The sequence below is a fragment of the Vigna angularis genome, chromosome 6, assembly GCF_016808095.1.
Source record: "Vigna angularis cultivar LongXiaoDou No.4 chromosome 6, ASM1680809v1, whole genome shotgun sequence".
Lineage (NCBI taxonomy): Eukaryota > Viridiplantae > Streptophyta > Magnoliopsida > Fabales > Fabaceae > Vigna > Vigna angularis.
This window is the reverse complement of record NC_068975.1, coordinates 4,919,125-4,986,985: the sequence shown is the minus strand read 5'-3', so window position 1 is coordinate 4,986,985 and position 67,861 is coordinate 4,919,125. Positions and strand designations below refer to the sequence as shown.

The 67,861-nt window shown below is 36.6% G+C and overlaps 3 protein-coding genes and 1 pseudogene across 5 annotated transcripts in view; 2 read left to right on the top strand and 2 right to left on the bottom strand.

Annotated features, from left to right (window-relative positions):
- Positions 1 to 7,462: 7,462 nt before the first annotated feature.
- On the bottom strand, positions 7,463 to 25,602 carry LOC108342855 (5-methyltetrahydropteroyltriglutamate--homocysteine methyltransferase 1-like). 2 transcript variants are annotated; one of them, XM_052879018.1, is made up of 12 exons: positions 25,413 to 25,602; positions 24,028 to 24,381; positions 23,694 to 23,781; positions 23,338 to 23,465; positions 22,869 to 23,260; positions 22,622 to 22,785; positions 22,461 to 22,541; positions 8,851 to 9,017; positions 8,652 to 8,757; positions 8,304 to 8,554; positions 8,014 to 8,215; positions 7,463 to 7,926 (listed from the first exon to the last, which is right to left on the bottom strand). In XM_052879018.1, the coding sequence occupies exons 1-12, from the start codon at positions 25,517 to 25,519 to the stop codon at positions 7,558 to 7,560; spliced, it is 2,409 nt and encodes an 802-aa protein (XP_052734978.1). In that variant the 5' UTR covers positions 25,520 to 25,602; the 3' UTR covers positions 7,463 to 7,557. The 2 variants fall into 2 exon arrangements, with proteins under 2 accessions (XP_052734978.1, XP_052734979.1); XM_052879019.1 differs by lacking the exon at positions 25,413 to 25,602 and adding an exon at positions 25,099 to 25,385.
- A 14,353-nt stretch (positions 25,603 to 39,955) lies between these two features.
- On the top strand, positions 39,956 to 43,160 carry LOC108342060 (serine carboxypeptidase 1). The gene is made up of 8 exons (XM_017579764.2): positions 39,956 to 40,331; positions 40,683 to 40,790; positions 40,894 to 41,165; positions 41,250 to 41,525; positions 41,871 to 41,977; positions 42,339 to 42,428; positions 42,747 to 42,852; positions 43,002 to 43,160. The coding sequence occupies exons 1-8, from the start codon at positions 39,956 to 39,958 to the stop codon at positions 43,158 to 43,160; spliced, it is 1,494 nt and encodes a 497-aa protein (XP_017435253.1).
- Positions 43,161 to 47,120: 3,960 nt separating this feature from the next.
- Positions 47,121 to 47,963, bottom strand: LOC108341628 (ethylene-responsive transcription factor 5-like; annotated as a pseudogene).
- A 10,955-nt stretch (positions 47,964 to 58,918) lies between these two features.
- LOC108343151 (phosphatidylglycerophosphate phosphatase 1, chloroplastic/mitochondrial) overlaps positions 58,919 to 67,861 on the top strand; it is an 11,191-nt gene continuing 2,248 nt past the window's right edge. The window contains exons 1-4 of one of the 2 annotated variants that reach the window (XM_052879016.1): positions 58,919 to 59,345; positions 59,411 to 59,825; positions 66,810 to 67,349; positions 67,453 to 67,530. In XM_052879016.1, the coding sequence (XP_052734976.1) occupies positions 59,540 to 59,825; positions 66,810 to 67,349; positions 67,453 to 67,530 (904 nt within the window). In that variant the 5' untranslated portion in view covers positions 58,919 to 59,345; positions 59,411 to 59,539. Of the gene's footprint in view, positions 59,826 to 66,809; positions 67,350 to 67,452; positions 67,531 to 67,861 lie in introns of both variants that reach the window. The other variant, XM_017581245.2, reaches the window with a different exon arrangement.

The window sequence follows — 67,861 nt, the reverse complement described above, 5'->3', positions numbered from 1 at the left end:
AGTTAGGAAAAGTAATGAGAGGTAAATCAAGATATATTTAATCTGATGATTACCGTGTACATATATATCAGATGCTAGCAATACAAGATCCTATGATTAAGGCTAGTATTAAGATACTACAACCAAATAAGGTAACAAATGGTGCTGACAGCCATTGATTGGTAATTACACTAATTACAGAGATTGACAGTATCAAGGCAAATCATTGGATCCACACATTAAGGGATCTTGTCTCTAATTCCCCCTTTCAAACTGATGGGTGAGAGAGTCACCCCAAGTTTGTCTTTGAGTTGGTTGAATCGTGTATGAGTTAATGCTTTAGTGAGGCAGTTAGCAATTTGATCAGCTGATGGAACATAGGCCACAACAATCTCATTTTGCAGCACTTGGTCTTTGATGTAGTGCACATCAATTTCAATGTGTTTGGATCGAGCATGCATAACTGGATTTGAAGCTAATGCCTTGGCACTCAAGTTATCACACCACAGTGTTGGTTTTCTTGGTAGAGGGAGTCTTAGCTCATCAAGGAGTGAACGATTCCATGTTATTTCAGCAGCTAAGTCAGCCAGGGCTCTATATTCTGACTATGTACTAGATCTTGAGACTACCTTTTGCTTCAAGTCCTATGTATTTCGATTGCTTCAAGTACATACCAGATGCATCTCTTTGAACTTCTATGCCTAAGAAGTAATGTAGTGGACCAAGGTCCTTAAGGGAAAACACAACATTGAGATTTTTGACGAAGGATTCTAAAAATTTGGTGTTGTTCCCTGTGACAATTATATCATCCACATATATAAGTAGAAAGGTAATGTGATCTGTACCTCTTAGAGTGAAGAGTGAGGAATCACTTTTTGTGTCTTTGAAACCCCAGCTGAGTAAGGCATTTTTGAGGCTGTCAAACCAGGCTCTTGGGGCCTATTTCAATCCATAGATTGCCTTAGATAACTTGCAAACATGTTCAAGTTTAGTTGAGTCTACAAATCCCTCTGGTTGATGCATAAACACAGTTTCTTTGAGGTAGCCATTCAGGAAAGCATTATTTATGTCCAGCTGTTTGACCTCCCAATTGAGATGCACTGCAATTGAGAGTATGATTCGAACTGTACTGGCCTTGACAACTGGACTGAAGGTCTCTTCATAATCCAATCCAGTTGTTTGTTGAAATCCTTTTGCAACTAATCTTGCCTTTCTCCTTTCAATTGTCCCATCTGCTTTGTACTTGGTCTTGAAGACCCATTTAGAATCAATGATGTTTTCTTGGCCTTGATATGGTACCAAAACCCAGGTTTAATTTGACATAAGGGCCTGATACTCATTATCCATAGCTGCTTTCCATTGTGGTCTTGGTCTTGTGAGTGCTTCTGTGACATTTTCTGGTTCCTTCTCATCTGTACAGGTTTCAGCTAACCCAACATATGGCTGCTTTGGCTTGTGAATTCCAGCCTTGCTCCTGGCCCAATGAGTGTTGATGGTTGTGCTTGGTTCAGCAAAATCTTGGGGAGCTTCAGCAACTATTTCTGTGGGATCAGTGTCATGAGAAATTGGACTATTCCTTGTTGAATCATTTGTATCTTGATCTCTACTAAGATTAACTGCAACACTTCCAGTTGGACTAGCTGGTTCTTGTTCGACATTTGGATTGTTGTCATCGAAAGGTGTTGCTTCTCCAATATGTGAGTTACCTACAGTGGGCAAAGAAAAAGAGGCAGATGGACTTTCAGTTAGTGTTTTCAAGAGACTTCTTGTATTGAGAAAACCATCATGGAATGGAAAATGTTCTTCATTGAAGACAACATGTCTTGAAGTGAAATTCTTCCATGAGAGTTTATGCATTTGTATCCTTTGTGGGAGTTACTATAGCCCAAGAACACACATCTGGTTGTGTGGAATTGCAGTTTGTGCTGATTATAGGGCTTGAGACAGGGATAACAAGCACACCCAAAAGGTTTTAGGGAGTTGTAGTCAGGTTCCTTTCTAAAGAGCAATGAGTAAGGACTTTCATTTTGAGTGACTAGAGAGGGCAGTCTGTTTATGAGATAAACTGTCGTGGAGAAAGCTTCCCACCAATAATGTAAGGGCATTTTGGCTTGTGTTAGTAATGTCAAGCCAAATTCAGTAATATGTTTGTGTTTTCTCTCAGCCCTACCATTTTGTTGTGATGTGTAAGGGCATGACATTCTGAATTGTATACCTGCTTCTATTGCATGGTTTTGCACAGTCTTATATTCACCACCACCATCACATTGGATTGTCTTAAGTCTCTTGTTAAACAGATTTTCTGCCATGTTTTTAAACTGGATAAAAGCTTGTGCAGTATCTGATTTCTGTTTCAGAGGATAAATCCAGGTAAATCTACTAAAGTCATCAAGGAAGTGAACATAATATTTGAAACCCGAAGGAGATGTTACTGGTGCAGGCCCCCAGACATCAGTATGAACTAATTCAAGAATTTCCTTAGCATGAGAGGAAGAGGTTTTAAAGGGTAAAAAATGCATTTTGCCATATTGACAAGCCTCACAAAAGTTAAAATGATCACTAGGTGATAGTTTGACATTACAACTTTTCAAGACTCTATCTAGAACTTTATTATTTGGATGACCAAGCCTTCTATGCCAGCTCTCCTTGACAGATACATAAGCACACGGGTCCCTTTCAGTCCTTGAAAGCTGATACAAGCCATCTTTAAGTGTCCCTCTTAGAATTGCCTTCTCTGTCAACTTGTCCTTCACAAAGCAACAATTTCATCAAACTCAACCAAAATGTTATTGTCAGCAGTTAATTTCGACAGACTTAATAGGTTTTTGGTAATGTTGGGCACATATAAGACATCATGTAAGTTAAGTGAGTTTAGCTTTGAGGAACCTGTGGCAACAATCTTCAATTTTTCACCACTTCCAACTATTAATGAGTTCTTACCATGATGTTCTGCCAGATCCTCGAATTTGTCAGTTTGGTGTGTCACATGATTGCTTGCACCACTGTCAAAGTACCAATCATAATCTTGAAGAGAGCTTTGTGAGGCTAGGAAGGCATTGTGTGCTCCTTGTCTGTCATTGCCTGCTAAATAATTTGAGTTTGAATAAGACTTATCAAACCTGTAGTAGCAATTTACTGCTGTGTGCCCGACCTTGCAGCAAACTTGACATGTTGGTTTAGATATTCTTCCTCTTCCTCTGCCTCCTCTCCAACCTCTGAAGTTAGAGCCTCTCCAGTTGCTACCGGAACCTCTCCAGTTATTGTTTGTGTTGAATTTGTTGCCTTTGTAATCAGTTTTGTTGGCAACATTTGCTGAAGGACTAAGGGTTAGGTTGGTGAGACTATTCAGTTGATCAAGTCTACTTTCAAAGGTCAGCAATTGAGCCTGCAAATCAACCCAAGTGAGACTGGTTTGATCCGATAGCTTGACCACCATAGGGTTGTATTCAGCATCTAAACCATTCAGGGTTTGAATGATTAGATCTGAGTTGGAAATGGGGCTGCCTGCAAGTTTAAGCTTGTCGGCGAGATTCTTTATTTTGACCAGATACTCCTCCATCTTCATCTCTCCTTTTCTGATGCTGTGAAACTCAGATTTAAGGTAAGTGACTCGAGACCTTGTGTGTGCACCTGCTAGGCTTCCCAAAGTTGTTTTGAGGTTTCACAGTGCAGCAACTGTGTTGCCATTTCAATAGTCATTGAATTCATCAACCATCCAAGGAGTTGTGAATCATGAGCTTGCCAATCTTCAAAAGCAGGATTTGGCTTCTTGCTTGAATCTGCAGAAGCTATGAATTCTTCAGGACACTCCTTTGTCCATAGCATGTGCCCATCGAGCCTGCAGCCTTTGACTATAGAGATCACCAAGGATTTCCATAGTGGGTAGTTGTCTCTGTCTAACTTGACAGACACAGTGGATGGGAGATCATTTTTGAACGTTGAATTTGCAACGGATGCCATTTTTTTTTATTGGATCAAGAGCCTTCAGGGCTTAAGAGCTCTGGTACCAAGTTAGGAAAAGTAATGAGAGGTAAATCAAGATATATTTAATCTGATGATTACCGTGTACTTATATAGCAGATGCTAGCAATACAAGATCCTATGATTAAGGCTAGCATTAAGATACTACAACCAAATAAGGTAACAAATGGTGCTGACAGCCATTGATTGGTAATTACACTAATTACAGAGATTGACAGTATCAAGGCAAATCATTGGATCCAAACATTAAGGGATCTTGTCTCTAATTCTTGGAAATGAAATATTTTCTCAATTCTTTAACAAAGAGTTGTTATCACTTGGTTTACAAATTTACCTTCTAATTCAATACATAATTGGATTCAATTAAAAAGAAATTTCCATCAACAGAGGAAGAAACCTAAGTGAGCCTAATAGATTTGATGAATGTGAAGAGATTTAATAATGAGAGCATAAACGATTATTTCTTAAATAGATTTCGACAAATGAAATCTTGATATTTTACTCAGATTCCAAAATATGAACTAGTAAAAATGGCATTATCAAGTTTACAATTTTCAATTTGTAAATAATTATTTAAGAGACATTGCTCAACTGGTAGATAAAGTGGTCAGAAGAATCAAACAAATCAAATATGAAAAACAAAGATATCAATGGTTTGATAAATCTATAATTAAGGAGTGATAGCAAACTCACAACCAAGGGTCCAATCACTAGAAGCATGGCCAAGCTCCTCCAAGAAGAACCATCTTTAGAAGGAGAAATAAAGGCTGGGTATTGTTCCCTCCACCACCCCAAGTGCTCCTGCACTTCCCTATTATTTTCTTTTATTCTAAAAATACTCTACATCTCTCTACTATTTTCTTTTATTCCAAAAATACCCTACACCTCTCCCTATATTCAACAATTTTTCTCTTTCTCTCTCCACATTAATTGCAAAATTTTATTTACATTTTCCCTTGAATAAGTTTGATTCAATCTTATTTTCACTGTTCAATATTTTTTTTTTGTTCAAATTACTTAATAAATGGTAAAATTTTGTTCTAAATTTCTAGAAAAATGTTTATATATATGTTTTTTTTTTACATTTAATATCTATAATTTTTAACATTATATTATGTTTTAACTTACCGACATGTTTGACTCAAATAACTTGAATAAAATATTTAATTTATTAGATAAATAATATAAAAATATTATTAAATACTTAAAATATAAAAGAAAAATTATTTGTTAAAGATTTGGAATTTATTTAGTTCTTTCGTCATTATAAAGTTAGTATATAATAATAATAATAATATATTATTTACTATTAATATTATTATGTTTATTATTTTATATTTGCATCTAACTTTTAAGTTTATAAAATGGAAGTGGTAGAAGCACTAATATTCAAGTTTTCTCTGAATTTTATATTTTGCAATATATCACAAGTTTAAATCTAAGTCATATGAATGCTCCATTAATGCAGAGAGAGAAAGAAAAAGATTGTTGAGGATAGTGGAGAGGTGTAGGGTATTTTTGGAATAAAAGAAAATAGTGGGAGGTGCAGAAGCACTTGGGGTGGTGGAGGGAGCAACACCCATAAAGGTTTGATTCCCTTGGCCATCATGGAAGAAGAAGGAAAAGTGTAAGATTTAGGCCTTGTATTTGGCCATGTAGTGTAGGTTTGTATTAAGGTCTAAGTAGATAGAATTTTCCTTAAGTTAGATATCCTAACCAAGTGGAAAATGTGTGTCATGTGTCATGCTTTTATTGGAGAAAATTTGTATTTTAGAAATGGCCACATGACACCTTAGGAGTAGAGAATTTCTTTTTGGTAATGGCCACATGTCCCTCTACCATTGGAGAGGATTTGTGACACATGGCTCCCTTCTAATGGGGAGATATATTCGGCCACCACCCTTGCATGGTGGTTAGGTTTGATTTTTGGTTTTCAAAAGATGCTTTTAGGATTATGAGACACCCTTAACCTATAAATAAAGGTGTCTCCACCCTTGTATTTCCTCTTGGATTAAAGTAATGTTATACTGTCAAATTATGATCATACACTTCCTAAATCAAGACTATAGCAACTCTAGAGACCCCTCTAGTCGTCTATCTCATGAAGTTGGCCTGACCTCTCCTTGAACCATCAAACTATTCACCATCTCCACCATCTAGCCCAAAGTCGTGAGCCAACACCACTACCACCACCATTTGTGCATCATATTTCTCTATTACACCTCATTTCTACAACCATACCACTACAAAAAAACCATCTCCTTGTTTCCTTCTAAGCTTTAGTCCAATCTAACCTAAGAAGGTTGCTATCAAAAAGTGTTATATAGATGCTTCAAATAATGTGGCTAACTTTTAAATAGTGAGAATGAAGGTGAGGCAGTTAATATAGATGACTTAAAAATAAGACCACCTTATGCATGCAAGTTATTACAAAGAGGTGAGGTAAATGACGAAATGGCTAAGCGAATTTATTCATTTGAAAGTTGACCTAATATTTGATGTTTTGTTGAAAGATACACAAATAAAATTCAGTGATGATTATAAACTACCTTCCATGGAACAAAGAAAGGGAAAGAGGTAACGCAAATTTCATAAACATTATGGTCATATGACTAATAATTAGGTGCATTTCTCAAGAATTTAAGCAGTGCAGCAACAAAGATAGCATCTAGAAAAGTGTTCATTGATAGAATTGTAGAATAACAATGCTGGATGGAAAGAAAGGTTAGTTTGGGATAATTGTTGCAAAACACGGGTTAAGTAGGAACAAAGAATACATGGATAATTTTGAAACAGTTATTATAATTTATGTAATTTATTTTATTTTACTTTAGTGTAATTGTTAGAAAAAAAAAAAGAAGAAAATAAAAATAGATTATTCAAAAGTAAAATAGAAATAACAAATTGTAATTACAATTAAACATTTTAAAAACACGACAAACAGAAGAAATGACAAATCGAGTTGTAATTTAGATCACCACTTTTATAAAAAATTTGTACAATTTGGGTCGCAACTTATTTTGACTTGATGTTATATTTTTATGCCTTTTAATTTTAGTTTGATTTGAATTTTGTTTTTCTTTAGAGCCGAACTAAATTTTATTTTAGTTTAGATGTATGTTTATCTAAAAACCAAATCACACACCAGAAACACTCTAGTTATATTCCAATTTTTGCATATTAATATCTTAAAATGTTATTACTGATTTAAAAATATTACAACTATATATTCTCTTATTAAATTTATTTTAGTAATAAATTTAATTGTACTATTAATAAATTGAAATATAATATAATAATTATATTAAAAAAATTATTAAATGAAAACAGACAAAAATATAATTAGCCTCACACAAGTTTTTATTTGAATATCTTAAAAAAGTCACCACCCTTCTGCATCCAAATTCTTTTGTGATCCCAATGTAAATAATTAGAAAAGTATATGTTTCAAACTAGTTACCTAGAACTAGAGCAGAAAAGATAGATGGGAGAAGATAGAAGATAGGACAAAATCTTGTATGAAGACATTATTAGAAATAGAAAGGTTGAGTTTCCCGACATTATTAGAATTTTGTATCTCACGTGTTCATTCTCAACTCACTTGGCACTTGCTAACCTGTCACGAATAAGTTTGGCAGCTGCAACCATATTAGTGAGAGCAGGCTTGACCTCAGTGTACTTGCGTGTCTTGAGGCCACAATCTGGGTTGACCCACAGAATGTTGCTCTCAAGAACTGCAAGCATCTTGTTGATCCTCTCAGCAATTTCATCTGTGGGTGGAATCCTTGGTGAGTGAATATCATAAACGCCAGGACCAATGCCAGCACCATACTTCACTCCCTCGCGGAACACTGAAAGTAACTTCTCATCTGATCTGGAGTTCTCAATGGTGATCACATCAGCATCCATGTCTATGATTGAGTGGATGATGTCATTGAAGTTGGAGTAGCACATATGAGTGTGAATCTATTAAATATCACAGTATATTATAATATTAATAAATCAAGTTACTAAACATTAGTACTTATCAGAACATGAGAAATGAAACTGAACCTGAGTGGTGTCTTTCACACCACAGTTGGTAATCCTAAATGAGTGAACTGCCCAGTTTAGATAGAAAGCCTCCTCAGACTTCCTCAGCGGCAAACCTTCTCTTAGAGCAGCCTCATCAATCTGGATGACAGTAATACCAGCATTCTCAAGATCATCAACCTCATTCTTGATAGCCAAAGCAATCTGGTAGCATGTTTCAAATCTAATAACAAATAGATAAAGTTAAGTAAGACAGATATCCAGCAAAACTATTACTCAAACCTGCACGGTAGCAATGAATGTTTTCATACCTTGGCTGGTCATCTCTAACGAAGGACCAGTTCAGAATAGTAACAGGGCCAGTAAGCATTCCTTTCATAGGTCGTTTGGTCAAACTTTGAGCTGTTGAAGACCAGAAAACAGACATGGGCTTGGGGCGGCTCACATCACCATAAATGATGGGTGGTTTGACACATCGAGATCCATATGATTGCACCCACCCATTGGCAGTAAAAGCAAAGCCAGATAATTGCTCACCAAAGTACTCAACCATGTCATTCCTCTAAATTGCCAAGATTTTTCAGCAATTTGAAAGTATATTTTACTTCAGAAAGAAGTTTTTATTAAACTACGAATAATAACAAATATCATCTACACACCTCAGGCTCTCCATGAACCAAGACGTCAATACCAAGTTCTTCCTGGAGCTTCACAACATTGTTAATTTCCACCTTAATGAAACGGATATAATCTTCCTCAGAGATCCTATTCACAAAGTAATCATATGGCAGTTTAAATCTCATACTGTAATGATAGTTGGATTTGGCAGGTAGCAGGAAATGAACACTTAATACTCACTTTTTAGCCTTGAATTCACGGCGAACTCTTCTGAGATCTGCAGTCTGTGGAAAAGATCCAATTGTAGTGGTTGGAAGAATAGGAAGATTCAGTTTCTTCTGTTGAGCATCCAACCTGGCACTAACATTCGTGACCCTGCGATGATCAGTGCCCTTCAGAGCTGCAGCCTGAGGGAAAAAAAAAAATATTAAGCCTTCTAAAATTGGTTGGTCTTTCCTTTTGCAGGTTCTGAATAGTTGATTAATTGTGGCCCGTGAGCTTACTTCTACTGTCACTCACATCCTCCTCTTTAGTCTTTCCTATTGTAATTTCCACATCATCATCCTCAATATCAAACCTTGTTTTTCTTTCATTAATCATTGTTGCACACCCACAACAACCTCAAACGTTTCTTTTTCTACTTCATCAATATCATTTTCAAAAGCAATTACATCCTGTTAGATTATTAGATATCTTGTATATCTTATCTTCATCTTTTATCTTTAGTTAATTTGTTATTATTCCTTATTTGTATTTTGGACAGTCAAAATTTCTTCTAATATAAATAGAATATCTTATGTGTATATTCAACACAAGAGAAATTAATCTCATTCATAATTTTTCACTATATTCAACATGGTATCTAGAGCCTAAAGTTTGTTAGCAAAACGTTTGTCGCCCCTACTCACTATAACTGCCCCCGTCATTAGATCTGTCGCCACCACTGTTAGAGCCGCCACCGTCGCCGCCACTGTCACCATCATTGAAGCATCAATTTCAACCGATGACCACAGTATTGCCCGTCTCGACCAAGCGACCACAACGCCGTCAAGATCGCTACCATCAAAGTCTAGACACACTCTTACGCGCCGATCACAATTTGCTTCTGCCATATTTTCTAGCCACTCATGGCAGCATATGTGTCGTTGTCTCCAATGCCGACCACATTCTTTGGACTCGTCAAAACCTCTCCTCTTTGGATCTGGCCTGGATGTGTTGATTGGACCTCTTTAGGTTTTTACTTAGTGTATACGCCTGACCCGTCCATATACACTAAGTTTGTCAATGTGTATTTATCTATTAATAAGTTAAATGACACTAATTATGCAACTTGGCATCAAACATTAAACTTTCACATAAGAGTCAGGGGTATGTTCATATTACTCAGCACGTGACAACTATTGATTCCATTGCAGTTACTCATTAGTTGAAAATTTATGCTCAGTTATGCATTGTTCTCAAGGGTACCCTTCACTCTTCTTTAAAACAAAAATTTCATTCCTATGAAACATGTTTTGAAATCTAGGAACAAGCCAAATTATTATATACCGATTGTTGTAATTAGAAGAGATATCTTTAGAATCTTCCTAATTAGAGAAAATAGATATATAATTTTCTATTTTATTTTGTTTACCTAGTTTCCCTATTACCTTTTTTAGGAGAATTAGATTGTTACAAATAGAGGATATGAGAATGTATTTTTTATGATTTTGAATAATAAAATCAGTCCTATTTTCAACTTGGTGCCAGAGCTCCCGATCTTGGGGCTCCATTCCACTGCATAGTCTCGCTGTCATCGCTGTTCGACCACTGCCGCTGCCGCTGTCGTCGTTGCCAGTTGGGGTCGTTGATAGGGCAGAAAGGTGCGCCCAACACCGGCGACCACAACGTTGGAAGTCGCTCCATGAGAGAAGCCGCCACGCCCCGCCACCGTCGCCGGCGCATGTAGCCCACGCGCCCAACTTTGGAGAGACCCACTCGCCGCCGTCGCCACAGACAGAGTAGCCGGAGCCTCCTAAGTCTGTTCCTAGGGTTGGTGACGACGCGTTTGGCCTATATTTGAGTATATATGAGTTTTAAGTTCTGCTCCTTTTTCTCGGTGTGACCCACTCGCTGCCGCCGCCACAGACAGAGTCGCCGGAGCCTCCTAAGTCTGTTCCTAGGGTTGATGACGATCTGTTTGGCCTATATTTGAGTAGATCTGAGCTTTTAAGTTCTGCTCCTTTTTTTCTCGGTGTGACCCACACGCCGTCGTCGTCTCGGAAAAGGTCACCGGAGACTCTGGTTGCATTCTACAGGTTGTCTAAAGTAAAATTTATTCCTTTGTGCCTTCATTAAAAAAGAATCTCGAGCACTTGAAAGCAATAGTTGAATCAATGAGTAAGCCCTCTAGATCGTGTACTATGTCCATAAAAGGTAAGATTTGTCTCAATACTATTGGTCATATGTCTGAAGGTATTTAGATCCTTGATTCGGGTGCAACTGATCATATGACACCTTTTAGTGTGTCCTTCGACTCATGGTAAAAGAAATAAAGAACAACTTATTACAGTTGCGAATGGTCAAGGTATACCTATATGCGGCTCTGGGAATATAATTTTGGACTTATCTATTGTATTGAAGGATGTTTTACATGTTCCTTAATTAGTTAATAGTCTTATCTTTGTGCAAAAACTCACAAAGGATTTAAATTGTTCAGTAATATTTTTTCCAACTTATTGTGTTTTTCAGGACCTTACCACGGGGAAGAGAATTTTAACTGCCAAGGAGCAGAGTGGGTTGTAATTTTTAGAGTTTGATGACCAAAGCAACACGAAAATCATGAGTCAACAAGCAACATCTAAGACATGGGCAAAATCTCAAATATGGTTACATCATCAAAGCCTTGGTCATCCTTCATTTAGTCTTACCAAGTCCTTATTTCCCCACTTGTTTACCAAAGAGTCTGTTGAGTCTTTTAATTGTGATATTTGCCAATTTTCAAAACACCATCGTGCATCTTGTCCTATTAATCGTAAAAAGAGTATTTCTCCATTTGATTTAATTCACTCTGATGTTTGGGGTCCTGTCATAGATTCTATTTCTGGAGTCAAATTGTTTGTTACCTTTATTGACGATTGTACTTGTGTCACGTGGACATACCTTATGAAAAATAAATTCAAAGTTTTTCAAATTTTTGTTAATTTTTTCAATCTTATCCAAAATCAATTTGGAAAAAATATCAAAAGAATTAGGTCTAATAATGGTACTGAATATGGGAATCATGAATTTCTCAATTTTTTGTCTCATAATGGTATTGTTCATGAACTAACCTGTGTTAACACCCCTTGAACAAAATAGGGTTGCAGAAAGAAAGAATCGTCATCTTCTTGACGTAACTAGAGCTTTTCTTTTTAAAATGTCTGTTCCAAAAAATATCTAGGGAGAAGATGTGTTAACTGCCACATATCTCATCAACAGGTTATCCACTTGTATCTTAAATGGCATTAGTCCTATAGAGTCTCTATTGTCTTTTGTTCCTTCTTCTTCCCTACTAATGAGTCCCACATCGACTAGAGATAAGATCAATTCATAATTAATAAGTGGGTGCAAACCTCACCCTACAAGCCGGTTTTGTGGGATTGAATTAGGCTTAAAGTCCACTTCTAACATGGTATCAGAGCCTGGTTAAAGCCTATCCTAGCAATATTTGTTGTTTGCTGGGCATATTATTCCACCCGCTATCGAGCCGCTATCGGACCACCCATTAAAAATGTCTAATCCTACGCTCGAGATGTATATACCTCGGCGTGATGGGGGGTGCTGGAAGACCACATCGACTAGAGATAAGGCTAATTCATAGTTTATAAGTGAGTGCAAACCTCACCCTACAAGCCGGTTTTGTGGGGTTGAGTTAGGCTTAAAGTCCACTTCTAACAATTTTCTTGGAATAGAGGTTGCCTACTCCAAGAACGGAATTTTCATCTCCCAAAGGAAATATGTACTTGATCTCCTCAAAGAAACAGGAAAGTTGGGATGTAAAACCTCAATCGTTCCTATAGAACAGAATCACAGAATTGGAAGTGAAGAAAGTGCTCCGGTAGAGAAGGCCTAATATCAGAGATTGGTAGAAAAATTGATTTATCTATCACACACAAGACCAAACATTGCTTATGCAGTTAGTGTTGTGAGCCAATTTATGCATGATCCAAGAGAGAGACACATGCAAACAGTTGACAAAGTTCTCCAATACTTGAAGTCAAGTCCAGGTAAGGGGCAATTATTCAAAACGGAAGACACATTGACTATGAAGATATATATTGATGCTGACTATGCAGGTTCTATTACTGACAGAAAATCTACTTCTGGGTATTGTGTGTTTCTTGGAGATAGTCTTGTAACATGGAGAAGCAAAAAGCAAGATAGAGTATCTCGTTCTAGTGCAGTAGCTAAATTTTGAGCTCTTGCTCAAGGAATGTGTGAAGGACTCTGGATGAATATCATTTTGGATGATCTTAAAGTCAAAGTGGAGAACCCGGTTCAACTACACTGTGACAATAAGTCTGCCATGAGCATAGCCCATAATCCAGTACAGCATGACAAAACCAAACACATTGAGATTGACAGACATTTCATCAAAGATAATCTTGATAGAGGCTTTGTGATTACAACTCATGTTCCTATAGAACTTCAAATAGCAACAATTTTTACAAAAGGGCTTCCTCCAAGTAGATTTCAAGATTCTGTAGGCAAGGTGGGAATGATTGATATTCATTTACCAACTTGAGGGGGAGTGTTGATTGGGCCTTTTTAGGTTTTTACTTAGTGTATACGCCTGACCCGTCCATATACACTAAGTTTGTCAATGTGTATTTATCTATTAATAAGTTAGATGACACTAATTATGCAACTTGGCATCAGACTTTAAACTTTGACATAAGAGTCAGGGGTATGTTGATCATATTACTCAGCACGTGACAACTATTGATTCCGTTGCAGTTACCCATTGGTTGAAAATTGATGCTCAGTTATGCATTGTTCTCAAAGGTACCCTTCACTCTTCTTTAAAACAAAATTTTCATTCCTATGAAACATGTTTTGAAATCTGTCAAACCCTGAAAATGACATGTGGAAGGGAGGGACAGATGTCTCAAATAAAAGAGATTGAGCATTTTATAGAACTTTCCAAACCGCAGCTTATCTCATTTTCTCAGAATCTGTATCTCTCTAAAACTCAAGTCTCTTCTTTTCTCCTCCTTCTCTCTAGAAATTCTTCATCTCATTTCATCTTTTCAATCATCTGACCACACTTAATCACCCCTGGTATCAAGAACTTCAATTTTCACCGATCAAAGTCTCGTTTAGAACGGGTAAGTCTCAATCTCTGGGGTTCTTGTAGGATTCTGAAACTTTCTGACACATGCAAGCCACATTTCTGGTTGCATGTGTTCATCAGCTTCTTATTTCTAATCACTTTTTCTGGTATTTTGGGTTGGTCCGTTACTGCAAATCGACGAACTGTAGGTTCTCGAGATTGTCTGGTGTTAAGAGCAAATTTCTGAAGTGGTAGAGCTGTTCGGTCCAGTTAAGAGGTAAGGGAAGCTAGATAATTTAATTACTTAGTTTTGATGTATGAAAATGTTGTTTGATGATGTTGCATGTATATGAAACTGAATGATTTGATGTTTGGTGTTGTTGGTGTGGAATATTGATGATGTGTTTATGATGATTGTGTCTCTGCATGATTATGGTTCAGTGGCCGAGTGAAATTGGAAGGAAGTGTGGTAGTGAAAATGGGGAAATTATGTTCGGTTTGAGTTTGGTTTGTATGGGAAATCTGGGTAAGTTGATTAAAGACTTGTTAGAATTCTTAATTCACTCATAAATGTGCCAAAAACTAGGAAATCTAATTCTCGGTCATTGAGTTCATGATTCTGCAGAATTGACTCTCAAATCTGTGATGAAACTCTCTTAATGATGTTAGAAAGACTTAGATATTCTTAATTAATGTGTAGTGATGTATATGATATACGTTTGGAGGATTAGAAGTTGGGAGAATGTAGTGAAATTGGTAAGGATTGGTGTTGATCATAATTCTGCAGTTATTCTGCAAAATTATGTAGTTCGCTGAGCGTCTTTAATTGACCGTTCGGCTTTATCTGGTGCTCGGTCTTAACTTAGTTCTAATATTGTGGATTCTTAGTTAATGACTGATCGGTCTTGTGTTAATATTCCATTGAATATAGCATTCGGTCTAGTCATGGCTCTTGAATTTAAACTGCGTTCGGTCTGTTATAGGCCTTAACTGTTAATGACCGCTCGGTCACATACTGTCTTGGTAGTGCTCGGTCATTTACCAGCATTCGGTTTCAGAAGCGCTCGGTCTTGTACTAGCAGTTATGCTAGTGTTAGCGCTCGGTCTCGGTAGTGTTCGGTCTCGGTAGTGCTTGGTCTTGTACTTGGTTTGTATTGGTGTTCGGTCTAAGCTCTAAGTGTTCGGTCTAAATCAATAGTGTTCGGCCTAAGCCAATAGTGTTCTGCCTAAGCAAATAGTGATCGGTCTAAGGCATTAATATTCGTTCTAAATCAAAAGGGTTCGGTCTAAGATTCAAGTGTTCGGTTTTAGCTTTAGAATTCGGTTGTTCTGGCGTTCAGCTTCAAAGACGTTCGGCTCATGATTGAGTTTTACTCTTTACATGACCGTTCGGTCATATATTCACATATTGAGAGTGTTCGGCCATTTGGTCTTGTTCATAGACTAAGGTTATCATTTTCGTTCGGTTGTGATCAAGGGTGGTGTTTGTTTTACTGTTCGGTTTGATTTTACTTAAATGTGTTATGGATGAGGAAGCATGTTGGTAATTAAGTATGGTATGATATTCTAATGTGACGAGAAAGAGAATTCCAAGGAGGAATGTCTCAGTGGTAGTTTCATGTGATAAAAGTATGAATCTCAGTGGTGGTTTCAATATGGTAAAAGTATGAATATGGGAAGCTCAGTTTTGGCGTTCATCCTGACATTCTAATGGTCACCAATTCTCAAGTAGAGAATGGTGAGGCATGTCGTGAGAATAGCAGGAGGTCCTAGCCTGGGCGGTATGTTTACCTTGACCTAAGGTGATGGATAACGGGCTAACCTCGTGTGGCAGCTGAGGGTGTTTCTAGTTACTTCACCCACGAGTGCACGAACGGCCATAGCTACATATTCATACAGTCCGGACAATCAGAGTAAAAGTTGTCGGTTATAATATGATTGTATAATTTCTATATATGTATGATTGTATTATATGTTTGTCTGAATTGCATGTTAACATGGTTAATTAAATTACATTAGCTTACCCTTTCCTGTCTTGTCATGTTGTCCGTTCGGTCGTCTTTGTCATTGGAATGATTACCCTGTGGGTGTGAGCAGAAGGTGTTGAGAGTTCTCTAGAGCAGGCGCTGGCAGGAGAGGATGGTTTCCGTTACCGATCGGTCTTATGCTTATTTTTGTATTAGTGTAGGACTGTTCGGTGTAATACCCTGCTTGTATTACCATTCGGTTGGTTCTTGTGGTTTGTTTCAGTATAGGTTTCTGTAAAATTTTAAATTTATGGTTATTTTAGGATAACTGTAAGTTAGTTTTATTTTCAGTAAGTGTTCTATTTTATTGTAAATGTAAGAACTTTTAAATAGAGTTTAGAGCTATATTTTTTTGGGATGTTACAAAATCTAGGAACAAGCCAAATTATTATATACCAATTGTTGTAATTAGAAGAGATATCTTTATAATCTTCCTAATTAGAGAAAATAGATATATAATTTTCTATTTTATTTTATTTACCTAGTTTTCCTATTTCCATTTTTAGGAGAATTACATTGCTACAAATAGAGGATATGAGAATGTATTTTTTATGATTCTGAATAATAAAATCAGTCATATTTTCAACTCCAATGATACTCAACGTCTTTATGGTGTTTGTCTTTATCTTTTCAATGTTGTTGCTCCTCGGCATTAGAACTCTGTGGCTTATTATATGAGTAAAATTCATGCTCTTTTCCATGAATTTAATGAATTTTTGTCTTTTACCTCTACTCCTGCCCAAGAAAAAGGACAACGGTCAAAGTTCTTCATACTATTATTTGTGATCAAATTTTGGGTTCACCTATTGTTCCCACTGACTTCAACTTGTATCACACTTTTGTGTGTACCTAGTAAACCCATCAATGATACACCTGTTTCTTCTACGTTGGCATCTCAACATCATGATCACAATCACTATCACAAGCCGAGAAATTTCTAGCCGCTTATGGTAGCACGTGTGTCGTTGTCTCCGACATCAACCACCTTCGATGGACTCGTTGCAACCTCCTCTATTTGGATTGGCCTGGTTCTATTGATTGGGCCTAATTCGCGTCTGACCTCTCTTTTGTCACTAGTACGTCTTACCCGTTGATATATACAAACTATGTCAATGTACATTTATCAATTGATAAGTTAGATGCCACTAATTATGCAACTTGCACATCAAACATTAAACTTTGGGTTAAGAGTTAAGGGTATGTTGATCATATTACTCAGAACGTGACATTTATTGATTTTCCTAAAGTTACCCATTGGTTGAAAATTGATGCTCAGTTATGCAATATTCTCAAGGGTTCCTTTCACTCTTCTTTAAAAAAAAAAAAATTGTTCCTACGAAACATATTTTGAAATCTAGGAACACAGCAAATTATTATACACCAATGATACACGTCTTTATGGTGTTAGTCATGATTTTTTCAATTGGCCCACTCATATTGGGTGGACACGGACCCTAACAAGTGGAAAGTGTATATGAGGAGAAGGAAGAAAGGCAATATGCAAGATGCTGAGCTGGCAAGGGTAGTAGGGTCAATCTCTTAAGGTTATTAGAGGTTGTTAGGGTGAGAGAAAGAGGAATGTCGTTATTGGGTATAGGGGAGAGAGAGAAAGGAGGAGAGGTGTTGGGGTATAGAGAATCATCTTAATTTCTCTGTTTAAGAGCTCTGCTTTGGAATGGGAGTCTCACTCCTTTTGATTTTCCCAACTTTTCAATAATATCATATACTTTCCCATTACTTGTGTGTTCTATTATATTTTTGTAATATTTTGGTTTCCATCAATTTGGTCTGACCTATCAGATTTGTGACCTTAGTGGATGCCAAAAGGGAGGAAGAAGCAAACCACCATACAGATTGAAGAATTAGTAAAGGAGGATAACATGGAGTCGTGAGCGAACTGTTTCGAGGCTCCAGTGTCACAGATGAAAGTGTCGGTTGAGGAGCTTAAGGTTCAAGCAGAGGCACAAACAAAGCTGATGGAGTCGATCTCCCTTAGCCTTTCACAAAAAAGAGCAGAGGAATGAGACGAGTAAGTGGGCTCGAAGAAATAGTGTTTCGAGGTCTGAGCTATGCCCCTTTTAGGGGGATGCAATGGAGGAATTCTGACAATCAATCAAGAAGATCGAGTTTCCCCTGTTTAATGGTGAAGATCCTGCTAGCTAGATTACTAGAACAGAAACTTATTTCAAAATGCAGGAAACTAGTGAGGAGGTGAAGATCAGTTTGGCACAATTGTGCATGGAGGGAGGCGCCATTCATTTCTTTAATTCTCTAGTGAATGACAATGAAGATTTGTCGGGGAACAATTGAAGGAAGCCTAGTTGGAGAGATGTGGAGGATGGCGAGAGGGATGTAGTTATGAGTAACTTACAATGCTTAAACAACATGCGGCGTAGAAGAATATACCAAGAGTTTTGAGTATTTGGTTTCTCAAGTATCTCATTCCTGACAATCATTATTTTGCCTATTTTGTTTTGGGATTGAAGGACGACATTAGGCCACGTCTCAAGAGCATACAATCAATGATGCCATTGACACATGGTAGTATGTTGAATGGGGCTAGAACACTGGAAATGGAGATGGCTTTGTGAAGCTCTAGAAATATAATTTTCGACTCATCTATTGTATTAAAGGATGTTTTACATGTTCCACAATCAGCCAATAGTCTTATCTTTATGCAAAAACTAATACAGGATTTAAATATTGTAACATTTCTCTCAACATATTGTGTTTTTCTGGACCTTGTCACGAGAAGACAATTTTAACTGCTAAGGAGCAAAGTGGGTTGTATATGTCTGATGACCAAAGCAAAACAAAAATCATGATTCAAAAACAAGTTACATATGAGACGTGGGAAAATTTCCAAATATGGTTACACATAAAAGGCTTGGGCATCCTTCATTCAATCTTATCAAGTCCTTATTTCTCTATTTGTATACCAAAGAGTCTATTCAGTCTTTTAATTGTGATATTTGTAGTTGTCAAAATATCATTGTGCATCTTATCTTATTAGTAATAAAAAGAGTATTTCTCCATTTGATTTAATTCATTCTGACGTTTGGGGACCCGTTATAGAATCTATTTCCGGAACCAAATGGTATGTTACCCTTTGTACCCCTGTCACGTGAACATACCTTATGAAAAATAAATCAAAAGTTTTCCAAATCTTTGGTAATTTTTTTCGTCTTGTCCACAATCAATTTGGAAAAAATATCAAAAGAATCAGGGCTTATAATAGTATTGAATATGTGAATCATGAATTTCTCAATTTTTTGTCTCATAATGGTATTGTTCATGAACTAACATGTGTAAACACCCCTCGACAAAACGAGATTGCAGAAAGCAAGAATTGTCATTTTCCTAAAGTAACTAGAGCTCTTCTTTTTCAAATGTTTGTTCCAACAAATTACCAGAGAGAAGTCGTGTTAACTGCCACATATCTCATCAACAGGTTATCTACCCGTATCTTAAATGGCATTAGTCCTATAGGTCTCAATTGTCTTTTGTTCCTTCTCCCCCTAATAACGAGTTTACCTAGTCGAGTCTTTGGATGTATTGCTTTTATTCACTTTCATCATCCTAACCGTAGTAAATTAGATCCCAGAGCTCTTAAATGTGTCTTTATTAGGTATCCTTCTAATAAGGATACAAATCTTATCATTCTCAGAGTTGTCATGTATTTATCACCAAGGATGTCACCTTTCATAAAACACAATCATTTTATATCAGCCCACCACTTTAGGGGGAGAATGCACTTGAGGTGGATGAACTTTCCTTCTTGTCATTGTCATGTTTGTCTTTGCAGGATGCTCAAGATCTAAGCAATGAAGCTACCGTAGTCCATAGTGAGGAAGAGGTAGAAGACAATTTTCTTTTGGCAAAAAATATGAAAGAAGAAAACAACTCACTTTAACTCTCGAGCAAGAATAATTGTCTAATCCGAAGAAGAGGATCCCTAAAGATAACAATGAGGAGATAAGTATTACTGAGGATTTACCCATTACATTGAGAAAATCATGTGATAAATATCCTATTTCTCAATATGTTTGTACTAACAATCTCTTTAATACGCACAAAAACTTTTTCTGCCATTGATGCCACAAAAATTCCTACCCCAATCCAAGAGGCCATGAAACCTGAACAATAGAATCAAGCCTTGAAAGAAGAGATGAATGCATTAGAAAGAAATTCAACTTAGAAGATTGTTGATAAGCCAAGAGACAAGAAGGCGGTGGGATGTAGATGGATATTCACATTGAAACATAAGGCAGATGGGACAATAGAAAAATATAAAGCTAGATTGTTGGCAAAAGCATATACCTAGTCCTATGGGATTGACTATGAGGAGACGTTTGCCCCAGTGGCAAACATGAATATAGTTCGAGTTGTTCTCATTTTGGCTGCTCATTTTGGATGGGACTTACACCAATTGTATGTGAAGAATGTCTTTTTCATGGAAATCTAGAAGAGGAAGTGTACATGGAGAATTCCCCAGGTTTTGAAGTGAAAAATGAAAGAAACAAGGTATGCCTCCTAAAGAAAGCACTGTATAGCCTTAAGCAATCCCCTAAAGCATGGTTTGGAAGATTTACAAAAGCAATAGTTTCCTTAGGATACGGACAAAGCAAAGGAGATCATACTCTATTCATAAAGCACTTTTCTACTGGTAAATTCACTTTATTGCTTGTCTATGTAGATGATATGATTATTGCAGGAGACAATGAAACAGAAAAATACGCGTTAAAAGAAAAATTGGCAGCCCAATTTGAAATGAAAGACCTAGGAAAATTCAAATATTTTTTTGGAAGAGGTTGCTTACTCCAAGAATGGAATTTTCATCTCCCAAAAGAAATATGTATTTATCTCCTCAAAGAAACAGGAAAGTTGGGATGTAGAACCTCAACAGATCCTATAGAACAGAATCATAGCTATAGAACAGAATCACATAATTGGAAGTGAAGAAAGTGCTCTTGTAGAGAAGGCCCGATATCAAAGATTGGTAGGAAAATTGATTTATCTATCACACACAAGGGCATACATTGCTTATGCAATTATTGTAGTGAGCCAATTTATACATGATCCAAAAGAGAGACACATGTAAGCAGCTGTCAAAATTCTCCAATACTTGAAGTCAAGTCCAGAAAAGGGGCTATTATTCAAAAGGGAGGACTCATTGACTATGAAAATATATTCTTAAGTTGGCTATGCAGGTTCTATTACTGACAGAAAATCTACTTTTGGGTATTGTGTGTTCCTTGGAGATAGTCTGGTAACGTGGAGGAGCAAAAAGCAGGATAGAGTACTTCGTTCTAGTGTAGAAGCTTAATTCTAAGCTCTTGCTCAAGGAATGTGTGAAGGACTCTAGATGAAAATCATTTTGGATGACCTTCAAGTCAAGGTGGACAACCCTGTGCAACTACACTGTGACAATAAGTCTACCATGAACATTCCCCATAATCCAGTACATGATAGGAACAAACATATTGAGATTGACATACATTTCATCAAAGATAATCTAAACAAAGGCTTTGTGATTAAAACTCACGTTCCTAGAAAACATCAGATAGCAGATAATTTTACAAAAGACTCCCTTCGAGTAGATTTCAAGATCTTGTAGACAAGTTAGGAATGATTGATATTCATTTATCAACTTGAGGGGGGTGTTGTAATTAGACGAAAATCTTCCCAATTAGAGAAAATATCCATAGAATCTTCCTAATTATAGAAAATATTTGTAGGATCTTTTAGATTATTTTTCAATATATTGTTTTCTTATTTCCCTTGATTAGAAGATTAGATAGAGGTAAGGAGAATGTAATACATATGAATGATAATAATAAAATTTATTCTCTTTTCAAGCCAATTAATCTTCAATATGCTTCTTCCTTTCAAATCATATATTTAATACTCCTTTTCAAGTAGATTTATATATATATGTCAGTTTGAAAGGGAGTGTTATGATTTGAAAGGAAGAAGCATATTGAAGATTAATTGTCACCTTGAAAGATAGAAAGTCATGTCTGAGAAATATCTACTAGCTTTGTCATTATTTACTTTGTCAGCTACCTGGCAAGCATGTTTACGTAGTCTCTCAAGGGATCTTGTGTTGATGACATTTATAACAAGTTTGTTTCAAATGATATGTTAAATATGCTTCAACTTTAGTTATAGTGTTAGGGATATGAGTTGACTATGTTAGAGATATGGTTTGATTACATTAAATAGGACAATATGATATGATTTGATAGAGAAATATCTTACCAAATATTTCTCATTATTAGATATTAGTTTTGTTCCTTAGTATTATATACTTTCTTTGCTATAAGATTACATGCATGTACCTAACACAAGGAAATCATTATATTCCCTCTAAGTTTCTCTCTTCTCAACATAGTAACAAAGCGATCACATCCTCTGTGACCTGTTTTGTCACTAGTCCTTTCAACAATAGTGATGATTTTGCATACTTATCTTCTAAAATAATCCTCAAAAGTAAAAGAACCAAATTGAAAATCTAAATCAGCACTTACGGCCTTTTGGACGGCCTCATTTGTCACCCTTGGGGAGGACTTCCTTGAAGCCAAGGCTGCAGCATTAGCAGAAAAGTAAACCTGCAAGAAGATAGGCCATAAAAAAACAAAATGACTTAGGTTTGTAACAAAAAGTTTTCAATTCAATTGGTATGATGTACCTCGTCCTTCTGTCCAGACAATGCCTTGGCCAAGGCATTTACTTCAACAACCTTTTGTGCCGCAAATGCAAGCCATGATTTAATCTCTTGGTCCAACTTGGTCTCATTCACAAGATCAACTGCAGTGTGAAGAAGAGAACAGCATGTAGAAACCACAACCTTGTCTGCAAAAGTAAAAGATGGTTCAGATTTAATTTCTGGTATGCTGAATATACGTCAATAATAATGTTAAATTGACAACAAGTACCAGTCCCAACAATGTCCCCAAGTGCCTGCAAGGTGTTCAGAGAAGATGCAAGATTATTGGCCCAAATATTTCTTCCATCAACAACACCAGCAAAAAGAAATTTTCCAGATGGAAATCCTTGCTTGATCAAATCAAGGGTCTTTGTTCCACGAACAATGTCAAACCCATATGCAGTAACAGCCTTCAACGAGGTGAGAGTTTTGTATGCTTCAGCAGGAACGTCAGCAAAATATGTCTCAATCAGAACATTCAAACCAGATAAACTTGATTCTAGCTCTGCATAGGCATGAGTAAATGCTTGTAACTGGTGGGCATCAAGATCCTTCACAAGGGTAGGTTCATCAAACTGGACCCAAGTAGCACCGGCTGCCTTCAGTTCAACCACAACCTCCCTAAAATATTTAACGATGTATGATTGAAGCAACATTGATATACAATTCCAGCACATATGAGCACTTTAAGACCATACCTGTAGACAGGAAGGATCTTGTCAATTAGAGAAAGAAGGGAAAATGACTTATCAACACCCTTTGCTGGTTTTGACAGCAACAAGTAGGATACAGGACCCACAAGCACAGGTACAGTATTAATTCCCAGCTACATATTAGAAAGACAAAGGTTATAAGCATCATTGAATGAAATTAATAATTTAAAATAATTTATTTCTCCCTTTGGCCACTAACATTCTTTGCATATCAGAGACCTTTGTAATATGTCAACAGTTAAGGTAGTAAAAATTCTTCTAACCCCACAGTCTACAGAGGTTTATTATGAACTTTTCAGATCAATCTAGGATAGTTGTGATAAATCTATCTTAGAACTTACAACTTTGGCCTCTTTGTATTCAACCACAGCCTTGTGGGATGAGTATGAGAACTTAACATCTGGACCCAATTCAGGAACAATGTAATGACTGTACCATAAGGGATAATAAGTTTGTTAGAACTAAACAAATACCAAAACAGTTGCCATATTAAGTTTTGCATTAATAGATTTAAATCAACTACAGTGTCAACTGTGAGCGAATGTGTGTGTTCCTGCAGTCATTCAAAGTCCCCACCAAAATCTCCATCATACACTAACTTACACCTTTCATATCAATCGTAATTAATCAAACTATATGTAAAACTCAAAAATTGAGAGGGATGATTTGACTTACTAGTTGGTGTCAAACCACTTGGTCATTTCCATAGCTGGTACGGATGCATTCCCTCTTGCCATTGAGAAGTAAACATCAAACCCAATCTCCCCGCCATTCCAATTATATCTAGCAGGAACTGCCCCGAGCATGGCTGTTGTGTCCAGCACTTGATCATAGTATGAGAAGGTGTTGCTTGGAATATACTTTGTACCAGCTTCCGCCATCTGCTTCCAGATAGCTGACCTAAGGTCTGCAGCAACCTGCTGCAGCTCCTCAGCACTACTCTTTCCATCCCAAAAGGATTCCAAGGCAAATTTAAGCTCTCTCTTGGGTCCCATTCGTGGATAACCAACAATATGAGATGCCATTGCTCTGTCATTGCAATATTCAAATCCAAAATTTCAATATACAGATACAAACGAAGATCAATGCTAGAATGTAGCATGTGGTTATCCATGATAGGTTTCTCTGATTGTGGCCCGAATACAAATAGATGTGAGACGACTATAATTGACATTACACCTCCAGTAAAACATCTAATCCTGGAATCTGAATTTAGCAAAACATTCATCAGATTGTTTATTTGCTTACCCCATAAAGGTGAATGAACTAACTGGAAACTAAATCCACACCATACCCCATTCTAATTGTATAACATTAACAAATTAATAAATATCGGAATGTCCATCATGAAATATAAGTATTTACCAGTCATTTGAGCCATTGTCCTTAAATCTTATGAAATATAAAGATATACTACACTTAAATCTTTCTATTGTCTTCAATTCAATTTCTATAACCTGACCGAATCTCACTTGTACTCCCTCCTACTACTTAGAAGAACTCTTTAATTTAAATTCAATTCCAACGATAACAGCATATAGAGAGCAACAAAATCTGCATTTTAGAATATAAAGACATCTAACATTATTTAACTGATCAAAACAAACACAGTTTTCAACAAACAAAAAATCAAACACACAGTGAAGACCATTGATTTGGACTCGCTAATCCTCTTATTCTATTAAGAAGGAGATACAGACCAATCAACCAAAAGGGCACGGCGAACACAGTGATTAAAAAACTTACCAACTTCAGCCGACTACAAACTCCAAGGTTCACAAAATCAGGCTTAGTAGCAACTCATAACCCACACAAAAAAAGTCGGAAGCGCTAAGCATGAGAAGGGAGGGCATTAAGTTGCTCATTTGAACATCAAATTCAAACCCCAGATAAATCAAAACCAAATTTTGAAGGCAAAGAGATAGGAAAACCAGAAAGGGTAGGCAAGCTCGAAAATCAGAGTCTCAGTTAAATTGACCCACTTCTTTCCATGATGAAAATGGCTGAAAAAACATAAAATAATCATTAAAAACTGAAAGTGAAAACCAAAGAGAACGAACCGAGAAGAAGTGGAACGAATAGAGAAGCGAACAGAAGAGGACGAGTAAGAGAGAGTGCAAAGTGAGAAGGTAAACGGTGCCACACACTGAACAGAGAGTTTGTACATTTATACTATTCACTTCACTGTGCACGCAATTTCTCTCTCGCTCTCTCACCTGTATTTTTATCTTCCTCTCTCTTCTTACTTCTCTCGGTACTGATACAAGTAATAATCTAGCTGTTTCCCCCAAAACAATTTTTTTTATTTCTTTTATTATCACTAATATTTTATTTTGATTCTCATCGCTCTAATTTTTGTCATGTTTTCTAACTTTTACCATTTTATTAAACAAACATAAATCAAAATCAGATTTAACTAATAAATTTATGACTTTTAATCATAATATTAATACAAATAATATCATAATAGACTGACATTAATATATATATATATATAACATTTATTCTCATGATTCATAAATAAAGTTACGATTTTGCAATGAAGTACTTAAATCGAATCAAACTATCAATATATTTGGTAACAATTAAAGTAAAATTTAAAAATATTTAGAAGTGGATTTTATTGGTTTTAAAGAAATAAAATTGTGAGTTTAGAAGAAACAAAAACACTTTAATGATTCATTGGGTTAAGGAAAACCGATGAGAAATAAATGTACCTTATTGTGATATACTATTGTTTTATATTAATAAATTTTGAAAATAAATTTTTAAAGAATAAATTAGTTTTAAAAGATGTGTTTTATTTAAAATAAAAATATTATAAAATATTGATAAACAAAAATAATACATTTTAAAATAATAATAAATTTCAATAAATTACTTTATGAAATATTAAAATTTAAATTAATCAATTTAATTTATTATTTTAATTATTTATTTTATATAATATAAAAACATGTCTATTAATAATTATTAAAAATTAAAAATTATATTTTTATCGTATATAATTGATAATAATGTTATATAACATAATTAGTACAGCATAAAAAAATTATATTTTCAAACATTTTATATTTTCGAATTTTCGTCGCTTCTTTTTACCCCCTAAATCAACACCAAAAGAGAAAGTTACATTTTTTTCTATTTCTTATACACGTAAACAGAAATGAATAATCAAGATGACAATAAATTTAACATGTTTATTATGTGTAATCTATTATGTATTTATTATTTTTATTGTTTATAAATATATATTTATTTATTGTTTTTTGTATTATTTATCTTCAATTATACAATCTCAAGTTTTTACTTTATTTATTATCTCATTTTCTTATGTAAAAACTTTCTCTTATTTTTTTTATCAATTAAAGTATAAGTGTAATCTTTAAATAAATAATTAAGTATTGTTATTAGGCATCATAAATACTCATTTATAAATGTTAAAGACTTATGACATGGATTTTTCATATAAAACTTATCATGCTTTTGAATAATCCATATGTTTTTAATTGTGTTGATGAGTACTAAAACTCTTTTGTGTATTTAGAACTTTATCAATTATAATGTCTTTTGTATAAATCATAAATACACTTTTCCTAAACATTGGTTCAAGTTTAGCAAATCACCATATATCTTTAATGTTGAATAGGAAGTGAACTTGTACAAATCTCAATCAAAGTCTTGCATCCAATGGTTGTAGATGGAAAACGATTCATCAAATAACACATTGTGCTCACCACTTTACCTCTAATAACATCACCTCTAATAACATCTATCTAAATTAGAGTGGTACAATATGCTCATTGTCCTCTTGAACAAGGCTATAATCTTGGTGATTCCATTATATTGTGGAACATGATAGTTAGTCAAATGTCTTGTGATGCATTTATCTTTACAAAAGTTGTTAAACTATTTAATGTAGAATTCCAATATATTGGAAGTCCTTAGACACTTAACAATTATTTTGATTAGTTAACTATTAGGAGTATATAATGCTTAAACTTCTCATCTGCCTAATTCCTTCTTCATCATAAAAACTCATGTCAACCTTGAGTAATCATCAATGACTAAAAGAAACTACATTGCACCTTCTAGCATTGAAAGTTTTAGACAATCTCTAATAGTCCATGTGAACATTTTTAACATTGTCGTCATCTTGTTGTAGGAAAACTCTACCTATATTGTTTACAAAATGTAAAAACAGGAAAATAAAAAATAACATAAAATAAAATAATTTTGTGTGGTTGTGTTAAAATATTTTGGTGAATAAATAGATTAAGTTATAGTTTTATTTATTTATTGTGTTAATGATATATGTTGCCATTTGTATGGGTTATATGTGTATTTTTTTTTTGTGTAAATACCCATGAAAAGCTTGTGGCTTGGTGGTAGAAGTATGAGCTTGTAGGAAAAAGTCTTGGTTTCAAATCGTGATAGGAACATTTCTTGGAGGATCGTGATATTCCAACAACGATTTCTTAACAATTTTTTTACAACGCCACGTGTCGCATGTTCATTGGTTTGATTTAAAATGAATTTTTTTTAAAAACCGTGGAAGTGGAAGTCTGTAAGCTTTGTTTTAATTGAAAATCCCAAAATACCCCTCTGTCTGTTTCATTGGAAACGAAGGTTGCGTTTCCTACCTCTTGAGTTTGCTTTCTCTGTGATTGTTCTGTGTGCGTCGTGTTGTCTCCCTCCATTTTCGTAAAGGTGGTGTTTTTCGTACAAGTTATCGTGCGCAATGGCAAGGTCCGGTGAGCATTGTCCGACGACGAAGGTAAGTGGTTATCCGTTCGATTTCGTACCATGGTTTTTTGGTTTGGGTTAAGGTTTGGGGTTCGTATCCTTTTGTTTTAGTTATTGGGTTATTGGGTTTTAGTAGTTTTGCTGATTTTATTTTGGTTGATGCAGTTGACTGTTCGTCACTCTTTTTCGACAAAGTATATATGTACTTTGAACGAACGGTTGACAAACGAGCATCGGTCACTGATTGCGAAGACTTCATTTGCGTGGTTTTTAGATGTCAATGTGAATGTTAAACTAGGTAGAAATATATTGAGTGAGTTATTGGGTAAGTGGGACGACTCGAGTAGTGGTTTTTTAGTTGGAAATAAAGTTTTGAATATAAATGAAAATGATTTTTATTTAGGGTTGGGATTGAGTACAGACGGTGAAAATATTAACTTAAAGGAAGAAATGGGAAATATTGAATGTGTGAAATACATAGGCAAAGGAACAAAGGAATTGAATTCGATATACAAAATTCTAATGCGAAAACACAAGAAAAAGATCCCTTGTTCTCATTTTTGTAGCCTTTACCTATTGGTAGGTATAAGTGAGATTTTATTTCCAAAACGTAGCGGAAAAGTGTTTCCCGTAATGTTTAATATTGTTGACAACTTAAGTGGTTTGGGTAGTTATTGTTGGGGTAGTCTAGTTTATCGTTTTTTGTTACGTAGTTTGTGCAAAGCTTCAGAAGGCTTGAAGAAAGGCAAAGGTACAACAAACGTTTACGTGGATGGTTGTGTTTACATGCTGCAGGTAATTATTACTTGTTGATGTAAAATGTAAATTGTTTGTTTATTGTTGTGTGATTTTAGTTTCTTACTACAAGTTAAGATGAATTATTTTTCTTAGGTATGGTTTTTTGAGCTATTTGTTCCACCGGAAGGTCCAATTGATAAATTTCCACGAATATTGCATTGGATGAATATAAGTGTTGGAGACAAGTTCGTAAAATGGTGTATGGAGACAGGTTTGGTATGTGGTTTGTTATCCGAAGTTTTGTTATGTTTTGATATATTGAGAAAAGTTGTGTAGTGTGTAATGTGTGGTTAAATTTCAGGTTGTTGACGATGTTTATGTTGGTGCTTCAACCAAGGATAAGAAGGAATACAGACCAACACCAACAAGAAAGGATGGTACACGAAGACCAAATAAAAAACAAAAAAGAAATCGAAGAGAAACTTTTATGCGTGCCTTAGAGGATCAAGAATTTCTAATAGAAGAACTTAAAAGGAGGGTTGCAAGTTTAGAGGCACAATTGGCTGAAGAGAAGGCAAGACGACAAAATAAAGATCACGGTGGACAAAGTGTGCCTCATACAGAACCATCCATGAACACTGGTTTAGTATCCCCTACTGACATTGACGGAAATGAACAACCTTTGAAGACGTATGTTAGGGTTGGATCACGAAGGCGTTACAAGGGAAGAGCACTTAGGACTCCATACACCGGAACCGTAGTGCTTAGAATAAAAAATGAGTGATATGTGTATTGAGTTGATTAATGGAAAGTAAATGATCATTGTAAATAGATTAAGAAAACAAAGTGTAATGTATCGGATTTAGTTGAATGATATAAAATTTGAGTTTTTGGTTTGGTTGGTCACATATTTAATTTTTTGAATACCATTGTTATTATGATTTGTGGGTTTGTGGATTTGAGAATATGGTGAAGGTTTGTGTTTGATAAGTTGCAGGCTTGTTTGTAAGATGTTGGTGTTTGAGTGGTCATTCAGGGTTACATGGGTGACCATTGTCAAAACCAGTTCATTTGAATCACATTTTGAGTGGGGGGACCAAGTTGTGCAAGGGATGAGTGATAGTGTTGAAAAAAGGCTGTGGTAATGGTTTACACAGTCTTGGTAAACGATTACCCGAGAGAAAATCAAGTTTTGTACAGAAACTTCAACTTAAGTAGTCAGTCAGGGTGACAGGGGTGACCATTGTCAAAACCAGTGACTTTCAGTCACTTTTGCACTTGTGTTTGGAAGATCCTGGTGTTTGAGTGTTGGGAGATGGTGGTTGGTGATGTTATGTCACCCAAAGGAGTGTGGAGTGACCCCTCAAGAGTGTGGGGACCAAGTTGTGCAAGGGATGAGTGAGAGTGTTGAAAAAAGCCTGTGGTAATCGTTTACACAGTCCTGGTAAACGATTACCTGAGAGAAAATGAGGTTTTGTACAGAAACTTCAACTGAAGTAGTCAGTCAGGGTCACAGGGGTGACCATTGTCAAAAGAATTGAGTTTGAGTCACTTTTGCACTTGTGTTTGGAAGCTCCTGGTGTTTGAGTGATGGGAGATGGTGGTGGGTGATGTTATGTGACCCCAAGGTGTGTGGAGTGACCCCTCATGAGTGGGGGGACCAAGTTGTGCAAGGGATGAGTGAGAGTGTTGAAAAAAGGCTGTGGTAATCGTTTACACAGTCCTGGTAAACGATTATCCAAGAGAAAATGAGGTTTTGTACAGAAACTTCAACTGAAGTAGTCAATCAGGGTCACAGGGGTGACCATTGTCAAAAGAAGTGAGTTTGAGTCACTTTTGCACTTGTGTTTGGAAGCTCCTGGTGTTTGAGTGATGGGAGATGGTGGTGGGTGATGTTATGTGACCCCAAGGTGTGTGGAGTGACCCCTCATGAGTGGGGGGACCAAGTTGTGCAAGGGATGACTGAGAATGTTGAAAAACGCCTCTGGTAATCGTTTACACAGTCCTGGTAAACGATTACCCGAGAGAAAATGAGGTTTTGTACAGAAACTTCAACTGAAGTAGTCAATCAGGGTCACAGGGGTGACCATTGTCAAAAGAAGTGAGTTTGAGTCACTTTTGCACTTGTGTTTGGAAGCTCCTGGTGTTTGAGTGATGGGAGATGGTGGTGGGTGATGTTATGTGACCCCAAGTTGTGTGGAGTGACCCCTCATGAGTGGGGGGACCAAGTTGTGCAAGGGATGACTGAGAATGTTGAAAAACGCCTCTGGTAATCGTTTACACAGTCCTGGTAAACGATTACCCGAGAGAAAATGAGGTTTTGTACAGAAACTTCAACTGAAGTAGTCAATCAGGGTCACAGGGGTGACCATTGTCAAAAGAAGTGAGTTTGAGTCACTTTTGCACTTGTGTTTGGAAGCTCCTGGTGTTTGAGTGATGGGAGATGGTGGTGGGTGATGTTATGTGACCCCTCATGAGTGGGGGGACCAAGTTGTGCAAGGGATGAGTGATAGTGTTGAAAAAAGGTTGTGGTAATGGTTTACACAGTCCTAGTAAACGATTACCCGAGAGAAAATCAGGTTTTGTACAGAAACTTCAACTTAAGTAGTCAGTCAGGGTGACAGGTGTGACCATTGTGAAAACTAGTGACTTTCAGTCACTTTTTGTGTTTGGAAGCTCCTGGTCTTTGAGTGTTGGGAGATGGTGGTGGGTAATGTGATGTGACCCCAAGGAGTGTGGAGTGACCCCTTATGAGTGGGGGGACCAAGTTGTGCAAGGGATGAGTGATAATGTTGAAAAAAGGTTGTGGTAATCGTTTACACAGTCCTGGTAAACGATTACCCGAGAGAAAATTAGGTTTTGTACAGAAACTTCAACTGAAGTAGTCAGTCAGGGTGACAAGGGTGACCATTGTCAAAACCAGTGACTTTCAGTCACTTTTGCACTTGTGTTTGGAAGCTCCTGGTATTTAAGTGATGGGAGATGGTGGTGGGTGATGTGATGTGACCCCAAGGAGTGTAGAGTGACCCCTCATGAGTGGGGGGACCATGTTGTGCAAGGGATGAATGATAGTGTTGAAAAAAGGCTGTGGTAATCGTTTACACAGTCCTGGTAAACGATTACCCGAGAGAAAATGAATTTTTGTACAGAAACTTCAACTGAAGTAGTCAGTCAGGGTCACAAGGGTGACCATTGTCAAAACCAGTGACTTTTAGGCAGAACTCCACCTCTAAGTGGATGGGGAGGTAATATTTGGTTAGTGGTATTGGTGTTTTACTCACAACTGCAATTGTATTAAGTGTATCATAAATTGAACATTACATATTAAATGTCTAAAATTGAGGAACCAGTTTGATACTAAAGAACTTCATTAAATTAAAGACTTGAAATTATCAAAGTAGGAACTGTGGTACATAGTTTTTTATAATGCAGAAAATAAAGCCTAGCAAGCAATTCTAAGTCTGAGGATTGTTTTCAGAAGCACTTTGCAAGTGTTGCAGTTGTTCTTCAGTGTTCCCAACGCGCGATTGCAACGCATCAAACCTTGTATTGATGACGATGTCCATGTTTCCAAATTGAGTTTCAAGGGCATCAAATCGAGTTTCAAAGGCATCAAATCTTGTACCAACGAAGGTCTGAAGTTGTTCTATGCGGTTGATGACATTATTTATTGTTGTAGATGAACTGCCATGTTCATCATCTTCTCCTTGTTCATGTTGACCTTCTTGTAAGGGGGGATAGGGGGCGTTGCCTTTGGGAACCCATTCTCCTTCATCATTTTGCACATAACCAAATGATGCTACAACTTCACAACCAATTTTTTGCTTGAACTTCACTTCTGAAAAGGGATCAATGTCAGTAGGCACTTCAAAGTGTTCCATGAAGATGGTTATCAAATGTGGATATGGCAACTTTGTGTTCTCCCTTAATGCTCTTTTCATCTTATATCTAATAAGATGTCCCCAGTTAATGTGAATGGAATTGAAAAATGCCCATAGCAGCATAATATCCTCTTCGGATGCCTGACCAATATTGGTTGCACGAGGAATTAATACTCGAGTGAGAACGTAATGAAGTATCCTTGATTGAACCTTCATTTGGCCCGCTAGTATTCTGGATTGTATGACTGCATCATCTCTACACACTAGTTGCCTTGCAGTAACAGAATCATATTGTTCTTTCCACTCATCTAGAAGTTTTCCTTCATAACGAACACCATTAGAGGGGAGATTAGTGAGTTGTTGAAAAAGATTAGGGTTGAGCCTAATTTTGACACCTTTTACCTCGCTTCGAATAACCCCAGTATCCGATATTGACATGTTGCTGTAGAACACTCTCACTAATTCTGGGTGGTAATGTCTTCTTAAAGAGACAAATTCAGTCAGCCCAGCTTCGACCAATATGTCATAGAATCTTTTTCCTTCAAAGTAACCGTACTCTAGATACTTACTTTCCAATATTTCACGATTGACAAAATGTTGGGCATATTTCTCCTGTTGCTCATCCGAGGAGAAGAGATCATTGTTAGGCGTTGGAGGGGATGAGGATGGTGACGGGGTTGGACTCCGGCGGCGTCGACGTCCACCAACGGAAGAAGATGCCTTTTGTTTCTTGGTTCCACGATCACCCATTTAATTTTGTTTAGGGTTTTGCACTGAGAGAAGCGAGGTTTTGCAAACGTTTTTGAAGAAGGACGTGATTGGGCGGTTATGTACACGATTGCAATTTATAGACTTTCTATACGTACTAATGTAGTGGGTAGTTTTCTTTAATGAACTGTAACGTGTAACCGATTACGACTTCCTCGTAATCGATTACAATAGTAAATTTTGGTGTATTCATATGCATTCCAAACATTCATCAATGGGATTTCATGGACGACCATTGTCACTTACAAAAACATAATAAATTGACAAAAAAACAGCGAAGAAGTTGTATATATCAACTGATGTTGTTATCGAAATTGGTATGTACAGCTGACAACAACGACAAAAATCCAAAATGAACTCAATTTCACTGAATAACACCACCAATGATCATCGTGGACAAATGGCATAAACAACTACAAACAATATAAACAATATCAGTAACACGTTTACAACCAAAAGTGGACAAATATTGCAAATTAAAGGTTACTCACAAAGTCAGTTGTGACAATGTCTCCAAGTCCAAACTGATCGCAACGCAGATAACTGTTATAGTTATGAAGCGTCCAAACATGACGATTCTGTGGACGTTTCCTATAATCAGTAAGAATATGGTGCTGTGGACAATTTCAAAATCATCAATCAAAAATCAATCAAAATTCATTTATTCAATGAAATATATCATACCATATCAAATTTTATTTACCGAGTATAACGGACTAAAATGAATCCTCTTAACAACACCGCACAACCTTTTCTCAAAGTACATAAACATCGTACAAGCAAATAACACCACCTACACAATAAAAAATTTTCACATTACTAACATAAACTACAACATGAAACACAAACAAATGTCACAATACTAACCATGTTATCAACGTATTTTATCGGGGCCAAAGTGTAAAATGAAGTCGTGCTCAAGGTTTGCCCAATTATCTCGCATACAACCCTAAACATATAAATATTAGTCAATCACAAACAATAGAGATTCGTCAACCACAACTACAATTCACAACATATACCTGTATACGGTGATCTCTCTGACGCTGACTGCTCTGTACAATTGGTCTACATTAACAGTGGTGCTTGGAACACCAACAAAACTGCGCAATGGGGGGATAACCAATGGTATGACCTCCCGTTCTTCTTCATCACCATCATCATCGATTTCAATACAAACAATGTTATCAACAGTTCTTGAAACTATCTCATCTTCATGTGCGGTTTTATCCTCCCCTCTTACTTCAGTATATGCACCTAGGGGGTCATGAACTGCATTACCATCACCTTCTTCTTCAAATCCACAATCACGACCAACTTCAGCCTCTTTGTTACCCCCAACTTTAGGCTTCTCGTCACCTCCAACTTCAGGTGCTTCATCAACTCCACCATCAACCTCTTCATCAGTGCCACATGCATCTTCTTCAGTAAAGATTGGAGTTTGACAAATTTCAAATAACTCCCTAGTAAGAACTCCAATCTTGGCATTCAATGCTCTGATATCTTCATTATTTTTCCTCAATCTCTCCTCGGCACCTGCTTCCCATGTCCCGTCATCAGAGCTTTCGTCATCATCTTTCTCAACCTTGGATCCTTCAGCCAAGGATCCTTCACTCATCCCTCCGTCATCCATGTTGAAAGCTGCACGGATTTCCGGCCGATGACGATCTTCCTTTCGTACATACCACTCCATATTTAACTGCACCAATATCACACAACAAATTTTGACAAAAAAGACAATCCATTTTTACATAAAAAATAACAAATATCAAAACACTTAGATCTCCGGTCTTAAATATATGTTCAATTTTTTCGGTCCTTGATTTATACGGGAATCATCGCATTATGCGCGGGAAAAACCTGTGTGAAGCATGACCATGCAAAGAAAGTCTTTCAACCGCCCAAGCCTACAATATCATAATATTATTTCATCAAACCTAATTGACAATGTTCTGCAGTACATCAAAATAATAAACTACAAATCATGTTACCTGCAACACTGCCACATTGCCACTAAGAGTGAGTGACTCCGCGATACCTCCTCTCATAATTTTCTTCTTACATTTATTTAAATTATCTACAATATGTTTATGTACACCGGTGCACCAATCGTATAGACACAAACTGTCTAAGTCATCTAACACTGCAAAAGGCATGTTACAAACATGCCTTGATTTCCTAGGAAAATAGAAAACAACCAAACAAACTAATATATATAACCTACATACTACATCAACATCAATGTTATTATCATGCACAATGACATTAAACATGTCCGTCAAGTCCTTCAAACTGATAGTTTTTGATTTGAACATTTCACCAACCAATCCAACAACTACTTCATCAAACGAAATCTCTAAACCACCTATTTCTAAACCTATGCTCATGAACACATCAATAACTGAAAAGGGCACCAACTGTTGACTTACTCTAAAACTATTATCATGCCCGACCCACCTGCAAACCATAACCTTCAATAATTTCATATTCACCTCCACAGGGCTTTGAATATTCAAACACCACATAAATGGAGTCATCCTAATCCGCTCCACATGACACTTTCGTAGTAAACGATTCATTTCAATAATGATCGATGAGTCCATCGAGATAAGAAGCCGCCACTACAAAAAAATTATGATCAATTTATTAATACCTACAATTGATATGATAATCAAATAATATATTAACACAAAATTTTAATTTTTCTTACACTTGGTTTTTTCCCTTCCATTGAAACGGCCCTAACAAGATAACATTGCACACTCGTTATATCATTAAGCTTAATGAAACACCAAAAACACAATGTAAAAGACAATGTCAAGGCTCGGCCATTTTTACTTACACCAACAAAGACGGATAACAATGCTCCACGGCCTCCTCCACCAGATGGGAAATCCACAACAAAATAACCAGACAGAGAAGATGGAGGAGAGAGCGACAGAGAAGATGGAAGGGTGAAGATGGAGGAGAGAGCGACAGACAAGATGGAAGGGTTGAACGCACGTATTGCCCACCCTAAACCGCCAAAGCCATTTCTTAAAATTTTAAACTGAAAATCCCAAAAATACCCCTCGCCTCATAACCTCTTCCTTTTTTTTTTCAATTTAATTAGCCAATGCATAGAAGACACGTGGCTTTGTGAAATTGTTGTCAAAAATTCGTTGTCCACATACCATTTTCCTTTCTTGGATTGTTTTCTTTGTGTGTACATGTGGAGCCCACCAAAGGGTTTTTTTTGGTTCGGTATAAGTGGGGCCCACATGAGATTAAAAGTCCTTTTATTGTGGTGGAAAGGTAGGGCTGAAGTATTTGGAAAAACAGTAGAAGGGGGTAGGATAGTTATTGTTTTCTACCATCACATGATTACAGACAAAATGACACAATTGCGCAATGTTATTTCACTTTTCACTACAATTTCAGTGTTCAACATTAAATTGATGATTTATAACTAATATTGTTTTTCAAGAAAGAATAATTGCATAATGTACATTTGCAATACTAGTATTTTAAATTTTGTAATCTATACTTGTAAATATGAAAGTCTGTCGAAATATTTTTGTAAGTGATTTTCTAGGAACAAAGTCACTGTAATCTCACTCTCATATCTTCCTGCTTATGTGGTCCTCGTTTTATCACGTTTGGTTTTGACAATATATGTTGTCTTGTGGATGCAAATTTAGAATGGAAACTCATATGTTGGATTTGTTGAGGATGAGACCTTTGAAATTGCCGCATCCTTTGTAAGGGTAAGACTTTAAATATTTAACCTCCCTAAACCCCATTAGGACTAGGAGGGGCTTGTGCATCGAGCAGCCTTAAATATAATTAGGACTATGACTAAAGATACACCGTCTTATGATTGAGAAGCCAAATACCAATTCCTTTTATTATTGCCAAAGGTGAGCCTTATTATTCTTCTGGATTCTCTACTCAACTAGTAAAATGAAAATGGAATTATGCATGACGAAAAGCTCTATATCATTCACTCAAGTAACTGTGCTAAGAAGAATGGTTCATGCAACTTGAATACTTTCCTTTACATATAACCTTAAACCCTGGATAAAATGGGGCTATTATGTTTCTCCTACTGCCATAGAACTGTCTTTGACAACATCTTGAATACCAACATATGGAGATTCTAAATCTGTTACTATAGAGAAGAAAATGGAGATTTCTAGGTAACGAGAAAGGATAGGTTTTAAAGGATGTCATTTGAAAACCCCACCAAGGGGAGCTGATTCTGCCAGCCTGCGTAAAGGCTCTATATATTGGAATAATAGGGGTATTGTTAAGCCTTATGTCAGCATTGACAAAATTGATAACAAATTTTAGACTTCTTTAAATCTTTGTCTTTTAGTGCAAAATTTAAAGGATGTACCTAAATCTTTGGTATTTCCATGAGAATTCATATAATATTATCATGTTGAAGGCTAATTATGAGTTCGTTTTGTTTTCATTTTCAGAAAAGGATGCTTAGCATTACATGGTAGTGGTTAATGCAGTTCTTTTCTTAGCTTGATTGTGTTGTTCGCGTGAGAGGATAGTCCAGCTTGGATGATTTTTGCTATTGTGAAAGTGTATGCAATGAAGCATTTGATCCAATCATAAATATTGATAAAGGAAGCTTGCTTGAAAAGCCTTGAACGAGAACAATTGTACTTGAATGTGCATCACATTGGTAACTTGCAAAATAAGTTAGACTAAGCTGAAGATGTAATTTGGAACTAGTCTAAGTTGATTGGGTAATCTGGAATAGGCAGTGAAGGATTCCATTGGATATAACTTGAAAATTAATTTGACCTACACTAACCAGTTGGGAAAAAGAGCTTACCAATTTTACCTAATTTTACCAGTCTTGTAATCTTGCTTTAGCTAGTCTGGACCGTTTGTATTTAGTTTTACCTGTTATTAACAATTTCAATAACTTTTGTTAGACAGTTTATAGGTTTTATAGTTTTGAGGCTCTTAGTAGTCTATATAAAGCTTATTCTATATAGAATTTGTGTGCTTTATAAAGTTGTAAGGGCTATGTATGATAAGGAACAAATTAATAATAAATTTGGTGATGTCTTCTTCAATACTTTCTCCAACGATTTGACTGTTTATAATAGATTTTTTATACCGGTTTTGGAAATAACAAGTATAAAAGTGAGACTTTTTATATTTGATCTAAAATTGATATAAAAAATCAAATATTTTCTATACTCTTGCTTTTATACCTATTCGAAAATCGATATAAAAAACTTATTTTAACCGATATAAAAAGATTGTTTTTTATGGTGATCATTTGATATCTTTCTAAACCATCACCACAAAGCATAAAATCAAGGTGAGGCATAACAAGTTTACTTTTATTAACCATGACACATATTGACCATGTAAAAATAAGTAACTATTCTATTTTTCTTTTTTATTTACAATTGTTTGCATCTAGCTTTTAAATTGTCTATTTTTGCACTTTGTTTGAATTAATGTTTGTGTACATTTACTTTTGAGTTAGTTTTACTGCTTTCAATTGACTGTTTTCAAATATTTACTTCGCATTAATTTCTCTATCTCATTTTAATTTATTACATTTTCAAAGTTGATATAATGTCCTTTCCCAGCGGAATTTTCTCTAAACATATGATTAAAAATATTTAAACATGATATAATTTAAACTTTATATAAAAGAAACGTTGAATATTTATAAGGATAAATTTAATCTTTTTAGTAATAAATTACTTGGAGAAATAAATTATTCCGTATAGCTTTTCTTTTTCTCATCATCTAAATTGAAAAACGTTAATCAAAATAAATAAAAACCTCACAAATCATATCCGTTTACTTAAATTAAATTCATAAACTAATTTCCACCAAAAGGAGAAACAGAAGTACATTTAAACCTAAATACAAGACAATATTAAGAAATATGTTAAAATATTTTTGTTAATCGCTACCATTTTTGCTGAAACTTTTTTTTTATTACACTTAAGAAAGAAAACGTAACAATGTTTTGAGAAGATGAATACATATCTTTCTTAAATTCAAAATTCATCTTCTTGTTTTGAGATTATTTTATACATTATATAGTTTCGACCCCGCTGTCCTATGTTTTGGACAATTGCCGTGTCAAGCTTCAAAGATGTGCACATAAAAGCAGTCATGAAACAAGCACAGACGCTTAACTCACAGAGTAATGTGATTAGTATGAAACTTAAGTACAAGTACATGCATCAATGTAAGAAAAAGTTAGAGGAACAAATAACACAGAAATGTTCAAAGTTAGTAACAAAGTTAGTAACTAAATAAACCAGCCGGCTGATCTATGCATGATCAAGAGTAGTGTAGTTGTTATCTTTCTATTCTTTCTTTCACATGCTTCCAAGCATAAGATAACAGTTCTGCATTTTTTGCCACTCATTATGGTCTATAAAAATACACAAGAACTTAGGATACAGAAACCAAGTAACCTGGTTGTTGTGAACAAAATGAAGAAGCTTTCTCTTTATGCTTGTTTACTCAATTTGAGTTTCTTGGTTCTTCTTCCTCATAGCAAAGCCAATCAAGCTGATAAACTTGATGAGTTGATTCTGTCTAGGAGCTCACAGAAGCCTCCTGTGACTCTTTCTTGGGCAGAGGAAGATGCATTGAAAACTCATTCTTCTGCTTATGTTGCACCCCAAGAGGGACTTCAACAAGCTGATAAGATTGTTGCATTGCCTGGCCAGTCATATGGGGTAAATTTTGATCAGTATTCAGGCTATGTCACTGTTGATCCAGAGGCTGGAAGAGCACTTTTCTATTATTTTGTGGAGTCTCCATATAACCCTTCAACTAAACCATTAGTATTGTGGTTAAATGGAGGTAAAAACATAACTCAAATTGCTTCATACATGCTGATATAGCTTACGCTCTTTTTGTGTGTCTTCTGTTTTCACTCTTTTACCTGCGTTTGCTAATTTTTTAAGGCAAAAAGGAAATAGTGGTAATTTGTTTAGTTTTAGGATGTAAACTATGTAAGTTAAGAGCAAAATCATATGAAAATCCATGACATTACCTTCACAACCTAATATTTAAGATAATGAGTTTGAGTTTATTATCACCATCCTCTAAACTTTGCAGACATCATTTTTACATAAACTAGAACATTATGAGTCAGATAACGAGAGAATATCATTTGACTCAGTCTGAAAACATAGTGTTTGAAACTCACAGGACCTGGTTGCTCCTCATTGGGGTATGGCGCCTTTGAGGAATTGGGACCTTTCAGAATAAACTCTGATGGAAAAACACTCTATCGTAACAAAGATGCTTGGAATGAAGGTGAGACAGTCATCAAAATAACTGCTTTTTGGTATACTCAAACCTTTGTGATGGAGTTGAGAGACATGAATAACTTAACACACAATAATGGTGCATTATGCAGTGGCAAATGTGTTGTTCTTGGAATCCCCAGCTGGAGTGGGCTTTTCCTACTCAAACACTACTTCAGACTATGATAATGCAGGAGATAAATCTACTGCTAATGATGCCTATGTTTTTCTCATCAATTGGCTAGAAAGGTTTCCACAGTACAAAACTCGTGATTTCTACATAACTGGGGAGAGCTATGCTGGCCATTATGTGCCTCAGCTTGCATATACTATTTTGCTCAACAATAAATACAGTCCCCAAAGTATTAACCTCAGAGCCATTGCTGTATGTTCAAAACACTACTGCTGCAAATAACATAATCACTTGCCATCCTTTTTCTAACTACTTGATTTGTACTGCAAATTTCAGATTGGGAATGCTTGGATTGATGATGTTACAAGTGTGAAGGGGATATTTGACTACTTATGGACTCATGCTTTGAGCTCAGATCAAACACATGAGTTGATTGAGAAGTACTGCGATTTCACTGCTGAAAATGACTCAGCAATATGTGCCAATGCAACAAGAACTGCCCTTATTGAAAAAGGAAAGATAGACTTCTATAACATCTATGCTCCATTGTGTCTTGACTCTTCTATCAAAAATGGATCAACTGGCTCTGTAAGTAATATACTCCTATGTATTGTTGCTTGGATAGTGCAAAGTAATTCAGAATTGTACAAACATATGAAGTTCATTTATGTCAGTAGTAACACCAATTTTTGAACCAAAACGAGCAGATTATAAAAATCGCATGTGCTGTCCTCTGTCATATGACAGTCTTCCACATCTCTTTTATTCTATTCTTATGTTGTATAACACTACTGAAACATGCTATGTAAAAAGTTTACAATGAACAGAATTCATGCAACAGCATGGACATTACCAGAAAGATCTTATTTAGTTCAATAATTTCAACTAGTATGACAAAAAAAATTTAAGGATGGATTTTCCATGTAACTTTTAATGCCCTCTGACACTTCATTTCAGGTATATGATTTCGACCCTTGTTCTGATTATTACGGGGAAGCCTACCTAAATAGGCCAGAAGTCCAACTAGCTCTTCATGCGAAACCCACAAACTGGACCCACTGCAGGTAATCTACAATAACTTGGAAGATCCCAAAATATTAGTTACACTCCTATTTGGTTTTGAAGAATGATTCTTATTTCACTTTTTCTATAGTTACCAATTATCATATCACCTTACTTTTACTGTTTCCTTTCAAATAATGAAAGCAGCTAAATGAAATTAGTGGCATTGGATTTTAGTGTCTGATCGAGTGTGTTGGAAGATATCTGTGGCATAAAATAAATTTAATAACAGGAAATAATGTAAAAATGGAACACTTTTGTATCAAACAAGAAATGAATATAAAATTCATCTTCTCATATCAACACTACTACTACTACTCCATGCTCATTGCTAACCAAACATATACTGAAACATGTTTGTAGTGATCAATTAAGCTGGAACGACAGTCCCACTACCATCCTGCCAATAATAAAGTATCTCATCGATAGTGGCATTGGATTGTGGATATACAGGCAAGTTCAGTTTCACTTTCAGCATATGCCCTACAAGTTTAAGCCACAAGAAGCAAGATTATTATGATTTGATTACAGCCTATATGAACAAACACAGAAAAAAAAAGTATACACTTAAATAGTCCTCCCCTTTGTTTTTCCTTTCGGTTTTTTAGGAAGCTCAACTATTCTGAGTTCTTTGAGAATCTATTTGCAATGACAAAGCTTCACTACCTACACATAGCCATGTTTTTGAATTCAGCTAATTCCTTCACTTGAAGTTTTCCCTTTTGTTGAAGTATCCCAAGTACTTAATTTAGATGATTTGTTCTGCTACAGTGGTGATACTGATGCAAGGGTGCCAGTCACATCTTCCAGATATTCAATCAACACCCTCAAGCTACCTATCCAGGTTCCTTGGCGTCCATGGTATTCTGAACAAGAGGTACTAAACTGAGCTGCATTTAAAACCTTGATCAAAATTCCAATTGTGCCATCAAGTTTATGATCTGATACTGAATTGCTGAGTTCTCTTCAAGGTCAATTAGTACTTGTTTATGATTCTTAAACTTGACCAACTTCTGATAATCACAGGTTGGAGGGTATGTGGTGAAATACGAAGGAATTACATTTGTTACAGTTAGAGGAGCAGGACATTTGGTTCCGAGCTGGCAACCAGAACGGGCTCTCACCTTCATCACTTCCTTCCTCTATGGAACCTTGCCTCCTGCTTCACCATGGAAGGCTTTTTAAGCACCATCTATGAGTTCATCTTTTCTAATTCAGTGACTCCAGCTGCACTTTGGGCAAACTATATTAGTTAGATTATAATGGAGTTTCAAGCGTCAAATAAAAGTGTTGCTATGTATTAGTCGATTAACAATGCTTTCCCTAGTAATTTAATAAGTCCTTTTGTTATGATTGGAAACTAGAAATACAATGTGTTATGGTGGAGATCTTTTGTAGTATTTAGGAAACATACTCTTTATTGATGATCTTAAATTGTGTGAAAACCACTGATGAGTGGATTTGGAAGTAAATTTTTTTAATTTGTCATATCAATCAAATTCTACACTAATTCTTAGAAACTTTACTTCCAAAACCACTCTCACTTACTTCCAAATCTACTCAAATAAACAACAACAAAAAATTACCTTCAAATTCATTCAATCACTTTCCCCTAAATCCATTCAAGTGAACAAAGCCTTAAAGACAATGGATTAATGAGTCTTTCACCTTGCTCTACTTTCTCATTTCTATCAAGTGTGGGACTTGAACTCAAATTTGGATTCATAATAGTATGTACTCTCCTTTTGTTCACTCACAATACACAATTCTATTCTTCTTTCCTCTCCACGGTGGTTCTTCTCTTTCCCACACACTCACAATTTTATCTTTGCTCCACCAGGTGTGTGTACCCCTTCTCCCTTTCTTCATGGTGCACACACTTGTAAGTGTGCCACACTTCTACATTCACATGATCTCAATATATCATTGAGAAAAGCACTAAAGTCCAAATACTAGTAGTGAGTGGTTGGTTTAGTGGTGCTCTTATTTTCACTTACAAACAAACTACTTTGTGGCTACTTTCGATGGTGTGCTTTCCATTCAATTGCATGGACCATTCTAAATTTATCTAACATCTTTTGCCAAGATACTCCATGTCTCTGTTTCTTCTTTGCTTGTTTGAAAAAGTTGTGAGTGCCTATAAACACACTCCAATACAAGTTAGTAATAGTTCTAAATGAGGCAGTAAGAATAAAATATTTTCATTTACTAATAAAATAACTTATGCTAAAATATATCATAATTTTATTTTATTTTTTTTCGAATTTTTTATGATGCTAAATTATTTATTAAATTATTGTAATTAATTTTATTTAATATTTCTTTTTCAATAGATAATAAGATCGTTCTGTTTAATCTTTTACGAGACATTATTGTTTTCAATTATATTTATATTGTTATTATCTTATTCATTTAAAGAATATTTATCTATATTTTCTAATTTATTTTTCTTATATTTTTATAAACGTACACAACTTTTTTTTGTGATGCAATTAAAGTCTCAGCTCTTCTTTTCTTATGGAGTCTTAATAGTTTGATTCATATTTTCTAATTCACATATCTATACATTTTTATATGAAATAAAAAATTATAATGTATAAACACTATTATAGAAAAGTATAAAAAAAATAAGATAAGATAATAAAACCTAGTTCTGATTGCCAAGAAAATAAACTCAATCATAGTATCATGAAGTCTCAACTCTTTTTCTCTTCTATAGTAAGTGCTTAAATTTAATTTCCAAATTTTAACTTTTTTTATAAACATGCATAGTTTATTTTAAGATTAATACTTAAAAAAACAATTATAAAAAAATTATTTTGACGATCAATCACACAATTGATCACGATTGATGGTAGAAGCTTAATAACAAAAAAACTATCTCGGTATTAGATTTGAGATTATTAAATTAACAATTTTTAATAAAAAATAAAATTATAATTAAATAAAGGAATATGCATGCAACAAGTATCTACAAAAGATAAATTTATGTTAATAACAATAAGTTTTACTTTTTTGGTTTTAGTGTTATGCATTATGACACATTATTACACTAAAAAAGAATAAAGACCAATTAGCTCCTGCTACCACTTCAAACAGAGACAGTAAAACACATGTACAGCATATAAGAGATCAGAATAAAATAATGGATATTGAATAATGTGTTAAATTGAACTACTAAAAAAATGTCCAAGAAGAAAGCATGGACTCAAGGAGTAGAATAAGATAAATATAAGAATAATATATTAGTAAGTGAATAAAGATTATTAATCAATCTCTTTTTCCTAAATAAATTTATGATTTATGGAAAAACATTGTTACCACATTAAATATCATTTTTAGTACTAATAAACAATAGTCACTCATAATATTTTAATTAAATTTTATTTTTAATCATAATTTTACAATTAATTTAATAAATGCTAAAATTAACACTATCTTATACTTATCATATGTCAATTTATGGTATTTCTTAACTCTTTTAATTTTTTTCGGTTTATGTTCAAAAATTTTCTGCCACATGTTAAGTTTGTATCGTGTCATGTGCTAGTGTCAGTAACAAGTGTCAGTATTAGTATTACGTGTCAGTGTAAGTTTTACATGACAATGTCTAGAATTCAATTTGGTCCTTATATTTAAAATTTCAACTCTATTTAGTGCAATTTTTTTTATTTAACAATTTTTTATTTCAAAATGAGACAAAATTAGTAATTAAGTCCAATTTCAACTTATATATACATGTTAAAAATTGATGAATAAATTTTTTTGGTCATTTTGATTCTTGTGATTTATTTTTATCTTTGTCTTTTGTTTCTTAATCAAGTAAAAGTAATGATTTTTACATTATAGCAAGTTAGCATGGTGTTAAATGTACATAACATATCAACCATATGTGTCCAAGGGTTTTTATTTTTAAATTGAGAATTTATTTTAATTAAAGTTAGAAGCTTTCATGTGATTGAATGAGTTTTTGCCAATAATTAAGAATGTACTTTGATTAGTGGTAAAAAATTTAATAAGAATGAATTAAGAATGTATTTTGGTTAATTAGCTTTTTACTTGATATAAAAGGTAAAATAATAGACATGATTAGACATAATAATATTTAATTAAAAATGTACTTTGGTTAAATTTAGGCTTAATAGCTTATTTTGTCCCCAGTGGTGAGTTGTGTCAATTAGATCTCTCCTTTTAAAAAAATGTCAATTGTATCTCTACTTCGTAAAATTTACCTCAATCAAGTCTCTTCCGTTAAATACTCACAAACAGAGTTAACTTTTTATTCTCTCTCATCTAATTCTCTGCAACGCAACAGGCCGTTCTGTCAGTGCTATCTTTTCGTCCTTTTATGCAGTTATACTTCCAATTCCAATACAAAAAGTCAAATGCACAATCTCCATTTTTCCACCTCCATTACTCTTATTTAGATAACTCATTTGTTGATTATCCAACCCCAAACACTCTTCTATTCTCTCCCACTCATTCTCCACCTCCATTGTCAGCAATCAATTCATCCATCATATCTTTTATTCTCAACATCGTTGCCATCAATTAACACAATACACACAAATCAGAGAGAAAAAAAATGGGAAGAAGAAATTGATTGGGGTTACAAGGTCACTATGCTCCACAAGCATACACATATCTTTATTTCTTTCCTAGATGATTAGGGTTTATGCTGCACAAGTCCATGCCTTTCCCATGTTCATTTAGACCCAATGTTGCATCTAGTTCTCCATATAGACTTCCATCCAGTGGTATTTTGAACCGTCCAACCCTGTTAATTAATCAATGTTAAGTAAACCATAAGTCACTCTTATGCATTATGATCTTTCCACAATCTAAGGCTAAGATATCCAAATATCAATTGGTATCGGGCTTCATCCTTACCCCAAGGTACCCTGCTCTCACCAAATCTGGAAACAACGTCACAAACTCCTTATCCCTCACAACGGGGTGCGTAGTGAATCAGACCCCCAACGAGTCACTGTACACGAACTTTCCCACCGTTTCCAGCATATTAGGGTCAATCACAATCGCCCCCTTATGCGTCTCCATCAGACACATCACCATCCCGTCGCCAAGCTTAACCACGTTGGTGTTCGCGTTGTGCGTTAGCGCTGGAGAACAGGCTTGCCAACTCCTTCACACAGACAGGAAATTCGCTACCTTTGGCACTTCCGAAAACTCCCGAAAACATTTCACCTCTTGTTCCGTTGTTTTCTCCTTCTTCACAACCGGCTTGACTTCTTCTACCTCCTCCTCCTCGCGGCGTTGCTTTTTTTCGCCTTCGGCGTCGGCGACCTCCTCCACTGCGCTTGCTTCAAGCGGGAAGTTGAGGATAGCCTTTGAGCCGCAAAGCCTAAAGGTAGCACGGTCGTAGGCCTTGGCGGTGTCGAAGGTTCCAAGCCACACTCTCGACCCGCGCTTCGGGTCGCGAATCTTGGCGGCGAACTTTCCCCAAGGTCGTTGGCGGACTCCTCTGTAGTGCTTCTTCTCCGGCTGGTTCTCCGACAATACCACAGGCGGGTTGGGATCCTGTTTCCCAAATTGGGTCCACTCGGTCTTCTTGGGAGAGAGATTTGCAGAGAAGGTTTCCTATTTAATTGAGGTTTCTTGTGAAGCGATGTGAGGGGTTTAGGGGTGTCGAGGTCGATTATTTGGGGTTTGGAGTCGAATTCGAAAAGGGGTCATTGACTTTTAGGGTGGAGGAGCTCAGTGAGGTAGTGATCGAAGGAGAGGCAAGAGTCAGAGGAAGAAGATTGAGAAGGTTTCATTTGGATTCATAAAATAGTTTACGTGTCAAGTGTGCAAGAAAGGTCTGCTGCGTTGCAGTGAAACAGTGGAGAGAGAATAAAAAGTTAACGCCGTATATGAGTATTTAACAGAAGAGACTTGATTGAGGCAAATTTTAGCAAGTAAGGATGCAATTGACACTTTTTTAAAAGGATGGATCTAATTGACACAATTCACCAAAATTGGGGACAAAATAAGATATTAAGCCTTAAATTTATTATGATTAATCTACAAAGTTCTTGCTTTTAATTAAGAATGTACTTTGGTTACGAGTGAGAACGCTAACAAATTAATTTAGAATTTACATTGATTAATTTGAAAATCTAAGACAATAATTAATTGAACAATAATCTTTAGATAACCAATGATGAATCCTATTTTTAAAAAGTAGTGAAATCAACCTATTTTGGTTATGTAGGGTCGAGGGAGGATCATCCTGTCTTGGCTTGCTCCGTATCACGATCATTCACGCCTCTCCACGAGTATTCTCCAAATCGATCGGTGTTTGACCTGCAGAAGACACTCTGACGCTCAAGTCAGATATGTTTCTCAAGAAGGTCTTAATGAATTGAATTATGTCAAAAAATGTCTTTACCTTGACATCAAACCTGTATTTATAGAGTTTATGGTAATCAAACCTATTAATTGACCATTATTGATTGTTAATGTACCTGTTACCATCCATTAATGGTTGTTATACTATTAATTAGCCTTAAACTACCTTTAACAGTTGTCTTCATCAATCAACCACGCCCCATATCGGTTGGTAATTCGTCGGACTGTGTTCCCGGTCGACACACCATGTAGTACACAGGGCCCCCAAGCCCCAAGCAACTGATCAATTGCGATGGGGTTTGCGCATGTGGCCTAACTTGTTTGCCCTGCTCGTTCAAGGCATCGACATTAGAACACGGTTACTCTAGCAATTGCCATTAAGGGTAACCGCTGATCATGGGACACGTGGATACGTGGGATTTGTGCCTATGTTGAAGATGAAACTGTCCTCTACCACTAGATTGGACTAGGATGAACACTTAAGATTGGAACTCATAAGTCGCTGTCATTTTCAAACTTTCCCTCTCATCTCTCCTTCAACCGATCATGCTGCTTATTTTTCTTCAGGTAATAATGTTGTCCGAGGCGCGGTCGTCCGATGAGTCTTTTGTATGTCTACTCGACCATGTTTCGTGACTTGGGCATTTGTCTTCCCTTCTTGGAATTTCATATAGGCGTCTTTCGTGCACCGCCCTTGCTCTTACACCTACATAGCTTCACCCAAATGGGTGGGCCTTTATGCATGCCTTTATTGTTATCTGCACTGCCCTTGCTCTTACACACCTACTCCTGCCTCCTTCCTCTTCTTCTTCGGTGTTGCCTCATCCGAATAAGTTATGGATTTCGCTTACGTCCGTGAAAGATCGTCAACTGTGTACATTGTTTAATACATCATACAAATATTTCAAGACTAACTTCTTCAAAGTAGCAATAATGGAGTCTGGTCAGCCCCACTTTTTTACAGACGTTGGTCAGCCCAAATTCCCTCTCTATTGGACTGAGCACCCCAAGAGAGTAATCTCGTGGGACAAGTTTAGTATGACTTCAGTTGAGCTTGAAACAATCAGTTAGCTCGATCAGCTAACCCGTCGGACCTCTTCCCGGACGCTCATTGCTACTTGGGTTCCAACACTCTATGTACTAGAGTGTTCAGTAAGCCTTTTAAAATACTTTACGTTGGGTGCCATTTGTAACTTATATAAATTTTGTTTTACGTTGCAGATCTCCTCCTAGAAATCGACAAGGGAAAAGTTAGTGCATTTTCCATGATGATGGCCTAACGGAAGGAGGAAGTCAAGAAGACTAGGGAGGAGACGTCCTTCGCTCCTGCTCGTCTGCCCGTTCTTAAGCCTACAATGCCATCTCGCACGATTCTTGCTGCCTTGCGGATAGCTCCAAGGCCTGATTCCTCTTCAACTCCTAAGGCCTCTGAACAGATTTCTGCTCCCAAAAGCAAAACGAAAAGGAAGGCTTCCCGAGAAAGATTTGTGTCCTCCCATAAAAGGGGAAAAAGGAGCGTACTCGAGGGGCCCTTACTCGCTGGACCCCAACCTTCGAATTGTTGAAGGTATTCAGTACAAACTAGCTTCCAAGGAGAAAAAGCCCTTTAAAGGAATGACTATTGAGGAGGGCATGTACATGGCATATAAGCTAAACACTCGGTTCTTTTTGTGTATGGCCTATGTCGTGGGGGCTACCAGTTCTGTTATGGCTAAGGAATTGAGTACCACTCGATAGGACTAAGAAATTGATTTGAAGGCGAACGAGGAGTTATCCCGCCGCTTGGAAGAAGTTTTGAAGAACGTTGAGGAGGAAAGGGAAAAGGCGGCTATCGACCTAATGTTAAGACTCCAACAAGTGTACCGAATCGTATCAAGTAATATAAAATGGTAAGACCAAGTATCGTATCCCAAAGGACTCACGACATTAAACAGTTGTGTAATTGCTTAACTAATTAAGACTTAAGAAGAACAATTTTTGGGGTTTTGAATGCAAATGCAATGTGATCAATTGAGACCAAACACTAGAATGGATGGATGAAGTTGATAATATGAGATGAATATGTTGTTGGGGTTAGATTTCACCTAGTTTTCTCTCATGTATATACGAATTCTACTTCTTCATTAATGTCAATGTCACTATCTAAAGTACTTAAAACCTGATTTCTCAGGGAAGAAAGTCTATCCTTAATAACTAGGTCACAATTCCTTGCATCCCTAACAATTAATTTTGCATTACGATTAGTAGTTTAAGACAACCAGAACTCATACCCCCATTCCTGAGCAATACTGCTTCTGGGAATAATTCTCCAGAACCTGAATTGTAAGATATGTAACACCTTAATATTTAAAGGGTATTACTGATAGTAGAGACTAAATTAATTTGATATCTTCTATAAACAATCAAACTTTATTTCAATTCTCCAAAAGTACAATACCAAACTTACAAACTTCAAACAATATAGTCTTCACCACTTAACATAAATTCGAAATTTCAACTTATAAGTTTTACACAACATAATTTTTCCAATACAAATCTATTCTTTTTACAAAATATCCCTGAAAGTTTTTCCCCGCATCTCCCTCATCTCTAAGCTTTTTCAACCGCATCTGCAACATTATCTATTCACATATAACATGAGTTATATGATCATAGCACACACAAATAAGGGTAAGCCAACCATATCATATAAATCATTAAACTTGTAATAAAAATATTTCAATCATGTATTTCTGCAATTGATAAAATATCATTATCCCGATGTCATTAATTCATCATTATCAAAATCATCTTCCTCATTTTCATAAACTTTACAAGTGTACCATGCTTACTCACGAAGCCTTATGGTCAGACCGCTCTCTGCCTGCTTCCTTAAGTCTCACCTGTATACTATATCTTACTTTCTGAAGCCTTATGGTCAGACCTCTCTCTGCCTGCTTCTATAAAACTTATGAACCATATATTTATGTCAAAGCCTTATGGTCAGACCATTTTCTGCCTGCTTTCATAAACCTCAGGTGTTACTTTGCTCATATCAAGCTCTCATGGTATAAACCGAACATACTACTCCCCGTAGTAAACATCATTTCATAAGCAATGATTTCTTATATCCACTCCAACATTTCATCAAATCAACATTTCATACTCTCTTATCCACTCCAACATTTTATCAAATCAACCATTCATAACCTCTTATCCACATAACTCAATCATGTTCATTCTCTAATCATAATTTGTCAATAACCTATTTTGGTGTCAATAAATTAAACATATTGCCAGATATCATACTTCATATTATAAACTCATTTTGACCATAACGAGTATAACTCAACGTATTTTAATCAAAGATCTTAGATCAGCCAAAACACTTCAACATATCTTAGCAACTACATATTAAAGTTTGAGTTCAATGTAACGATAAATAAAATATATATGAAGTTTTTACCATGATAACTTTATGCATCTACAATCAACTTATTTTATTTTATTTTCATCTTAGTAGAGATCTTTCTTTACCCCAATTGGTCACCGGAGAGGACCCAGATGTCTGAACGCATCAAACTCACCTTCGACGCCAGCACATATGACTAGTCACAACTGACTGGACCAGGCCAGGGTTGCTCTATGATCAGGGATGTGCCAACTCAGGTTTTTAAGGTTCCTCTATCCTACCAACAAAGGGAGGCCCTCAATAATTAACAATTTATTTATTTAAATTATCTACCTTGTTCTCTTATGCTCCAAATCTAAAATGCCTAATTTTAATATTTTTACTTCCTCTCACAACAACCTCAAACAGTATCTGTACATCTATTTAATACCCATATACAAGCTATTACAGAACCCTTACTCCAGACCTTCCAACAAGATCAATTTCAGCCAACAAACTCATTCAAAACAGATTAAATTCATCACAGAAATCATACAAGATAAATATATTACAAATAAAATAACAATAATAAAATATTACTATAAATGGTCATCGTAGAAGAATCAAATGTTTGACAATCATTAAAATAATCTTAATACATAAAAATTCTTGGGGAAACAAGAAGTTGAATCTGGCAGAGCCGGTTAGACAACTTCTAATCCTTCCAAGAAGATGTAATAAAAATTAAATAGAACAATAAAAGTTCTGGGGAAACAAGAAGTTGAATCTGGCAGAGCCGGTTAGACAACTTCTCATCCTTCCAGGAATACAATGTAATTAAATAATAAGAATAATAACAGGTTTGGGGAAATAAGAAGTTGAATCTGGCAGAGCCGATTAGACAACTTCTAATCCTTCCAAAAATAAAAACGAATGAGGAAAACAATATACAGTATGGGGAAACAAGAAGTTGAATCTGGCAGAGCCGGTTAGACAACTTCTAATCCATCCAAAAATAAAAACGAATAAGGAAAAGAATATAAAGTATGGGGAAACAAGAAGTTGAATCTGGCAGAGCCGGTTAGACAACTTCTAATCCATCCAAAAATACAAAAATAAACAATTAATAGCATACATATGACATAACATAATCAACATCACATTTAAAACTATCACACTTGGATATAAACACAGACGCATTTCTCATCCAAAATTTAAAAATCATACAGAAACAAAATACTTCACTTTCAAGATTTAAGATCAACCAAAAGCAACATATACAAGACTCAAAATAATACCAAACAAAAATGTAACTCCCCTTACCTCTATTACATACTTAATCTCCTCGCTCTCTGAAAACTTCCAGAATATCCCCTTTGCAATTAGAAATTCTTCCAACTCTCTTCTCTAAAAAATTTTCTAAGTTCTTTGGTGTAAATTTTCAGCCTCCCCCCCTTGGCTATTTATAGCAAAAAAAATTTACTATTCATTTTTTACTATTCATTTTAACTATTCATTTTTTTATTCATTTTACTATTACAAAAATAATTTTTTATTTGCAATTTGATGAATTCTGATCTCAAAGCTACGTAGAACACTTATCCTTTCCAAATTTTTTTTTTATCTAGTATCTAACTTACAAATATTTTCAAGGATCTTACAAGATACCTTTCGGTACTCATGCAAATCATACATCATGCTAATGAATGAGTTAAACAAAGCAAGCATTGAGTGAAGAAGAATTACCCTAACAATTAATGAAATAAGCATATATAATTAAGAATCAATTCAATACATAAGAGTTTACAAAGGTTTAAATCATTCCCCAACAACAAATAGAATTTAGTTCACCATTAGCATGGTGAAACTAGATGAATAATGGAATGAAAGAGATAGAAGAACCCTAGAAAGAGAAGATGAGAGCTGTCAGATCCCCAAATCTACCCCCAAGGGGTGAAAAGTGTGTTTTTGTGCTCAAGCCATCAATGAAAATACTTTATAATTCCTGAACTTAAACTTTTCAACTCTCGTCAACTACTTTGAACCGGTCTTATCTACAACACCATCTACTCCCGTACAAGTACGATCATCGTAGGTGGAAATAATAACCACAAACACGCAAGGGTGAGCAACTAGAAATAACATAACATATAACATAATGTATTCATGTTAATCACAGAATAAAATAACCATGAAATCATATTTTGTCACAAACTTAACATCATAGTCTATTCGTTCATAAACCAATGTCACTTCCTTGTATCGTGTCATCATATCCTGTTCTCACAACCAGGCAATTCAAGTCATCTCCCATCACAACTTCAAACCTATATCCCTGACTTCTAAAGGACTAACGAGTAAAAACATCGATACTATGCGCATCAGTGCACTATACTTAGCACAAGCCGAAGCCTTTGGACAAGACATCCAACCCTCTTGAGTCCTCGCGTAGGAGGAAGGGTGACACTCGAATCTCTGTCTCTACTCGAGACCTAACATCCTTATCGTAACGTAGTACAAAAAGCTCACACAACCGATCACAATACAAGGAAAGACATAGTTTTATGTTATAACACAAATCATTACATAGTTTCATTACATGTAATAACCACCCAGGCACATGGTATATATATATATATATATATATATATATATATATATATATATATATATATATATATATATATATATATATATATACACAAAGCTAAATGTTTAACTCCAAAATCTAGTGCTAAGATGACAAAAAAGCCCAAGTAGGCCTACCTAGCCCATTAATACTCATCAGGAACTTCAAACCCACTACTAGCCAATAGAAACCTATTAATTAATACATACATTACAATAAAAATAATAATTTATGGTCATAATCCTACTCCCGTAGTGGTTTTAATATAATATATAGGTTAAAGCACACAAAAAAGGTACCCTTTGGACACTCTTACATAACTCAAAGGGAAGAAGGAGGAATAACCCTTCATAAATGTTGATATGGGAAGATAGTCCCTATACATTTTAGTTTTTGATGATGAATATATTTAAATGATTATAAATGGTTTTAATCATTCTTGCACAAAAAAATGACATAACAAATGTTTTATATCTTTAACTTGTTAGTGTTAGATGTTTGAATCCATTCATGGTTAGAAAATGAAGCCTAAAATAGATTAGATATCAAGTTTCTGGTAATATGAATCGACTAGATAAGTGGTGTAATCCATTACATTAAGCCAGAACTCTTAGATTCTATATTATGGGCATATAATCGATTATATATGTTATATAATGGATTAAAACAGAAAGAAAGGTATAATATGTTATATAAGTAACATAATTTGTTAAGAAAGGTAAATGGATGACTAATAAGCCTAAGTGTCAATATAATCGGTTATATAAGTTCAATAATCGATTAAAACAGAACATAAGGTCTAATCCATTATACAAATAACCTAATCTGTTAGGTTAGTTGAAAAAGGCAGTTATAGGCTTAAAGGGTCAAATAATCGATTATACACGGGTAATAATCAGTTAAAACAGACACAAAAGCATAAACGATTATGCACATAACATAATCGATTAAACTACAAAAAGATTAGGAAATCATATATATATATATATATATATATATATATATATATATATATATATATATATATATATATATATATATATATATATGTGTGTGTGTGTGTGTGTGTGTGTGTGTGTGTGTGTGTGTTTGTGTGTGTGTGTGACTTGAGACCTGTTTCTATAACATTCTAATTTTCAAATACTAATAAATTTGTTGAGTTTTGATTACAGGTGATCTCAAGAAACGTTCTTGGAGAATCTAAGCTTCATTTGGTGATTACACATCAAGATTTACTTCAAGACTACTTTTGACTTCAACTTTCTGATATATTTGCACTTTGGAGAGTCTCTTTTGATCAGGTTTCTTCATCAATATGTGTTTGGCTACCTATGCAAGGATAGCCAGGGGTGAGAGCTGAGATTACTCTTGTGTGTTGTAAAGGGATTGAGTGATTCATCTCTTGGGTTTTTGAGAGTGAGAGATTCCTCTCTTTGTAATTGCTATTTCTCGTTTGAGTGGTGTGAGGAGTGCAATTGAGTGTTTTCATTGTATTCTTGTAAACTCAAATCATTATTAGTGGATTCCATTTTCACCATACAACTTCATTATTCCGCTGCACCTCTACTTCTTGATTCATGGATTCCAATCCCTGCCTCACTATACCATGAAGAATGGCTATCCAAGCCTCTTGGAGCGAGCCATCAACTAACAAATCTTTTTGACAAATAGAAGTAGTGGACATTTCCTACAACATAAAATTAGTATTTATTGATTTTCATGTAGTACAAGGTTAAATTACTTTTATTTGTTTATTGGTTTAACACATTTGTACCATGTTAGATGTTAAACAAGATCGTATAATGTTGTCTTGTCTATCATATGGTAATACTATAACTTTCTGTGAGCAAGAGACTTGGTAGCTCTGTGTGAGCAAGAATGGTAGCTCGGTGGTGTGAGTAAGTTGATTGATGACTTTGTATGAGTGGGATTGGTGATAACTCAAGATAACTAGTGGCTATTTTTGAACATGCATAAAATGTTTTGATCCATGATTCGATAAATATATTGTAGTCTTTATTAATCCACATGCTTTGTAATGTGAATACTAGATTACCTTTCGGTTTGTTTATATTTGTATTTGACTGTGCTGATGGTGTATGTTATAAGAAAGCAGACAATCCCTTAGATGTTGATACATACTTATAAGAGAAGAGAGAGGGGATTTAGAGTTGATGAGAGAGTTATATTGATATAGTCTTCAATTATATGTTGTTTGAAGGTTTAAACCCTCGGTTGGTCCTCATTTTTGTATGGTAATCTCAGTTGAGTCCTCATTTTTGCAACTGTTTCAATTAGGTCATATTTTTTGTAAAAATGAGTCAATTTTACCCTAACCGTTAAGTTGTCTTAAACGCTGTTAACTTGAGCTGAGCTGTATGTATTTTTTTATGACATGGCATTTTCCATTAAATTTGAATGAGTGATATGTTTTAGAATCATCACACGTGGCAGTGGTGCTTCTTCTTCTCTCCAACCACTGATCATCTTTCATCTCTTCCGCTCTGCCTAAGCTCCTTCCTTCCCACTCCCCCCTTAAACCTTCACTCCCCAAACACACACCCTATATCCCTCTCAAACTAAAAAACGTCGTCGTCAGGTTTCTTTTTCCTTTTTGCATCAACACAAAAGGTCATCGTTGCAATTTTTCTTTTTCCTGGAAAATTATTTTCAATAAACTACCATAATCAGCCCCTGGTATCTCCAATTTTTCGACCAACAAAATCTAATGAAAAAGGAAACAACTTCCTAACCAACACAGACATACAAACTTCCGCCCCAGCGACGCCCTCCAACCGCCGCCACGGCCATCGCTTTCGTCGAACTTATCAAACTTGGCGATTACTCTCTTCATCAAGGAACACTCGCGTTCCAGTTGATGAACCCGCGTCCTCATGCTATCCATGTCCAAGCGCAACACCTGATTGTCCCTAACCGCGACGCACCACGTGTCGTTCCCTTCCTACACGTGCTCTAACCCTAACCCTTCTTCGCCTTCCTCTACTTCCCGTTCCAACACTACCGATTGTCGCCCAAGCTCGACAGCCGCCTCCGCATATTCGTTAACTATTTCCCTCCGAATCTGGAAGAACTGAAGAAGAGTTCATCAATGTTTTCTTCTTAATGAGATTAAAGAAATCATTCTGACTCTGCACTTGAGAGATGGAATGTTTCTTATCCAAAGTTGAACCTAATTTAAGATCCAAAGAAGCTAATTTCCTTTCAGTGGAAGATTTTAGGTTATTGGGGTTCCTCAAAGCACCATTTTCCCACATTACGGATTTCAAATCAGTAAACTTTCCAAATGTCTTTGGAGTGTCAATTTTGGCGTTTACACTACGAACATATTGGTTTGCAATGTGCAAGGCAGAGGGTTGCTATGGCACAATCTTTGCAACTACATTCATCTCAGCATTTCTGACAGCGGTTTTGGGTCTTGAGATATTATTTTAATATAAATCAATTCAATTTTGTCACGTCATAATTTTTTAATTTAAATAAAAATTTCATCTAATCAAACAATGCACATCAGTATAAATACATCAGCTAAATTTAACACTGTTTAAGAGCACTTAACGGTTAGGGTAAAATTGACTCATTTTTACAAAAAATATGACCAATTGAGACAGTCATACAAAAATGAGGACCAACCGAGACTTTAAACCTTGATTGAAATAAAGTTTTAATTGTAAAAACAGTGGTTTCGATATTTTTTTAGTTTGTTTTAATCACTCCTTTGAGATTCAAAGCGTTGATGAGTTTAAATATCTATAAAAGATTTGAACATGTTAAAAGATATATTGAGATACGTGAGAAGAGCGTTAAACAATTTGTTTTAACTTAAATTTTTGAAAGGAATGGAATCATACACATCAATAAGTTATCTAATGTGCTGATGTTACAAAGAAGATATAATCCTTAATTTATTATATTATAGATCCAAAATAAATTACAAACACTTCAGTTATGGACGGAACAATTTCAAGGCAGAGTTTTTAAACGTATATCCTATTATATTGCTTAAAAAACGTCAAACTTTATCATTCAGTTTGTTAAAAATTAGCATATGAGCATATACAATTATAAAAGAAACTCTTATCTTCTTTGCATCTTTGATACTCCCCCTAAACTTTATCTTTTCTTTTCTTCTTAGTGTGCTCAGCAAAATGTAAGTTTTATATATCTAATATTTCAATTTATAGAATCTAAAATATAAAATAAATTCAAAATCTAATTTATAACGAAGGAGAGAAGACAAAGATAAGTAGGTCATTTCACAGCTTTATGGAAGTGCAAAATTGGAATGTATGAAAATAAGCTGCCATGAAGATAACGATTTTCAAGTTTGGACTTGATTATAAATTTATAATAAATATCTTTGATTTAATAATAACATTTAAGTATACTGTGCATGGGTTATTTATTTATTTTTATTATTATTACCCAATCTTATTGGAGAAAAAGATTCCTTAGAACACCAAATTTCTTGATGGGAAATAAATTGTTTGACCACCCCTATTTTCAATTAGTCACACCAATATAACCTTTCAGATTTAGGCTTTTGATTTCTGCATCCCAAAGTGCTATACGCATCCCGACAAGATTTTATTACCCTTTTGCCCCCTTGAATTTTATTTAAAACAGAGTCCTCCATGGAAGAAGACGCTGTGTTTTGTTGCAGGCTGTTGGAAGATGATGATGTTCAAGAACCAGAGATACGTGTTCTCCCTCTCTTTCGTCATTTTTATCATAACCGTTCCTACCTCTCTCACACCACCAAACATCTCCTTCTATTCTCTTCCACCTTCTCCCATCAACCTTTCTTCTTTCTCCAAACTCAAACATTCAAATCAAGAAGAAAATGATCACGTAAGCCGACTTTTAGCACGAAATCACCGGAGAGCCAGGGATTGCTCCTCAAATCGTGGTGGCTTTCGCTGCCGGCGCGCCTTACGAATTCTTGAGCGGTTGCTCATGACGGCTTGAACGGCGCCGGCGGGGAAGGAGAAAGGAGAAAGAGGTAGGGTTAGATTAAAAATTTATAAGGGTGATTCTGACATTTCACACACTCGATGGGGGTTGCAGGCAGAAAGTAGCGGGTGCAGGAAGCAATAGCCTCGGGTTTATCTTTGATCACCAGGACCACCGAGCCAACCCATATGAGCAAACATCACCTAACTAGTTTTCTCTCACTGTCTAACAATTATAGCTGAAATGGAAACTATATTTGTACCTTCTCTCTCCCTTTCAAAATTTCCAAAGTCTCAAACTTGGTGGAATTCACCACTTTTGCTTCACTCCAAACCTACCTCAGTTGCTTTCAGTTCAGTAACCCACCATCATTCGCCCAAGTGCTTTCTGTTGCACCCACAAGCTGGTGCTGGATTCAAAGCAAAAGAAAAGCAGAACCTTAGAGTTGTACATGCCTCAGAGGCTGCACCCCCAACAACAACGACAACAAATGCCAATATTGCAGAAAGATGGCTTCTTGAACCAGTTGGTCAGTTAAATCTTCCTTTTCTATAAAACCCTCTCTACAAACTAGAGCCTTAAAGTAATCCCTCTACAATTTTCTGCTTTCTATAACTAAAAATCTTTCATAGGATGTGCTTGGAAATACGAAGATAGGATCATAGGAGAGTGTACTTGAATTTGGAAAATTGGTTTTTATTTTTATGGATATAAACCCTTTTTAGGTAGAGGGGTGGTGGGGAATTGTACTAGCCTATATTTTAGAAGTATGTACCAAATCTGGGATGCAGCATGCACAAACCTACCCTTGATGACTGCTGAGCACCTGTTACTAATTTCTAAAGGCTTCAACATGGAACAAAGAAATTTCTGTTAGAATTTCATCCTGGGATTCCTTTACGTTTCTTACGGTTCTTCACTATTAGAGGAGTAATAGAACTTTAAAAAATAATGTTGTAATGGTAACACCCTTCATATGGATGATTGATAATCCTAGTGAAAAATTGGGAATTCCTTGCCAGAATAACTTTGAGATTTCCATAGGAAATAGGAGATTTGCATAAAGGACATTGGGCCTTAATTTTATTTGTTTGACAGGGTTTTCTATTTGTTTGATTTAGTTTTTTTGACTCTGGAGAGAGTAGCATTGTCACTTGTCTTATGGAGTAAAATTTTTTCTTTAGCTTTAGAAGCATCTTTCCATATCTCTAATAACACCCAAACCATCCCTTGATTTCATCCACCCAGCTTTAATCCTTTGATTTACATCTGTTGCTTTTGTCGCTTTGTGTGTTAGATCAAAGACACCTAATATGTGACTTGTAGAATAAAATAATCTACATTTTTTTTTTCTCCAAGTCAGTGCTAGCTTGGGTCTTGTTGAACACTCATTCTTTATACTCTGGTTCTAGTTTAATGCATGAATGTTCTAAGCTTCCATAACTGCTTGAAGGCTAAGAGATAGTCCACCAATCTTTTGTCACATAGAAACTCTTAGGTTGTCTTGTAGTCAATATTACTATCTTTGCTTCCTCTTTGATCACAGTTTTCAAGAGGTAGTTAAGCATTAGATAAGAAATAAATGGTTTAACTCAATATTTCAATAGAGCGTAATAAAAAATAGGAGTTTGTGGGGTTTACGGTAAGAAGCCCACAAGGTCCAACAATAGATTAGAATAGTTATGACCAGAAGGTCCATAATGCTGTCAAGTACTGCCGTTGCTAGGCTTCCAAGTTTCTGGTACCGCATTCCCAGCCATCTAAACGTCCATCATCATGCCCAACAAGAGAGAAACTCTGTTAGGAAGTGGAAAGTTTAGGAAAGGAGGAAAAAGAAGAGTACCGAACGGTAAGAGACCGAACGGTGGGAGGAAGGAGTGAAGGACCGAACGGTATCTACATTAATACCGAACGGTGGGAGGAAGGAATGAAGAACCGAACGGTGGGAGGAAGGAGTGAAGAACCGAACGGTATCTACACTAATACCGAACGGTGGGAGGAAGGAGTGATGGACCGAACGGTATCTACACTAATACCGAATGGTAGGAGGAATATAAAGAGCAGGAAAGTTGGTTAGGGGGAGAGAGAAAGTATAAATAAACATTCTTCATTTCTGTTGAGGCAACTAGTCATTTTCTTACGTTTTGTAAACAGGTCGTGGACCTTGTTGAGGGGGATTAGGCTCCCGAGTAGTTACAGTGAATGCACACGATTACAAAGTTTATACACATTTCCTTTGTTTTCTCTTGTTCATTAGCGTTGGCGTGAGTGGGTGTTGCGAGAATAGTTAGGTCTCTTACGTAGAAACCTAACAAATTCGAGAGATGGAGGGAAGAAATGAGGGACGCTTGAACGTGGTAGAGAGTCGGCTAGACGCGGTGGAGGTTGCTATAGATGGATTGAAGGTCGAAACAGCGTCATTGAGACAAGATACGGCGGCCATCCGCCAAGATCTTCAAGAAGTCATTCGTATGTTGGGAGGCCGTAATCGCGATCACGAGGGCGCATCGGATGGTAGTCAGGCATCTGTCAACGACAACCGGAGGGGACAGCGAGAGGAGGAGAATGGTGAGCGAGAGACTGAACGACCACCGGAGGGACAATTTAATTGGAGAAAGAAGGTGGAGCTTCCCGTATTCGAAGGGGGGATCCATTGAATTGGATCAATAGAGCGGAACGTTTTTTCGAGTTACAGGGAGTGATGGAGGAAGAGAAGGTCAGGCTAGCCTATGTTAGCATGGAAGGAAACGCTGGTTATTGGTTTCGTTTTTGGAGGGAAAAAGCAAGGAATCGCACCTGGGAAGGATTGAAGGGAGCAATGATCATAAGATTTAGGGAAAGGAATTGAGGATCAATTTTTGAGAGACTGGCAGCGAATCGTTAGACAAGTACGGTTGAGGAGTACGTCCAAGATTTTGAAATCTTGGTAGGGCAAACTAATGGGGTGACAGACGAACAGCTCTTGGGGTATTTTCTCGCGGGACTTCAAGACAATGTGCGGTGTCACGTAAGGCCGCACGATCCTCAAGATTTGCTGACGGCGATGCGAATCGCGAGAGATGTGGAGGACAGCCTGGGAGGGGCGAAGAACTAGGATAGAGGAGCGAATCGACAATCCATATCGGGGGGACGAATGTTGGGGGCAGTCACCCGAGTCGAACCAAATTGCAGCCAGGCGGGGCGAATGGGGAACACGGAGAGCGTAGGATCTGTAAAGAGAGAAGGCAACCCAGGGGATTATATGGTGAGGGGTGCGAGTACCACCGAGAACGATGTCAAAAGCAGGGGAATGCGAAACCTGCCATATCACGAGTACCTTAAGCGGAGGGAAGAAGGTCATTGTTTCAGATGCGGAGGACAGTTTAGCCTTGGTCACCATTGTCCAGAACGAAGTTTGAGGGTGACAATTTTGGTGGAGGACGAGCAAGACGAACCTAGAGAAACAGAGGTCGAATTGGATCAAAGACAACTGAAATTATCATCTTTCTCTGCAAGAGGGTTGACTCAGCCGAGAACCATGAAACTCCAAGGAAGTATAGGAGGAAGGGCGGTGCTGGTCTTGGTTGACAGTGGCACTAGCCACAACTTTGTATCTAAAGTGTTGGTAGAGGAGCTGAGATTGAAGGTAGATGACGACCGAATTTACTCAGTTTGTTTGGGGGATGGACAGAGGAAGAAAACTTTAGGATGTTGCAAGGGAGTAGTGTTACAGATGGGAGAAGTAGAGATCACAGAGCAGTATTATGTGTTTGAATTAGGGGGTGTAGACCTAATTTTGGGTATGGATTGGCTAGCTAAGTTGGGAGAGGTTGTGACAAATTGGGGCGAGCTAACCATGTCTTTCAAACAAGGAGGAAAGGAGGTCACAGTCCGAGGAGACCCGACCCTAGCTTGGGAAGTGATAGCACTGGAAGCACTGCTCAAGATGACTGAGATAGAGACAATAACTTTGATGTGGGGTTTAAAACAGATGGAGGTAATAGGGAAAGAAGCAAGAGTTGACAGTGAGACAGTAGCAACAGTTGACAGTGAGACAACAGGAAGAGCTGGAGGAGGTGCTGGTATGGTATCAGCTGGTATTCCAGGAGCCCCAAGGCTTACCACCAGAACGTGAGATGGAGCATAGAATCGTTTTGAAGGAGAGGACCGACCCCATTAACGTTCGGCCCTACAAGTACCCCCACTTGTTGAAAGGGGAGATAGAAAAGCAGGTGGAGGAAATGTTGAGGATGGGGATTATTCGGCCCAGCACTAGCCCATATTCTAGCCCAGTCATCCTTGTCAAGAAGAAAGATGGAAGTTGGCGATTCTGCATAGATTATAGAGCTCTCAATAGGGCGACTATACCAGATAAGTTCCCCATTCCTGTGATAGAAGAATTGCTTGATGAGCTGAGAGGGGAAAAATATTTCTCCAAGATAAATCTCAAAGCCGGCTACCACCAAATCATAATGGATGAGGAGGACATCCAGAAAACAACGTTTAGGACGCACCAAGGGCATTACGAGTTCTTGGTGATGCCATTTGGGCTCACCAATGCCCCAACCACGTTCCAAAGTGCAATGAATGCCTTGTTGAAACAGCACTTGAGGCAGTTTGTTCCGGTATTCTTCGACGATATTCTGGTATATAGTAAGTCTTGGAGAGATCATTTGGAGCATGTGGGATGTGTGTTGAATATATTGATGCAGCAATGATGGGTCGCCAACCATAAAAAATGTGAGTTTGGAAGAACTCATATCCGGTACTTAGGCCATCTAATATCTGAGAAAAGGGTAGAGATGGATCGGGAGAAGGTGGAAGCAGTCTTAGGATGGGAGGAGCCAAAAACGATCAAAGCTCTAAGGGGATTCTTGGGTTTAACTGGATATTATAGGAGATTTGTGAGAGATTATGGTAAGATTGCGCGCCCACTTACAGATTTGCTGAAGAAGGGTAATTTTGTGTGGACAGATGTGGCAAGGGAGGCAATGGAGAAGTTAAAGGCAGCAATGACTACTGCCCCTGTGTTGGCATTACTCGATTTCACGTAGCCTTTTCATGTTGAGTGCGACGCGTCCGGAGTCGGGGTTGGGGTAGTCTTGACACAGAACCGGTGACCAATAGCCTTCTTAAATAAAGCTTTGTCTGAAGGGACATTGAGCAAATCCATTTATGAGAAGGAGCTCATGGCCTTAGTGATGGCCATCCAGCATTGGCGTCCTTACCTACTAGGTCAGAAGTTTGTGGTGCATACATATCAAAGGAGCTTGAGGTACCTGCTGGAGCAGAGGATAACCACCCAAAATCAACAAAATTGGATTGCCAAATTATTGGGCTATGATTTTGACATCATATACAAATCGGGAGCTATGAACAAAGTGGCGGATGCATTATCCAGGAAAGGGATGGAGGCGATGGAGGAGAAAGAAAGGGTGGCTGAAAGCTTGGAGGAAGGGGAAAGAGAATTGAGGATAATAACTAGACCCTATTGGAGAGATTTCCAGGAGGTATTGGATGAAGTTGAGGAGGACAAAGAGCTTAAGAAGATTATCGAAGATATATCGAAGGATCCTGAAGTGCATCTAGAGTTTACTTTAGAAAATGGCAGGTTACACTATCGAGGTAGACTGGTGTTGTCTGCTACATCTAAATGGATTCCTAGGATCCTAGCTGAGTTACATGCATCAACCACAGGGGGTCACTCTGGGGTGTACAGAACTTACCGGAGAGTGGCACAATCTTTATACTGGAAGGGGATGAAAAGAACTGTGACAGAATATGTGGCTCAGTGTGTGGTGTGCCAGCAACATAAATACTTAGCAGCTTCATCACAGGGGTTACTACAGCCCCTGCCCATTCCCCAAGCAATCTGGGAGGATATCAACATGGATTTCATTGTAAGACTCCCAAAATCTAGGGGTTATGATGCCGTCTTGGTGGTGGTTGACCGACTTAGCAAGTACGGGCACTTCATTTCCTTGAAGCACCTTTATACAGCTCGCACCATGGCAGAAGCGTTTGCGAAAGAAGTAGTGAAGTTGCACGGGGTGCCCAAGTCGATAGTGAGTGATCGGGACCCCCTATTTTTGAGTTTGTTCTGGAAGGAGTTGTTTAAGCTACATGGAACAAAGCTCCAGATGAGCACTACATATCATCCGGAGACGGACGGTTAGACAGAGGTGTTGAATCGAGTATTGGAGGGTTACTTGAGGTGTTTCTGTTCGGAGCAGCCCAAAGGCTGGAGTACCATACTTCCTTGGGCCGAATATTGGTACAACACAAGCTATCAGGGAGCAGCAAAATGTACACCCTTTGAGTCGGTTTATGGACGAGCACCCCCAACCCTGACTAGGTTTGTACCAGGAGAGACGTTGGTGGAGGCGATGACACAAGAATTACAAACCAAGGATGAGGCACTCCAGCAACTTAAGTTCCATTTGACAAGGGCTCAAGATTTAATGATGAAACAGGCGAATCGCAGCAAGAAGCCAGTGACGATTAAAGTAGGTGATTGGGTCTATTTGAAGATTAGATCCTATAAACAGTCGTCCATGCCAGCTAGGATCCACCCAAAACTGACTGCTAGGTACTATGGGCCCTTCCAAGTGGTGCAACAGGTGGGGGCGGTGGCTTTAGATTATTGTTACCTGATACAGCGAGAATACATCCCGTATTCCACGCATCACAGCTAAAGTTAGCAGTCGGAGCAAAGAGTGTCGAGAAGGAGCTCCCAGCCAACCTACATATGGAGGGTCCTACTTGCTGGCCCATACGGGTTTTGAACAGAAGGCGGCAGCAGCAAGAGGAGGAGGTAAGAGAGCAAGTGCTGATCGAATGGAATGAAGGAGGGGTGGATGGAGCTACCTGGGAAGATCGGGCAACCATACAGGAGCAATTTCCTGAGTTCAACCTTGGGGACAAGGTTGATTTACAAGGGGAGGGTAATGTTAGGAAGTGGAAAGTTTATGAAAGGAGGAAAAAGAAGAGTACCGAACGGTAAGGGACCGAACGGTGGGAGGAAGGAGTGAAGGACCGAACGGTATCTACATTAATACCGAACGGTGGGAGGAAGGAGTGAAGGACCGAACGGTATCTACATTAATACCGAAAGGTGGGAGGAAGGAGTGAAGGACCAAACGGTATCTACACTAATTCCGAACGGTGGGAGGAAGGAGTGACGGACCGAACGGTATCTACACTAATACCGAACGGTAGGAGGAATATAAAGAGCGGGAAAGTTGGTTAGGGGGAGAGAGAAAGTATAAATAAACATTCTTCATTTCTGTTGAGGTAGCCAGTCATTTTCTTACGTTTTGTAAACAGGTCGTGGACCTTGTTGAGGGGGATTAGGCTCCCGAGTTGTCATTGTTTTCGTTTTACAGTTACAGTGAATACATACGATTACAGAGTTTATACACATTTCCTTTGTTTTCTCTTGTTTATTGGCGTTGGCGTGAGTGGGTGTTGCAAGAATAGTTAGGTCTCTTATGCAGAAACCTAACAAACTCACCACTCTCACTTTCCAATGCAGGTAGCTTAAGTCTTCCTCAGATCCAGAACTGCAGCAAACGGCAAGAAAGTAATAACCGTTCGAGACACAATTCTAATTTAAATCAAAACTGCAAGCACATACTATTTCTGCAGTTCTTCCCTGACAGTGACACAGAAGACACCAATAATCAAAATCCAAGAACAAGAAGCTACTATCAACACCAAGTAGAGAAACAAGGAGAACTCAAGGAAAATAACAAGGCCAGACTTTTCACAAACATGTGGTGGATAGATGTGAAAGCAGCACTTAGCCAAAGAATCAACTGGGAGGGCATTCTATGTTCAACTATGGTGATCTTAAAAGACCCAAAATTGGCGATGCCCCATATTTCTGTTCCTGATATAAGGTATGTTGATTGGGCTGAGCTGCGCAGAAAGGGATTTAAGGGGGTTGTCTTTGACAAAGATAATACTATTACAGTGCCTTACTCTTTGAAGCCCTGGCCTCCACTTGAGTGTTCTTTGGAGTGTTGTAAATTGGAGTTTGGTGATGCTATTGCTGTGTTTAGTAATTCTGCCGGTAATTCTAGCTTGAAGCAATTTGAATTGTTGTTAAATTTATGCTTCTAGTTGTTCACTATGTCACCTAAATTGTTTTGTGCTGTTTTATTGTTGTGAATCAGGACTGCATCAATATGACCATGATGGTTCAAAAGCTAGGATACTTGAAAGTGCAATTGGAATTAAAGTCATCACACATAGTGAGTTTTGCCGTTTATTTTAGAGCATTTTCTACAATATTTCTTTGTCTTGGAACTTGAAAATACATGGTCTCCCTGCTCTGTTTAAAATGTTGGGAGTGTGTATCATCATTCCCTTGGGATAAATGACTAATAGGATATGTAATGTATTAGACAGTTTTTAGATAGTTTGGCAAAAATAAAACATAAAAGTTAGTATGAAGTGGTTAGGGGTAGTTAAGAGGAGTTTAAACAGTAGTAGGGGAAGTCGAGTCAGACTATTTATTAAGCATCTTTTTGCAAAAGATTATGTTGTCAAAGTTTGATCTTTGCAAATTCAAGGATTAATCCA

What these genes read in the sequence shown, in the direction of transcription:
- LOC108342855 (XM_052879018.1), bottom strand. Translation starts at nt 25,519, where the DNA reads ATGTACAAACTCTCTGTTCAGTGTGTGGCACCGTTTACCTTCTCACTT. An exon ending in ATTCGTTCCACTTCTTCTCG is followed by an intron (nt 24,382 to 25,412) that starts GTTCGTTCTCTT and finishes TTGCAATGACAG; the next exon opens with AGCAATGGCATCTCATATTG. An exon ending in TGGTTCATGGAGAGCCTGAG is followed by an intron (nt 8,555 to 8,651) that starts GTGTGTAGATGA and finishes TTGGCAATTTAG; the next exon opens with AGGAATGACATGGTTGAGTA.
- LOC108342060 (XM_017579764.2), top strand. Translation starts at nt 39,956, where the DNA reads ATGAAGAAGCTTTCTCTTTATGCTTGTTTACTCAATTTGAGTTTCTTG. An exon ending in CAAAGATGCTTGGAATGAAG is followed by an intron (nt 40,791 to 40,893) that starts GTGAGACAGTCA and finishes TGCATTATGCAG; the next exon opens with TGGCAAATGTGTTGTTCTTG. An exon ending in ACAAACTGGACCCACTGCAG is followed by an intron (nt 41,978 to 42,338) that starts GTAATCTACAAT and finishes ACATGTTTGTAG; the next exon opens with TGATCAATTAAGCTGGAACG.